Source organism: Gossypium arboreum, chromosome 3, assembly GCF_025698485.1.
Source record: "Gossypium arboreum isolate Shixiya-1 chromosome 3, ASM2569848v2, whole genome shotgun sequence".
NCBI classification, from domain to species: Eukaryota; Viridiplantae; Streptophyta; class Magnoliopsida; order Malvales; family Malvaceae; genus Gossypium; species Gossypium arboreum.
Window position 1 is genome coordinate 36,605,489 of NC_069072.1, and position 72,089 is coordinate 36,677,577.

The 72,089-nt window shown below is 32.6% G+C and overlaps 1 protein-coding gene across 2 annotated transcripts; it reads right to left on the bottom strand.

The window, feature by feature from the left end:
* Positions 1-18,514: 18,514 nt before the first annotated feature.
* LOC108489137 (sodium/hydrogen exchanger 8) lies at positions 18,515-41,395 on the bottom strand. 2 transcript variants are annotated; one of them, XM_017793439.2, is made up of 23 exons: positions 40,747-41,395; positions 39,289-39,339; positions 39,075-39,166; positions 38,049-38,126; positions 37,818-37,975; positions 37,533-37,634; positions 37,202-37,319; positions 36,509-36,561; positions 36,368-36,433; positions 36,016-36,060; positions 26,339-26,394; positions 25,394-25,578; positions 24,927-24,974; positions 24,728-24,835; positions 23,051-23,282; positions 22,165-22,467; positions 21,316-21,413; positions 21,031-21,162; positions 20,705-20,923; positions 20,388-20,594; positions 19,990-20,254; positions 19,239-19,558; positions 18,515-19,148 (listed from the first exon to the last, which is right to left on the bottom strand). In XM_017793439.2, exons 1-23 carry the CDS (start codon positions 40,949-40,951, stop codon positions 18,831-18,833), a joined length of 3,459 nt encoding a protein of 1,152 aa, XP_017648928.1. In that variant the 5' UTR covers positions 40,952-41,395; the 3' UTR covers positions 18,515-18,830. The 2 variants fall into 2 exon arrangements, with proteins under 2 accessions (XP_017648928.1, XP_052881610.1); XM_053025650.1 differs by lacking the exons at positions 38,049-38,126; positions 39,075-39,166; positions 39,289-39,339; positions 40,747-41,395 and having other exon boundaries at positions 37,533-37,629; positions 37,818-37,931.
* Between the last annotated feature and the right edge of the window lie 30,694 nt (positions 41,396-72,089).

Consider the following 72,089-nt stretch of genomic DNA (forward strand, 5'->3'; position numbering starts at 1 on the left):
TGCCCATGTGGACAAAAATAGGCTATTTACCAAGCCATCTTTCTCACCCAAATTGCAACTACCTAAAAACATCAATTGGCATATAGCATAGCATTAATAAATATTCAAACCAATCTCAACAGAGCATAATTCATGCCATTTCAATACCATCAACTACAAGGCACATAAGTATCACAATATGCTATTCAATTTTATACCAAATTCACATTCTCAATTCACTTAACTAGTTAACTTCATATGTGCACTTTCTTACTTCTAATCACATGCATACCAATTCTTCAAATTTCAACCATATGGTACTCCAAATACCAATTCACAACAAGCATATAAAATAGAAATTATTAACCACACAATAAAAGGCCAATTGCACAAATATATACATCACCAAATATACCAAAATAAGCTAACTCTCATGGCTATACACAAAACCAAACACTTGTCATTTACAGCCAATTCAAATGGCTAAAATCCATTACTAACATATACCAAAATGACCATAACTCCTATACATGCCATATAACCAAATAAATAAACTCAAAAGTACCAAAGTGATAGCTTGATAGTGTGATGAGATCTCCGACAACTCCCAAATTCGAGCTAGCTTCGATATTCACTATAAAACACGAAAAAATAAACAGAGTAAGCTATAAAGCTTAGTAAGCTCGTAAGCTAAATAAGTAAAACTTACCAACCAACAATTCAATAACATAAACATCATATATTACAATTCAAATTTGAAGCATAACTTAACATATATATTCAATCTAAAGATTAAACACAATTTCCATCAACTTCTTTAATTCAATGATTGTATAGTTCACAGACAGACCTATACAAGCTCGCATTGAGCTAATACTCATCCATATATTTGATATGCCCGTTGAACCATTCGGAATACTATTGGATACTCGGGAATCTTGCACCCTAAGTGCCAATACATAGCCGAAGCTATCTCAATCTCATATCACATATAATGCTCACTCTCGAGCTATCAACGGGTCTGCTCACACAAGTTGACTGTCATGACGTAGCTACATGATACTGCTCACACAAGCTGACGAGGATCCATAACACATGCTAGATAACTTAGCCACCGGTAGGACATACGAACCAGCACCCAAATCACATAACCCCTAATGACATGTCATTCGTATCCTAATATATTCCTAAGGTTCAACTGGGATTTCTCAATGCCGAATCTTCTTCGAATATATCCGCAAGGTCATATTAAAAAATAATTCAATAATAAAACATTTAAAATACAATTATATTAATGCTTACTAACATACGAACTTACCACGAATGCAAAAACGATGAAATGAGTCGATTAGTCCAACATTTTATTTTTCCCCCATTCTAAATCCAAACTTCACTTTTATTGATCTATATGTAATCAAATTTAACTTATTTAATTATCTTTCTATTCAATTTAGCCCAAATTGCATATTATGATAACTTTACACTTTTGCCCCTAATATTTCAACATTTTTACATTTTAGTCCTTATCTCATAAAATACAAATTCATGAAATTAAGTCCCTACCCATGCTAGCTGAATTTCTCTTACTACCATAACAGCCCATATTTTTCATTTATTTCACATTTTAACCACAAAATTTACATATTTCTCAATTTAATCCCTAATTAGAAATTTTATCAAAAATCACTTTACAAATGTTATTTATCTAACAACAAGCATACATTTTCTACCATCAAACATCAAAATACACATGTATTCATCAATGGAAAAACTCTAAACCGTTAACAGTTTTGCAAATTAGTCTGTGGGCTTGCTAGATTAAGCTGTAACTATCTAAAAAACATAGAAATCATTAAAAATGAGACAAAAATATACCTATTTGAGCAAAAATTCCTTGGCTGAATGTAAAGGAGAAAAATGATTTCCTTTTTGAATCCTACGAGTTTCAAGTGTAACAACCCGTTTTTGGGTTAAATCAGAACAGTAGTTTTGGGACCACAAATCCAAAGTAGAAATATTTATTTTATTATTTCTTTAAAGTCTAAAACATGATAGAATAATTGTGTGACATTTTGTTAAGAAATTTTATCGATTGAGTACTCAATTTGTCTAGAAGTACTAAATTGCAATAGGGGCAAAACTTGAATTCTATAAGTTAAAGGTGTCTAATTGCTATTAAATTCTAAATTGGAGGTCTTTAAATGGTGATTAGACCATTATACTTTAGGATGGACAAAAATGGACATAGAGTAGGTAAAATTTCAAAGTTTAAGTGAAGGGCATTTTGGTAATCTAGTAAATAAAGCCAAAATAAACTAAATAAAAGATGTCATCTTCTTCAATTCAGTCCATACATCCGAAATTTTTGGGGAAACCATAGCTAGGGTTTTGGCCAAGCTTTCAAGCACGATTGTAAGTCCGTTTTTGTCCTATCTTTAATGATTTTTACGTTTTTTGTGAATGTTGTAACTTGATCTAGCTATTCTAAGGACTGATTTGAAAGAAAATCAAAGTCTAAAATTTTAAACATGTTGAAAAAGTTTGTATTTTGATGTTTAATGGTAGAAAATGCATGTTTATTGTTAGATAAATAACATTTACAAAGTGATTTTTGATGAAAATATCAAAAGGGGACCTAATTGTAAGAGGTTGTAAAATGTATGGTAAAATATGAATAAATGGAAAATATGGGCTGTCATGAGCATGAAAAAGGTTCGGTCAGGCTTGGGTAATAAAGAAATTGGATGAAAATCATTTTACCAGCCTAGGGACTAAAATGTAAAATGTCAAAAGTTTAGGGGAAAAAATAAAATTTTTACCATACCGTGTTTTTGGGCTGAATTGAATAATGTGATGATTACATAAGTTAAATTTGATATTATAGCTCAAGAAAAATGAAATTTGAGTTTAGACCGGGGAAAGAACATGGTTGTGGACTAAATTGAACTAATAGCCATTTTTGTAACCGAGATAAGTTCGTATGTTAAATAAGCTTTAATATAATTATATTTAAATGTTTTAATATTGCATGAACTATATGATTGATTTTTTAGACGAGTTTAGTTCTACGGTCACGTTTGACTATGTCTTGGTAAGCGAGAAAACTCAATCGAACCTTAGGAATATATTAGGATACAAGTGACATGTCATTAGGGTATTATGTTATATGATTCGGGTGCTGGTCCTATACGTCCTACCAATGGCTGAGTATACCGGCATATGTTGTGGTTACTTGACAGCTTCTGTGAGCAGCACCGTATAGCCACATCTTGACTGACAACTTGTGTGAGTAGGCCCGTTGATGGCTCGAGAGCTAGCAATTATGTATTATGAGATAGAGGTAGTAATGACTACATATATGGCACTTTATGTGCAAGTTTTCCCGAGTATCTGAAATTCTTATTCTAAGTGGTTCATTGGGTATGCTAAAGATGAGAATTGAATATGAAACTATTATGGTTCATGTATGTGCTTAAAACTTATGACTATTAAATTCGTGAAATGATGAATCCGAGGTAAGTTGGTGATGGAATGAATTATGATTATGATAATATGGTAAAATACATTATGTTATATTAAATTAATTGAATGTTAAATGTATGGTAAGGTTTACTTATTTCTTACCTACGAGCTTACTAAGCTATATAGCTTCATTTATTTTTCATGTTTTATAGTGCCGTCAAGCTAGCTCGGATTAGGGATCGTCAGAGATTCGCCTCACACTATCAAACTATCATTTTGGGTATTGATGAAATTTAGCATTTTAAGTATATTGCATGTATAGGGACTTGGTTATTTTTTTATATGTATCATTATTATTTTAGCCAAATGTATTGGCTTGTAATTGTCAAAGGCTTGTTGTGGAAATTGGCCATGTAAACTGGCTCATTTTGGTTAACTTGGTTGTAAGTCTACTTATATGTATGTATGTGCTAATGCTTTTTAGTGATATGGTTTACATTGGTTTTCTACTTGTTGATTGTGGTTTAATGCCTTGTTGTGAAATGGATGAGTTGGTTCATTAATATGCTATAACACCTTGATGAGTGAATACAAGTTGATAGTAGTCTTAGTGGTGTCTTTGGAATGTGAAAATGGTATGTTTGATTTGGCTTATTAAAATGTCATGTGCATGTTAGATGATGGTATTACATTGACATGTATTAGCCATGATTGTTGATGTTTTGGTTGCCTAAGTATACTATAATTTATGTCATTGAAATGGTGTATGTGTTTGAGCAAACGACGGTGGCAAATGGCTTGGTAAATAGCCTTTATTTTGTCCACACGGGTGTGTGTCCGGTCTATCCTATGGGAATGTCTTTTGGCCGTGTGTCCCCTGCACCTTAATTTTGAGAAACAGAATGCTCAAAATTGAGCACAAGGGTGTGTGTCTCAGCCGTGTGAGGACACAGCCTCAGGCACGGGCGTGTATCCCAATCGTGTAATGTCTGTAACTATTTTATGAAAATTACATTAATCACACAGCCTAGTACATAGGCGTGTGACTTGGTCGTGTGACCTTAATTTGTTCATGCATTGCAAAATAGAGAGTTACACGAGTTAAGGACATGGGCGCAGCTTGCCCACACGGGCGTGCCCCAAACCACACGGGCGTACCCCAAACCACACGGGCGTGTGACCCCTATTTATAGCAAAAATTTTTTAAGTTTTGTAAAAATTTCTCGAGTTATCAGTTTAGTCCCGAACCACTTCCAAAACATGTTTTGGGCCTCATAGGCTCGTATTAGGGACTTTATGATTGAATGCAAGTGATTTTAATTTGGTCATAAATTTATGACTCAGAATTGTATGTTTACTTGTGATGTGAGTCCGGTAATGCCTCGTATCTTGTTTCGATGTTGAATACGGATAAGGGGTGTTACGTTTAGTGGTATCAGAGCTATGGTTTGTCAATTCTCAGACTTACGTAATGTGTGTGAGAGTCTAGCTATACATGGCATATATAATTTATGATAGTGTGACGACTCCTGACATTTTAAATTGTGTTTTCATCTAGTAAATGGATCCCAACCGAGAGGTAGCTAATGATGTTAAAAGTAATGGGTCGACTCCCACCGAAAGGACAGCGCCATCTGAAAGTAAACCAATAACGATTAATCAGGGAGGAGAGGCTAGAGAGACCTTCTTCCAAATGATGAATGAGTGGTTTGCTGAGTTTGTTCAAACAAATCCAGCTGCCTAACATCTTTCTCCCTCACCTAACCCCCAATCGATTCCCGTAGCTCTCCAAGGTGTGGAATTATTAAGACTGAACAAGCCTTCAATTGATAAGATTCAAAAACAAGAGGTTGAGGAATTTAGAGCTAATGTTGACGATAATCCCGAGAGGGCAGAGTTTTGGCTTGAGAGCTCTATTAGGGTAATGAGCTTTCTTGCACACTTGATGAGTGCTTGAAATGTGCTATATCACTTCTAAGGGACTCAGTATATCAGTGGTGGAATACTCTTATATCTGTGGCACCAGAAGAAAGAGTTACCAAGGGTTTCTTCCAGGAAGAGTTCAGAAAAAAAATATATCAGTCAATGGTTCATTGATTAGAAACATAAAGAGTTTTTAGAGCTGAAACAAGATTGAATATGAGCAGGAGTTTTTTATGCTCAGTAAGTATGTTCGAGAATGTGTTTCTACCGAGGCTATCATGTGCAAGAGATTTGAAGATGGGTTGAATAAAGATATCAGACTGCTTGTCGGGATTTTAGAGTTGAAAAAATTTGTTGTACTAGTCGAATGAGCTTGCAAAGCCAAAGAGCTGAGCAAAGAAAAGAGAAAAGCTAAGTTTGAGACTAGAGATTTGAGAAAGAGGCCAATGAATAAGCCGTTTCAATATTCGTCAAAGAAATCAAGGGATTTGCATACTCATTCAAATGCTTCAGCTGGGTATCCCAACAGAGAGTGTGGGAAGCAATATTCGGGTTCTAAGGCCCAAACTACGTCAATAGCGAGCGTTGGTAATGTTAGGTCTAATAGACCTGAATGTCAACACTGTGGTAGACGACATCCCGGTGAATGTAGAATGAAAAATCGAGCTTCCTTTATATGTGGCTCCCAAGATCACTTTATTCGAGACTGACCTGAAATGGCTGAAAAAGATGATTTTCAGAATGCAAGACCACGCAACACTGCCACTAAAGGGAGGCCACCGAGAAATATGGGGAATGGGACTAGTAACAAAGGTGCCTCAAAAGATTTAACTACGAGATCGGAGGTCAGAGCACCTGCAAAAGCCTATGCTATTCGGGCTCGTGAAGATGCGTCATCCCCTGATGTGATCACTAGTACATTTTCTCTTCATGATACTAATGTAGTTGCATTGATTGACCCTGGATCAACTCATTCTTATATTTGCATGAATTTGGTATATAGTAAGAATTTTCCTGTTGAGTCTACTGAGTTTGTGATTAAAGTGTCAAACCCCTTAGGCAAATATGTTTCAGTCAATAAAGTTTGCAAGAGTTGTTCTTTAACGATTCGAGGTCACTACTTTATGGCCGATTTAATGCTTTTACTGTTTAATGAGTTTGATACAATTCTTGGAATGGATTGGTTGACTCTACATGATGTCGTAGTAAATTGTAAACGAAAGACTATTGAATTGAAATGTCAAAATAATGAAATCTTTGGGTTGAACCGAATAAGTCGGATGAGTTGCCTATTGTGATTTTGTCGATGTCGGCTCAGAGATATGTAAGAAAAGGTTGTGAAGCATTTCTTGCGTATGTACTGAATACGAAGGTGTCAGAATTGAAGTTTGAGTCTGTTGCAAGAGTTGACAGATAAGGGTTTTGCGAGACCGAGTTTTTCTCCCTGGGGTGCACCAGTGTTATTCGTTAAGAAGAAAGATGGATCCATGAGACTTTGTATTGATTATTGTCAACTTAACAAGGTTACCATAAAAAAAACAAGTATCCTTTACTAAGGATTGATGATTTGTTTGACCAGTTGAAAGGGGCAACAGTTTCTCTAAGATAAATTTGAGATCCGACTAGTATCAGCTGAGAGTTAAAGACTCATATGTGCTGAAAACCGCGTTCAGAACGAGGTATGGGCATTATGAATTTCTTGTTATGCCTTTTGGATTAACTAATGCTCCTGCCGTTTTTATGGATTTGGTGAATCGGATCTTCAAACCATATTTGGACAAGTTTGTAGTCATGTTTATTGATGACATCCTGATTTATTCCCGAGATGAGTCTGAGCATGCCGAACATTTAAGGATTGTATTGCAAAATTTGAGAGATAAGAAATTGTTTGCTAAGTTTAGCAAAAGTGAGTTTTGGCTCCAAGAAGTCAGATTCTTAGGGCATATTGTTTCAGCGGAAGGTATAAAGGATGATCCGAGTAAGATTTTGGTAATTGTTAATTGGAAACTGCCGAGGAATATATCCGAGGTTAGAAACTTTTTGGGCTTAGTCGGTTATTATAGACGTTTTCTCAAGGGATTCTCGATGATTGCTACACCTATGACAAGATTGTTACTGAAAGATGTTAAGTTTGAATGGTCTGAGAAATGTCAAAAAAGTTTTGAACAGTTGAAAGCATTGTTGACTGAGGCACCGGTATTAGTGCAACCTGAGTCGAGAAAAGAGTTTGTGATTTACAATGACGCGTCACTGAACGGTCTTGGTTGTGTGTTGATGCAAGAGGGAAAAGTGATAGCTTACACCTCGAGACAGATAAAACAGCATGAGAAGAACTATCTGACGCAAGACCTGGAATTGGTTGCCATTGTGTTCGCTTTAAAAATTTGGCGACACCATTTATTCGGTGAAAAGTGCTACATTTTTACCGATCACAAGAGCTTAAAGTACTTTGTGACAGCCCAAATGTGACCCTAGTCGGAAAGTGGTTTCGGGACCACAAAATCGAGTCATAAAAATAATTAACCGTCATATTTGATGCTTATTATATGTATAAATGCATGTGTGAAAATTTCATGTTTGAATTTTGTTAATTGTAAGTGAATTTTATTAAATAGGACTTGTGTGAGAAAATTTAGAAATGTGCTAGGCAAATGTTAAAGTGGCCTATTGATGCATGTTAGAAAATGCTTGTCCTTGCATGTCAAATTACCCAAAACTTTAGGTAGTGGCCGGCCATACAATGGGTTAAACATATTATAAACATTTTGTGTTAATGTGTTATGTTAAAAATAATAAAATAAAAGGTTGGTAATAAAGTAATGAAAAGGGAGGGGTGATGAAAACAAAGTTGTTTCATCCATGCTCCTCCATTGCCGTGAATTGAAGGAAGAAAGAAGAGGAGGTTCGGTCACTTGGAGCTTAAGGGAGGTTAGTCATTTGTGTTAGATTTTCTTTAAACTTTAAGCTTGTTTCTAGTTAATTAGCTAGTTTCTTACATAACCCATGTCAAAATTATGAAAATCTTGGTGATGGTTTGAGCATTCGGTTTTAGTTATTAAAGGATGAGATTGGGTTATGGTTTTTATGTTTTATGGAGAATTGTTGAAGAGAAGGGTTTTAGTTAGTCAAATGATAAATTCTAATGTTCATGAGTACAATGGCCAAACATAGATTTCTCTAATGAATTGAACAAATGCCGTGTGAGTGATTGAAATGAATGAGTTGGTGGTTGGATCATATTAAGATTCGGCTTTGCACATAAATATTAAGAGTTTGATATTTTTATGATTTTTGGAAGGTAAATAAGGTTATGCTCAAGTTAAATACAAGATTATGGCTGATTTGTGTTTAGTGAGTTTCGCCAAGGACTTTATGTGCATTCGGTTCAAGTAGAGAAAGCGTGATTGGTAGAAAATGGTTGTTAATTGAGATAGTTTAAGGTATTTGTAAGAAGTTTGAATAAATGAACAATAATAATAATAAATCATCTAGTGAATTGGTGTAATTGCCGAATTTGAACTAGAAAGTTATTGAGTAATGTTTGTATGTTAAGTGATAGAATAGAGCGAATGCTTGGAATGTGATATGTATGAATTATAAGTTGGATTAAAGGCTGTTATATTGCCTTATCATTTTCGGGAATGTGCTATGTCAAAGAAATTGAGGGTTGATGTTTAAGTAAGGTAAGTATAGATATATTCGGCTTGTAGTTTTATAAATGTGATATGAGTATTTTGTTTTGTAAATGAGTAGTAAGTATGTTAAGAATGGTTCTAAAATGTATATGGATGCCGTATGATTGTGTTTGATTGGGAAGTAAATTGTTTGATTTAGCTCAAGAGCTTAGAGGATCAAAGTTGGATAAGGGGAAGGAAAAAGTGGTCGAATAGCCGTTGAAATCGTTCGACAACATCCGAGGTAAGTTTTCGAGTAATGAAACTTAGTTTATGATTTGATTAAGTCATGACTTATAAGCATAACAAATAAACGGTGATATAATGATTCTACTTGAATTGTATATTGAGGTGATTAGTTTATACCTATGACGGGTAGCCGAATGTGTATAGAGATCATGTTATAAAGCAAATCAAAATCATGCTCTTTGTATGTGGCTATTGAGCCGAAAATGGTAATGGTTGATAAGCGTCTTGTGTTTGAATTCTAGTTATGATAATGAAATATGGATGTGTCATGATTTATTGGTATATGTGCTTGATTATTCGGATGATATCCGGGCTAAGTCCCGAAGGCATTTGTGCAAGTTACTATATCCAGGCTAAGTCCCGAAGGCATTCATGCTAGTGACTATATCCGGGCTAAGTCCCGAAGGCATTCATGCTAGTGACTATATCCGGCTAAGACCAAGGCATTTGTGCGAGTTGCTATATCCGGCTAAATCCAAAGATACTTGGGTTTGGAAGCGGCGATCTTGCTGTAATAGTTTCATTAATACGCTCATAAAATACAAACGATAAGGTATGTTTTGTATATGCATCGGAAGGTTGATTCCTTTCAAATAGTACTCGCTCAATTGATTAACGAGCTTCCGGCCTCTAGTTAGGTTTGATACCACTGTATGAATATATTGGTTGAAGCGTGAAGAAATTATAATTTTGAGAATGTGCATATATGAAATTATTCATTTAGTCATATGAACGCTATACTTTAGTCGTAAATAATTTACGTTACTCAAAACTTACTAAGCATTAAATGCTTATTCCGTTTCTTTAATTCTCTGTTTTATAGATTTTTGTTAAATCACTATCGGACTCGGGATTGTCGAAGTCGAAGTCATCCACACTATCTAAGCCCTTTTGGTACTCTTTTAGTTAAACGTTGATAATGGCATGTATAGGACTAAACTTTGTTGTTAATCAAGTACCTTTGGTAATGTGTATATATTCGGATAGCCATGCGAAAATGGCTTAAATATTTTGAGCATAGTATTAAAATCATTTTGTATATATATGGTTATTGAGAGGTGTGGAAATGCTTGGCAATGATTAGCCATTGGAATGGTTAATCACGATCATATTTGGTGCTATGTATGTCAAATGGCTAGTTGAATCATGGAAACTATGAAATAGGTGAAATTTACCTTAAAATAGATCTTGACAGCAGCAGTGATGTGAGTTTGAAAATTCACTAAAAATAGTAGGAATGTAATTAAATAATGAATAAATTATGTAATCGAACCTTGATGAGTCTATTTTCATATGGAAGAAGAAAAACGACCATATGAGCCGTATTTTATGAGATGTTTAAGTTTTCGTAAAACAGGGCCAGAACGGTTACTGGATCCCCTGTTCTGACTTTGGAAATTTACCATAAATTAACCAGAAATAATTAGAAGTCATGCTTTATATGTACAGATTCCTTTTTGAGTCTAGTTTCATTAGAAATAAACGGCATATGTATTGAAGCCCTGTACAGGGATATATCTAAGTCGTAATGTATGAAGGTCAGAGTAGTCGAACCCTGAAACAAGGGAGACTTTAACTAATAAAATGTACTAATTGGCACGACCAAAAATTCTAGAAAAAATTTTTAGATGGATATATGAGTCTAATTTCAGGAAAAATTTACGGAATCAGTTTTCGAGTTTTGGAACTCGAGATATGATTTTTGAGGTGACTGTGACGCAGTTAGCCAGCTTGTCTGGAAATTTTAAAATGAACTGTGTAAATAAATGAATTAAGTCCGTTAACACCTCGTGTTCGACTCCGGCAACGATCTCGGATACGGGGCGTTACATACTTGATGACTCAAAAGGACTTGAATCTACGACAACAGAGATGGCTCAAGCTATTAAAATATTATGAGTTGGTAATCGATTATCATCCAGGAAAGGCGAATGTAGTTGCTGATGCTTTAAGTAGGAAATCTTTGTTTTATTTGAGAGCAATGAATATGTAACTAACTTTATCTGATGATGGTTCGATTCTAGCTGAGTTAAAAGCTAGATCGGTATTTCTTCAACAAATTTGTGAAGCTCAGAAATGTGACGAAGAACTTCAAGCCAAAAGAGTTCACTGCGAATCGACTAGTGATTCACACTATCAGAATGGGACCGATGATTGTTTGATGTTCTGAGGTAGGATTTGTGTACCGAGAAATACTGAGCTTATTCAGAAAATTTTTCACAAGGCACACAGTGGTTGTCTATCTGTTCATCCAAGAAGTATGAAGATCTATAATGATTTGAAGAAATTATATTAGTGGTCGGGTATGAAATGAGATATTTCTAAATTAGTATTGAGATGTTTAATTTGTCAACAAGTAAAGGCCGAACATCAAGTACCTTTGGGTTTACTTCAAACTGTGATGATTCCCGAGTGGAAATAAGACAGAATTACAATGGATTTCGCAACTGGATTACCTCTGACTCCGAAGAAGAAAGATGTTGTTTGGGTCATTGTTGATAGATTGAAAAAATTGGCTCATTTTATTCTGGTACGTACCGACTATTCACTTTATAAGCTAGCTAAATTATACATTACTGAGATTTTTAGATTGCAAAAGGTGCCTATTTCTATTATTTCGAATAGAGATCCGAGGTTTACATCCCGATTTTGGAAAAAGTTGCAAGAGGCTTTGGGCACAAAGTTGAACTTTAGTACCGCATTTCATTCGCAAACCAACGGTCAATCTGAAAGAATGATTCAGGTTCTCGAAGATATGCTTCGCTATTGTGTTTTAAAGTTCAAATGTAGCCGGGAAAAATATCTACCTTCAGTTGAATTTGCTTATAACAATAGTTTTCTGTCAAGTATAAAGATGGCACCATATGAGGTATTGTATGACCGCAAGTGTCGAACTTCGTTGTACTAGACTGAGCTCAGTAAGAGACAGATTCACGGGGTTGATTTTGTTAGAGAAATCGAAGAAAAAGTGAAAGTAATTCGTGATTTTTTTGGAAACAGCTTCAGATAGGCAGAAATTGTACGCGAATCTAAAACGAAAGGAAATTGAATTTCAAGTCAGTGGTAAGGTATTTCTGAAAGTGTGTCTGTGGAAGAAAATTCTTAGATTCAGTCGCAAGGGTAAACTGAGTCCTCGTTTTATCGGTCTGAATGAGGTTATTAAAATAATAAGGCCGGTGGCATATTGGTTAGCTTTAGCAACAGAGTTAGAAAGGATCCACAATTTGTTTCATGTATCGATGTTGAACCATTATCGATCTGATCTTTCGCACATTATTTCACCAACAGAGGTTGAGATTCAACCCGATATGACATATGGTGAAGAACCGATTAAGGTGTTTGCTCAAGAAGAAACAGTTGAGAAATAAAAGCATAACCCTAGTGAAAGTCTTGTGGCAAAGACATGAGGTCGAAGAGGCTACGTAGGAACCTGAGGAAGCTATGAGAAAATAATACCCAAACCTCTTTTTTGGTCTGATTTTCGGGACGAAAATCCCTAAGGGGGGAGAGTTGTAACAGCACGTTTTTAGGTCAAATTGGAATAGTAGTTTCGAGACCACAAATCCGAAGTAGAAATATTTATTTTATTATTTCTTTAAGGTCTACAGCATGATAGAATAATTGTGTGAAAATTTCGTTAAGAAATTTTATCGATTGAGTACTTAATTTGTCTAGAAGGACTAAATTGCAATAGGTGCAAAACTTGAATTCTATAAGTTAAAGGCGTCTAATTGCTATGAATTCTAAATTTGAGGTCCTTAAATGGTAATTAGACCATTATACTTTAGGATGGACAAAAATGAACATAGAGTAGGTAAAATTTCAAAGTTTAAATGGACATTTTGGTTGTCTAGTAAATAAAGCCAAAATAAACTAAACAAAAGATGTCATCTTCTTCAATTCAGTCCATACAGCTAAAATTTTGGGGGAAACCATAGCTAGGGTTTTGGCCAAGCTTCCAAGCACGATTGTAAGTCCATTTTTGTCCTATCTTTAATGATTTTTACATTTTTTGTAAATGTTGTAACTTGATCTAGCTATTCTAAGGACTAATTTGAAAGAAAATCAAAGTCTAAAATTTTAACCATGTTGAAAAAGCTTGTATTTTGATGTTTAATGGTAGAAAATGCATGTTTGTTGTTAGATAAACAACATTTACAAAGTGATTTTTGATGAAAATATCAAAAAGGGATCTAATTGTAAAAGGTTGTAAAATGTGTGGTACAATGTGAATAAATGGAAAATGTGGGCTGTCATGAGCATGAAAAAGGTTCGACTAGGCTTGGGTAATGAAGAAATTGGATGAAAATCATTTTACCAGCCTAGGGACTAAAATGTAAAATGTTAAAAGTTTAGGAGAAAAAATGTAATTTTTGCCATAGTGTGTTTTTGGGCTGAATTGAGTAATGTGATGATTAAATAAGTTAAATTTGATATTATAGATCAAGAAAAACGAAGTTTGAGTTTAGACTGGGGAAAGAACAAGGTTGTGGACTAAATCGAACTAATAGTCGTTTTTGTAACTGAGGTAAGTTCGTATGTTAAATAAGCTTTAATATAATTGTATTTAAATACTTTAATATTGCATGAACTGTATGATTGATTTGTGGACGAGTTTAGTTCTACGGTCACGTTTGACGATGTCTTGGTAATCAAGAAATCCCAATCGAACCTTAAGAATAGATTAGGATACATGTGACATGTCACTAGGGTATTATGTTATGTGATTCGAGTGCTGGTCCTGTACGTCCTACCGGTGGTTGAGTATACTGGCATATGTTGTGGTTACTTGACAACTTCTGTGAGCAACACCGTGTAGCCACGTCTTGATTGACAGCTTGTGTGAGTAGGCCCGTTGATGGTTCGAGAGCTAGCTATTATGTATTATGAGATAGAGGTAGCAATGGCTACATACGTGGCACTTTATGTGCAAGTTTTCCCAAGTATCCGAAATTCTTATTCCAAGAGAATTGAATATGAAACTATTACGAGACGGTTCATGTACGTGCTTAAAACTTACGACTATTAGATTTGTGAAATGATGAATCCGACGTAAGTTGGTGATGGAATGAATTATGATTATGATATTATGGTAAATTACATTATGTTATATTAAATTAATTGAATGTTAAATGTATGGTAAGGTTTGCTTATTTCTTACATACGATCTTACTAAGCTATATAGTTTACTCCATTTATTTCCATGTTTTATAATGACGTCAAGCTAGCTCGGATTGGGGATCGTCAGAGATTCGCTTCACACTATCAAAACTATCATTTGGATATTGATGAAATTTAGCATTTTGAGTATATGGCATGTATAGGGACTTGGTTATTTTTTTATATGTATCATTATTATTTTAGCCAAATGTATTGGCTTGTAATTGTCAAAGGCTTGTTGTGGAAATTGGCCATGTAAATTGGCTCATTTTGGTTAACTTGGTTGTAAATCTACTTATATTCATGTACGTGCTAATGCTTTTTAGTGATGTGGTTTACATTGGTTTGCTATTTGTTGATTGTGGTTTAATGCCTTGTTGTGAAATGGATGAGTTGATTCATTAATATGCTATAACACCTTGATGAGTGAATACAAGTTGATAGTAGTCTTAGTGGTGTCTTTAGAATGTGAAAATGGTATGTTTGATTTGGCTTATTAAAATGTCATGTGCATGTTAGATGGTGGTATTACATTGACATGTATTAGCCATGATGTGGTTGTTTTGGTTGCCTAAGTATACTACAATTTATGTCATTGAAATGGTGTATGTGTTTGAGCAAACGAGGGTGGCAAATGGCTTGGTAAATAGCCTTTATTTTGTCCACATGGGTAGACACACGGGTGTGTGTCCGGCCTATCTTATGGGAATATCTTTTGTCCGTGTGTCCCCTGTACCTTAATTTTGAGAAACAGAATGCTCAGAATTGAGCACACGAGCATGTGTCTCAGCCGTGTAAGGAACACAGCCTCAGGCACGGGCGTGTGTCCCAACCGTGTAAAGTCTGCACCTATTTTATGAAAATTAAATTAACCACACGGCCTAGCACACGGGCATGTGACTTGGTCGTGTTACCTTAATACATTCATGCATTGCAAAACAGAGAGTTACATGGGTTAAGGACATGGGCGTGTGTGACCACACGGCCTGCCTACACGGGCGTGTCCCGAACCACACGAGTGTATGACCCCTGTTCATAGCAAAAATTTTCTAAATTTTGTAAAAATTTCTCGAGTTATCAGTTTAGTCCCAAACCACTTCCAAAGCATGTTTTGGGCCTCATAGGCTCGTATTAAGGACTTTATGATTGAATGCAAGTGATTTTAATTTGGTCAAAAATTTCTAACTCGGAATTGTATGTTTGCTTGTGATGTGAGTCCGGTAATGCCTCGTATCTTGTTTCGATGTTGAATACGGATAAGGGGTGTTACATCAAGCATGAAGGATTTAGTAGACTACCTGCTTCGATGGCAAGCTTTGGAGGTTCTAGAGTGATGAGAAATGTTAATTATGAGCACTATGGCAGAAGCCATGGAAGAGAATGTTGAAGACATTTTGGAGCATAATTTGGATATGGATCCAAGGATGATTTAGTTAATGATTGTCTTTCCAAGATAGAAGCAAACATAGAGCAGTTTGTTCGTGGACCTCAAAAGTTCCAACAGGAGACTATGTTTGGGGTGGCAGCAAAATCTGGCTCAGTACAAGGAACACCAAGGAAAATTTTTTCTAAGTTAAGTTCTGGAGTGTCCGCCCTAGCGTATATATTGAAAGCTGACCAGAATCGTGCATGTGAGCATAAAACAATGAATTTTTAAAATGATTTTTAAAACTCGATTTTACTACAAGCGTACAGGTCAATTGTAATATTTATAGTGTTACAATGGAACACTTGAGTATTCCAAGGATCGAACTCAAACGAGATGGTAATTGAGTGATAAATAGCATAAACGATAGAGTCTAAGTGGTTACTAATACGATTTTATAGTACGACAATTCATAACAAGAAAATATTGCAACAAAATAAAATATGTTAATCTATGGACTAAATTGCAAAGAGTATAAAAATAAAGGACTATCCAATTAAATAACTAATGGTGGTTGGTTGATTTTGATGTGGTTCACCCGTACTCGAACAAGGGACTTAAATCTCATAAATTACTAAATGGCTCCATTTTATCTTTAGGTCTCAATTTTACCGATTTAGACGAATTAACTCTGATTTATCTTTCAACCTCACCAATTAATCCAGGACTAATGAACAAGTACGCAACAAGATTACCTTCCAATCTCACTTGCCTAAATATTCCCTTAGGGGCATCACTTCCTAAGTTTTTAGATTTATGCAATTTAGTCCAATTTGTTACGATTTAGTCCTTATCCAAAAATTTCAGTTTACCTACATCTCCATCAACCAACTCCTCTTTAAGGTTTAGCTACTCATGTTAAAAGTAAAGGAAATAAACATGGAAATGAAAAACAAAGCAGCCATTAAAGGAAAACTTAAGAAAAATAGGAAAGTTCAGATTTTTATGCTAAGAAGCTAACATGAAACCAAAGACATTCAGCAAGAAAATATAAAATAATAAACATAAAAGGAACAAACTTTGACAGATTTAAAGTAAAAGAAATTGGAATACATTAAATTAAAGCTAGAAATGTCTTACAACCAAGGTATGGGAACTGAAAGTGCAAATAAACCAAAGCTAAAGTAATAACTAATTTAACTAACACTAAGAACATCAAGAACAAGAAGTAAATGCAGAAAAATAAACTTTAAACTAAGGTAGAAGAAAAGAAAATGAAAAACCCTAGAAAAGTGCAAAAACAACTAAGAGAAAACCTAGAAAAACTAAACCTAAAACTAAGTTAATGTGTGTGTCTCTCCTCCTCAGCCAATTTTGGCTATTTTAGGTTGTCTTCTGATGCATTTTTGTTACCAAAAATGCCCCTACATGGGACTTGGGTGATTGATGGACCAGGTGGACAAAGACTACCCTTTTTATCCAAGCTGGTTCCTTGATGAAGGCGATGTCGCGATACCCAAAAGTGGATATCGCAATACCTCGAGCAATATCGAACCTTGGGTCTTCTTGGAAGGGTGGATATCACAATACCACTAAAAGGTGTCTTCAACCTTCAATAATGTCGGAAGTATCGCGATTCAAGGTGTGGATATCGTGATACCCTTTCCTTCGAGATCATTTTCAATCTCCAACACGTCCTTACACCACTCAATCACACGTTCGGCCTCCCAATGGTATTATTGGCCAAATTAGGTCACAAAATGGGCAAAAAATAAGACATTTTCACTTATTAACTTAAAATCTATAAACAACGAAAAACTATGCTAAAGACGTTATTTTGCTCAAGAAAAAGTATGTCGCAAGAGCCTCATTTTACCACTTTAATACTCCTCAACCTTCTCTTTTACCACTTTCATTTCCTCATTTTACTTTATTGAGAAACTAATTGTACACTATCTCGATTTATAACTACTTTTAAAATATAATAATTTTAAAAGTGTTACAACTCAAGCGAAGTTAGATGTTAGCTTTTTTTCCTTTGACCTGCATGATAACCTTTTTCTATAAGCAAATGATCCTCAAAGTGTGTTTTATCACATTCTAAATAATAGTTATCGAATTTGGTTGTTGAAGAATTTGGAGATCAACATGTCTTATCCTACAAGGCTTATCATTATCCTTTAAGCTTTTACTCTTGTGATTAAGTTGCTGATTTTACTCGTCTTACAAAACCTTATTCTAGGATAGATATGGAAGCTTTTTATATAGGATTATTATGCACTAAATTGACAAATTTATCTTCACAAAATTTACTAAGAGAAGTTGCCTTATTTTTGCCTATATATAGGTAGTCTATTCGCATGGATGGATGCATCATTTGGAGAGTGTCTGTGCTGATTTTGGTTGTACCTTTACTCTCTTTTCTTAATGTCTTTATTCAGCGTCCCATTCAAGCTCTTGTCCGGACATCAATTTAAACAAGAAACAAATTAATTGCTTTTCCAGTTAAAAACAAATTTTCTAAATCTAAAATTGAAACAAAATTATTTTTTTATGTATTATATAGAGAATTAAAAAATACAAAAATAATCATATTATATTATTTACTCATTTATTAAAAATATGGTTTTTTAGTCTTTATCAACTAAGTTATACCACTGAATTTCAATAAAAAATTTTGATTTAATCATCCAAGTATAAATTTCACAAATCCAAACATTTAATTCAATAATTAATGAAAAATCCATAGTTTCAGGATTGATACAGAAATTGAGCTCCCTCTTTTCTAAAACAAAGACTTGTTAACTAATAAAAGTTGAATGGAAAAACGAGATGAGTCGAATTAAACCAAGCTTCTCTTTTTTCTTTCTTTGGTGCATGAATTAAACCAAGCTTTTATTCATAACCAAACTACAGATATTATGCTACACATAAAAAGACACCATAAGCAATCCTATAGTGATACAACAGTGGGACAAGAAATCACAGCCATGAATAGGTAGGATGTAGACAAACCTTTAAGAAGTCTGGTGGAATGATAGTACACTAGGCGAATCGATTCTTACCAGGATCTCATCCTCACCGCCAGATTCATCACTTGAATCATCATTTACGTGACCCTCTTTCGTGTCCATCTTCTTCGCTTGTGCTGAGGGTACTCGCCTTGTTATCTTTCCAGCTTCTTTGTTATTCTTCCTCATAGTGGAAGCTCCTTCTGATCCGGCAGAGACCAGTAGATGGCCAGGGAATGAAAGAAATCTATTATATGACGGGTTGTTTATTGGCTGACACTGATTCATCCTTGATAAACTCCAGCTACGCTGTGGCAAATTTACCTTTTCATGGTAACATAAAAGAATGCAGTTAGATCCAAAAACAGAAGCGTTCTGTGTGGTAATAGTAATCAATTCTTTGACTCGACATACCTTACTGCCAAATATGCTTAACTGCATGGCTCTTGCTGACAATCTGTTTACTTGTTGATCAGTTGCGTCATGATTTTGTGTATGTTGTCTTCCCCTAAAGAAATGTTCGGGCCAACTCATAAGACCTCCATGTTCTCTAGTTAAAGATCTATGTGAAAGGTTAAATGAAGATGAATTGTTCCGCAAAACCCTATTGCCTTCAAGTGTTGCAATATCAAATATAATTACTCTTGCTCTGGTCTCAACTTGGTATATTACGCTTCCTCTTGTCTCAAGTAGATACCCGGATCGCTGATGAGAAAAACTGGCTGTTGTAGAACCTGTTTTCATGAAACATCAGTAGTCAACTTGATTCTCTAGAGCAAAAAAGGAGCATATATAATGCTTGGTTTATGAAACTGCAATCAAGTTCCATTTTGGCCCAATTAACCTCACATAAGGGGTTGTGGTCTCATAGTAATTGAAATCCCATCTGCTAAATATAGGGTTTTCTATCGTCTTATATTAAAGTTAGGCCACTCCACCTAATATAAAGCAAACAGGGTACTAGGCAGGCCTTACCCAATACTAATAATCATGCTCAATAACAGGTCTAGGAGAGAAGGAAGCAAAGGACAGAAGGTGATACCAAAGGAAAAAGATAAGGATTAAGGGTCAGTTTGCTTTGTGGAAAATGACTGCTGGAAATTATTTTCCACGAAACAAATGGGCCCTTAAGGACACAGTTTAATTATAAAGATGATGAAGTCACCTGACTTATCTGCATGAAAGAAACTTTGATTCCCTTGTGAAGGCAAAAGAACTGCTGGTGATTTGATGAGTTCGCCTTCAGCATGTGAGGGCTTGATGAACCCTTCCAACATGAAGCCGACAGATTGGTGACACACTTCTATTGATTCCCCTGTAATGTATGTTTTCATTGATGACCTTTCTGCCACAAGAGCTCTCAAATCATGCAGCGCTATTTTCTCAAATATTTGAGGAAACAAGAGTTTGGCAAGTACAATAGCACTTTCCTGGGACGGCAGAAAAACGGAAACAGAGAGCTCCATTAACCACAATTCAAATGACACCGCAGATTGTTGACCTTCACACTTGTAAGCTAAAGTTATGAGAATTCAATAGCCAAATTATAAGCAACAATTTTACCTGCCACAGAAAATCTTCTAGTGCAGGATCCGACCTTAGCATTGAAAGAATTCTGTCACTTTCAATAAAAAAACAGAGAACCATGGAATCTGAGACCATGTCGCAGATGTATGGTTTTCCAACCAATACTTCATACAAGCCCAACGTACTCCCATGAGTAAAAGTTGGATGCATTGAGTGCTTGTTTCGTATGCTCTTACTCTTCCACTGCCAAATGACAATGTTTAACTCGAGAAATGTTTAGAAGAAAAAAACTGAAGTTATATATTTAATAAGATTTCACAAGCTTTGTCTTGCATGCATAAATATTTAGGTACCTTGACAACACCATTTGAAATAAGCCAAATACCATTTGGTCTAGAGCCCTCTTTGTAAAGTGTCATACCACGTGTTTTCATTTTTTCTTTTGTAGAACATTCTAGTGATTCGCGGACACTAGAAGGAAGGGCACCTAGAAAAGGATGAGCACTTATAATATCATTTATTTTTGGAATCTTTACTAATGGAGGATTCCTTAAGAGCCTCTTCAAGTCAGTCTGCAGAAAAAAAAGAAGGGAAAAACATAATATTGTATTAGTGTAACACAATATCAAAGGAACAAACCACCTCAACATGCAATTTGCCAATGATCACAGAAAGCTACCTGGACAGCATCATGAAGATGAAGCATCTCTTTTTCTTCCAGTAACCCCGCCTTCTCGAGGTTATGTAAATAATCAATCAGATGGTTCAGTACTGAGTAGGTCACTTGTCTTGTTTTCACAACACGTAAAACCTGAACATGTTTTTAAAACAGCTTAATAAACCTAAAGTACTGACTACTAAATATTATAGTCATCTCAGTAATCTAAAAATGCTCTCACTAAAAGAAGAAAAAAGGAAATTGAGATGAGAAAGGGTATTGGATAAATACAATTGGTTTACAAACCTGAGGAAAAGTTATACGGACATCTTCCAGAAACTTCCTCGCCTCTTCTCCTTCAGCTTCACTTTCAGCAATTACAGTAGAAGCAACTACACTGTCACCTAAATAGAAGTGAATTTATAAGAAATAAACTTGTTTCAAAAGATTGGATTACTCTAGTGATCATATTGTCAATAGAGAAAGAAAACTTATTTAAAGAAGGAAATTCTTTCATGGATATAGGGTTTTTTGTTCATGAAATGCTGCTTTCATATAAATGTACCACCCAGCTTTCTCATAGTAATGGAAAGATCAGATTTCAGTTCTAAGGAACAAAGGCAAGGAAAAAAAATGCTTTAAAACAGAAATCGAAAGACAGAACTGTGCCCAACTTCCAAGTGCACCTTTTCAGGAAACATCAATTGTACCTCAATTCTAATGAGGCAAACCTATCTTGTAAGCGGATATCTCCTATATTCTTGTATAAGTTCATTGATAATATTTGTGTTCCTCGTAACTATATTTCATTTATTTCATGACCATTTTCTGGTGGAGATTAAGGCAACGTACAGGAGTTTTTCCTTTGAAAACCAAACATTCACAAAATGATTTGTTTTTCATTTTGGCTCACTTCTTTCTCAAAAATGTCCATAAACATCTTAAACAATAGATTAAAGCCATGAGAATTAGATTCTGTACAAGATCTTGGCATGTATATAACAATTAGGCATGCAATATGTAAAATATGTATTTTTAAAAAAGATAAGGATTGGAAGCTGGAAGCCTATGTTTCAAGTAAACCAAATATACAGAAAGAAATTATGAGAAAACTGAAAAGAAAGCCAATGTGATACGTCATGGGAAGATTATTACCTATAAATTCATGAAGTTGCCGTCGTGCTATTCTATGAGCTCGAAGAAATGCAGCACAAATACAACACCCATTTTCCAGCCTTTCCACAGTGAAAAATGTAATCAGTTTTTGTGGGAACATGCTTCTCTGAAGAAACTTGTAATAATTCGGGAACTGCACATTAGATTTTAAGCCCTTCCAATCACATAAAGGTTCATGAGATGCCGCATCAACAGCTTCATCTACAGATTGCATCAACAGATTTGCTGTGCTTTGTGCAATTCTACCTTCATCAAGCATTCCCCAGTATGCTGCCTGGACACCTGTTTCAAGAATGTTCAATTCTCAAATTAGCCACAAACCATTAAGCAACATTTCCATATGAATTGAATCGAAGTTCAATATTGAAGAGCATGGTAGCAGGGTTTTCCATTTCAAGGCAATAATTAAATGCAATCTAAGATCCTGGAGTGATCAGAGACAGTTACACCATAGTTCTCAGAACAGAGTGATCAGAGAAATCCTCTTTGAGAATGCTAGAAGATCCCGGTAGTTTATAAACATGAAATTTCAGTAGGGAGTTAAGAAATAAAACTGATTGGCAACACATCCGTGATTGAAAGCACAAAAAATCTCTGTACATGGATGCTATATAAGAACAACACATCAACCCATAGCATCTACGCAAAGAACATCTAAAATCTGGTATCATTAAAAAGTGAAGAAAAAGACGAAGATACAAAGGAGAAAAGTGCCAGGATTAGAGTTCACGCTCTTGACAGAGTAACCCAGCTTTAAGAGGATTAATGCATCAATGACAGGAACAAAAAGCATGATTGCACTGGCAATCAGTAAATGAATAATAGAAAATTGTGCAGCAAGACTAAAAGAATGTGAGGTTTTTACCATTTAAAAGTCGTATTCTTATATCTTTCAAGTTTGAAGGGTCCAGGTCATTATCAGCTTCAGATTCAGTATGAGGATGCACACGGTCCCCCTCCAAATCGTTTAAGCTTGTAATGTATCTCTTTACTGTAGGCCAATCAGCAGGTCCAAGTTCCTCATCATCTACGAGGTCTTCAAAAGCCTCGAATGCTTTGTTCAACATTTCATACTTTGTGTAGTCTAGTATACGCTTCTGTAGAAGCAAATATAAACGCAAAACAGAAAATGGGATCTTACAACAAAAGTAACGGAAAAGACAAAAAAAAAAAAAGAAACAATGTCCTTCTAACCCCCCCAACACACACACACACACAAAAAAAAAAAAGAAGCAGAAACTTAAATTAAGTAGACTAATCCAAACTCAGACAAAATACCTTGGAAGGAAAATATAGGGAAGTTCTTTTAACACAATAATATCCGTAATGAACATGTCCCCAAAAGATGCACCTTATACATTTTCTTATTATTCTGTCTAACATGAGTTTAACATGATATGATAAGTAAATTTGAAATAAGTACATATTGTACTTATTTTCAATTTTCAGAAACATTTCTAGATGCACCATTCAGGAAAAGTGCATATTTTTTTGGTTAGATTCTGATATAGTCCCTGTACAATGTGTAAGTTATGAATTTAGTGCTTGTACTTTAATTTGGTCATTCCCAATCCTTGTACTTTTCAGATTTTAAAACTTTAGTTCTCACCAAATAGCAGCTATCAAATTCATTAAATTAAGTTATGTTATTTTTAACTTTCGATGTGGCAAATTTATAATTGCATGTGTAATGTCATCTGAGCTTGCTATTTTCACATATTACTCACAAAAAGTCAATGAATGGATTTAACGACTATTATTTGAATTAAAACTGAAATTTTGAAATTTGAGAAACGTAGTGACTATGAATGATCCACTTGGAGAACATGGACTAAATCTACAACTTTACGCGTAGCACAAGACTAATAATATAATTTAACCAAATAGATTTGATTGGCACCATTTGGTCAGGACTAAAATTTCAAAATTCGAGAAGTATAGAGACTAAATCCACAACTTATCCAGAGTACAGGGACTAATAGCAAATTTTGACCTTTTATTTCTTTCCAATTTTTATCTTTAGCAATGTTACACCATTTTAATAATCTTTATCGTTGACTACGTCTCAGTCAAAATTATCAAAAGGTTTATTGATTCGACAAAATAACACCGTCACCCTTATAAACCATTAGAGCTGCAATTGAAAATTTTCAGCATAATATATTCAAGTTGTATTACCCCCAGAAGAGTTAAGTATTGAGTTTGATGTAGCAAATTATTCAACTCTGACTGCTCTTTCTATTTCCAATTGATTTTACATTAGATGCTTCGTCAAATGTTCAGGTTGGATCCCTTTAACCATTGCAAGTTGGTTTTGGGTTGGATGCTCAATAACACGATTTTGAAAAAGATTTAAATATTTATCCATTTACTAGCCCAGATTATTCCCACAGGATTTCAGTCAAAAGCAGAATTCAAAAAGATCAAACCTATCCATCAAAATCATGCAATACAAAATTAGAATCTTTTAAATATTAAGCAACCGCCACACCATGTGGGAGGGGTGGATTTAAAATATTCATGGAAGTAAGTGAGCAATTACCTTGGCTGCTGATAGTTTATCCAGACCCAGAAAATTTAAAATGAACTGTGTGGTTGATCCATTCACAATAAGTGTCAGGAATACAATTCCACCGGTGAAGAAAATGAACTGCAGTAAATTAATAATATCAATGTGATTTTCCAGATATATATTGATGAAGCATTACGATATGACCAGGAAGCATGTCGCAAAAACTCACCCGGCTTCCAGTTTCAGAGCTGAGATTAAATGAGCCGCCACTGGAACGCTAAACACAATCAAGAATTCAACCAAAATAAATTTAAATCAGTATTAAACCATAAAAAATATCTTAATATAATATAGTAATATAGTAATCATCACAATGCATGCAGATGATGTAGCATTTTGTTTGCTTTATACACTGAGAAGGATGTGTTATAGAGCTCGCTTTTGGCCAATTAATTTCTTAGAATTGAAAGCTATGCTATATGAAGATCTTAAAGAAAACATACAAGAGTTTCAATACTAGCCGGCATGTTGGCCTTTAAAAAATTACAACGAAACATAATCAAGAGATGTGCAAATTTAAAGCCACAAAATTTTACATTCAATAAAATCCTAAGCATTATAATCAGCCATCAAGAAGTTGAGTTCATGTAAAATATAACTACGTAAACATGTAGGAGATAATCCATGCAAACTTGCCTTAACAGAGAGAGAAAGTGATAATGCAACAGCTCCCCGGAGCCCCGACCATATTAGGATGGCAGCCTCCTTTAAATCCAAACCATATCCAAAATATCGTAAGAATGGATATAATACTCCAACAACAATGCAACGTGATACTTGGACAAAGATGTACAGAAGAATCAGATAACCCCATGAATTTCCTGAAACAAAAACAGATTTATGATTTTTCCACGACCCAAAAGTTGTTTCATTGGGTAGACATAAAGAGGAACGATGAGAGTTATGGAACCTTGTATACTTTAGAAAAAACATAAGATGAAGAGAATGAACAAGATTTTTTGAGAGAAGATGATAAAGAGCATAGAGCTGTAAGAAATATAAAACTTTCTTTACTCCAATAGTTAAGTGCGATTAACTAGAGAAAATAAATTGGAAGATGGTTAACTGAATTTTTTTCAAATACAGTGATATTACTCCTTTCCATATTAAAAAGATAAAAATAAAAAATAATAGTGTTCAAAGCAGCATTGGGTGCCAGATAGTGCCAACTTGATAGAGCTTAATGTGCTTTCTTTTATAGTGTAATATATGATTTATCCCAAATCATAGTGCCTTTAAACTAACAAGTATCATAAACTAATCCAAAAGATCTCTAAGTTAATACCATGTTGTTTTGTCACTCTCTTAGTTCTATATATCTTTTAGCAGGATCCTTTTTAAATAACTTTTTCTGGCATGCTTATTGCTAAAAGAGGTACTGAAATTAAGCCTAATATTAAATTTTTAGAAACTCATTTTGTCCCACATAGTGAATTTCTTAGCTCATTAAATATATCCTTTACCACGCTCGTTTTTGTTTTCAATCACTTTTTGCGGAGAGCTTATTGCTCTAAACATGTAAAGAAATTAACTATACTCTAGCATCCAATTTTAGAAACACCAACCAAAAGTGAGCAGTACCATTGTTCTGAAATATCTTATCATTGCCAAGAATGCCTTCAGCTATAACAACTCCACTGCAAAAGCAACAGAAAAAACAAGTATCTTATCAATGGAAGATATTTTCATCACTCAAAATTGTTGAAATATGTATATATTTTAAATTTATTTAGGTAGATAAATTTTATTCATATTTTAGGAATATTTTTATTTTATCTTTTAATAGTTTATTAGAATAAGGAAACTATTTTCCCTTATGTTTTAGTAGTTTATTAGAATAAGGGAACTATTTTCCCATTTAGGATTAGGACTGTTTTCTCTATTTAAGTTCAGTTCTTTAGTTAATATTAATAGAACAGTTTTATTAAAAGCTCTCTTGGAAACTTTCATGGTATCAAAGCCAGGTTTCAATCCTGGGACCTCTGGGTTATGGGCCCACCACGCTTCTCTCTTGAAAACTTTCATGGCATCTAAGCTAGGTTAAATATCTAGTAACATCATGGTTAAACCTTGGTGCGATCACTGCAAAAAATATTGGCACACTCGAGAAACGTGTTGAAAGCTCCATAGGAAACCAACAAATAGAAGGAAAAAGAGTGGCAATGGTCGTGGTTCACAATCAGGGGATAGCAGAGCTTTCCAAGCAACTAAATTATGAGGGCCAAAGTTCTCTGGAAGTGTCTCCATTCACTAAGGAACAATTAGAGCATCTACACAAATTTTTTCAATCACCACAATTTCGGATGAATTCTTCTATTCCTAACTCATCCAATAATCCTTCTTCCTCTTTTGCCCAACCAGGTACTGATTTTTCTATTTTTCTCAGTGTCAAGCCTTATAAAACAAACACATGGATCGTTAATTCTGGAACTAGTGATCACATGACTAGTAGTCATTTTCTTTTTTTAACTTACACACCTTGCGCAGGAAACAAAAAGATCAAAGTAGCAGATGGGTCCCTCTCGGCAATAGCTGGGAAAGGCACTGTTAAAATTTCGTCTTCCTTGGTTTTACATGATGTTTTACATGTGCCAAATCTAGCTTGTAATCTCATATCGGTCAGTAAATTATCCCAGTCCTCAAATTGTCATGTTATATTTGACTCCTCTATGTGTAAATTTCAGGATATGGTCTCAGGGAGGATGATTGGCAATGCTAAAAAATTTGGTGGAATTTACTTTCTTGAAGCCGACCATCTAAGTCAACCAACAACTACTTTATGTTTAAATTCTGTTTCTAATTTTGATAAGGTTATGATTTGGCATTATAGGCTTGGACATCCTAATTTTTACTATTTAAGATATTTGTTACCTAATCTATTTAAAAATAAAAGTCCTCCTTCATATCATTGTGAATTTTGTGAATTGGCTAAACATCATCGGTCATTCTTTCCACCTCAAAAATATAAAGCCTCCAAACTTTTTCGTTAATTCATAGTGATGTTTGGGGACCTTCAAGAGTCTCAACTTTTTTAGGAAAACGTTATTTTGTCACATTTATTGATGATCATACTCGAATTTGTTGGTGTTTTATTAAAAGATAAGTCTGAAGTTAAAAATGTGTTTCAGTCTTTTTATGCTATGGTGGAAACACAATTTGGTGTGAAAATAGAAGTATTTCGGACTGACAATGGTCGGGAATTTTTTAGTGACCAATTAGGTGTTTTCTTAACCAAACATGGAATAGTCCACCAAAGTTCTTGTACAAATACACCACAACAAAATGGGATTGCAGAAAGAAAAAACCGACATCTTTTGGAAGTAACTAGAGCCTTGATGTTCACTAGTCAGGTACCACGTTATCTTTGGGGGGAAGCCTTGTTAACAACTATATATCTTATTAATAGAATGCCCAGTAAAACTCTAAACTATAAAACCCCTTTTCGTCTCTTTAAAGATAACTTTCCTAACTCTAAATTAATCACAGATTTATCCTTCCAAGTTTTTGGGTGTAGTGTTTTTGTTCATCTTCACAACCAGGGTAAACTAGATCCTAGAGCAACAAAATATGTCTTTAAACTAGATCCTAGAGCAACAAAATGTGTCTTTGTTGGCTATGCTTCTAATAAAAAGGGTTACAAATGTTATGATTCAATTGATAGGAAGATTATTGTTACCATGGATGTCACATTTGTTGAAACACAATCTTATTTTGATTCTAATCTTCAGGGAGGGAATTATACTAAGGAAGATTCTATAATTGATCAAGAAAAGACTAGAAATATACAACATAGAGATTCTAATAATGGGGAAGGCGAATTTATGATTAACACAGAAATTAATGATGTTAATGTTTAATGAAAAGGAGTATGAAGGTGTAGAGTCTGATCATGAGAATAAAGAACAAATAAATGAGTTAATTGTTTACTCAAGAAGAAATCGAAATCAAGAAAGTGGAATCCACCAGATTCATCACCAAGAATCCGACCCGCAAGATCCTATCAAAAGTCCAGGTAAAGCTCATCATCCAGCCAATGAATTTTCTGATTTAGATATTTCAATTGCCAAAAGAAAAGGTGTTAGAAATATTGTCAAATATCCCATGTCTAACTTTGTATCCTATAAAGCCTTGTTTTCAACATTCTCAACCTTTGTTTCGTGTCTCGATACTGTAAAAACACCAAAAAATGTGAAAGATGCTTTACAGGTTCCTGAGTAGAAGGAGGCTATTTTAGAGGAGATGCGCGCTCTTGAAAAAACAGGTACATGGGAAACAATGGAATTACCTGTAGGTAAAAAAACAGTGGGCTGTAAATGGGTGTTCACAACCAAATTCAAATCAGATGAATCTTTAGATAGATACAAAGCCCGGTTGGTGGCTAAAGGGTACACTCAAATATACGGGATAGATTATCTTGAAACATTTGCTCCAGTAGCCAAACTAAATTCCTTTAGAGTTCTTTTTTCAATTGCTGTTAATCTTGATTGGTCTTTACAGCAGCTAGATGTGAAGAATGTTTTCCTAAATGGGAAACTTGAAGAAGAAATTTACATGGATCCTCCTCCAGGTTTTGAAGAAAAATTTGGAACTCGAGTATGTAAACTCAAGAAATCTTTGTATAGTTTCAAGCAGTCTCCTCGAGCTTGGTTTGAACGGTTCACTCAAGTTGTTAAAAAATAAGGTTACTCACAAGGGCAAGTTGATCACACAATGTTCTATCGGCATTCGCAAAAAGGTAAAATAGCAATTATTATAGTTTATGTCGATGATATCATTCTTACAGGAGATGATGTGGATGAAATAACACGTCTCAAGGAGCATCTAGCATTGGAGTTTGAGATCAAAGACCTGGATCCTTTGAAATACTTTCTTGGAATGGAAGTTACTCGATCAAAGAAAGGTCTTGTGGTCTCTCAGAGAAAATATGTTATCAGATTACAGTTTACTAATTAATGAATATTTAAGTGTATCAGATAGGATTCTGTAAATATTTTACTGATTACTATCCCTAACTTTAAGGTCGTTTATTTAGACAGCATCCCTAGAGTTAATCTGCTTCCTAGTATAGAGTTTCCTAAGTTAGGCTTACTATGTGTATAAATATTTATGTAATGTCTTATAAATAAAATGGAATAGAAAAAGCCTGTTCTTAACATGGTATCGAGCCAGTTTTTAGCTCAAATTCGGATTTTTTTCTTTTTCGCAACTTCTTCTCATTCCCGATCAACCCTCAAGCCTGTAGAATTTGATCAAAAGAAACATGGTGAAATCACAAACCAAAGAACACCGGAGAAGGGAATTCTCAAGAATCATCTGTTGAGTCCAAGAAAGAAGAAATTGAGAAGTTGAAGAATCTGATGGGATCATTGGAAAAATCTCCTTCAATAGATACTAGTGGTTTGGTTTTTCGGTATATCCTCTTCTCAAAATTCTAAAATCTCGGATATACCCAAAAAAATTCTTGGGTCATTGACTCAGAGCTCTGCACCACATGACCCACTCTCACAAAAATTTGTTTCATATACACCTTGCCCTAGTAGTAGAAAGATAACAAGAGTCGATGGTTCTGTGATCACAAGTATGGTCGTGGTGATATTCTTATAAACAAAACCCTTACTCTTAAAAATGTCCTTCATGTTCCAAAACTATTTACCAATCTTCTATCCATCCAAAGAATTACTAAAGACTCTAACTGTAGTGTGATTTTCTATCACAATCGATGTCCTTTTTAGGAGCAGAATACGAGGAGGATGATTGGACATGCTAAGGAAGTAAATGGCCTATACTATCTTGAGGAATCCATTGGAGAAGTTAGTGCTCAATTCCTCACCATTATCTTTCATATCCGAATCTATTAAAACCAATAAAACCAAATTTAGCTCCATCACCTCCGCCTTGGTCATCCATCGTTTAGAGTCCTTAAAATTATGTTTCCTTCATTGTTCAAAGGATTAACTATTGAAAAATTCCATTGTGATGTCTGTGAACTTGCAAAACATATACGCATTCCTCTTTTCCTAGTAAGCAATAAAAGAACATCCGCTCCTTTTACTCTTATTCATAGTGATGTTTGGGGACCATCCACTATTTCAAATATTTCGGGGCTCGTGGTTTGTATCCTTTATTGATGATTGTACCGTGTGTCTTGGATATTTCTTTTAAAAGCAAATCGATGTAAGGTCTGTCTTTCCAATCTTTTACAACATGATCAAAACACAATTTGGAGTGAAATAAAAGGTTTAGGTCGACAATGCCAAGGACTATTTCAATCGGTTTCTCTCACCATATTTCCAAGAAAGAGGCATTATACATGAGTCATCTTGTGTTAGCACACCCCAACAAAATGGTGTTGCCGAAAGAAAAAATGGTCACATTTTAGCTATTACAAGAGCCTTATTGTTCCAAAAAAATGTCCCTAAACAATACTGGGGAGGCTGTTTTAACTGCTACTCATATGATAAATAGATTGCCTACAAAAGTCCTTGAATCTCAAAGTCCTATGCAAGTTCTAGCAAAATTCTTTCCTGATTTTAGTACTTCAAGTAACCTTCCTCCCAAAATATTTGGTTGTGTTGCCTTTGTACATGTACATTCTCAAAATAGAGGAAAATTTGATCCACGAGTGTCAAGTGTGTCTTTCTCGGTTATTCTTCCACTCAAAAGGGTACAAATGCTATCATCCACCACAAAAAAATTTTATGTATCGTGGATGTTACTTTTGCGAACAAGAGAACTTCTTTACTCGTCCTTATCTTCAAGTGGAGATCTTATTCACGTAAGATAAGGACAGAGAATTCTTTCTTCTTGACATTCCACTCATCGTCCGAAGAACCAAACACTCACATTCCAGCTCCCGTCCAAAGAACCAAACACTCACATTCCAGCTCCTGTCCAAAGAACTTTGAACAGAGCCTAATACACCCAAATCACAAAGAAGGATTCGGACACTACTCGTCCTTTCTTGGTTTACTCAAGGAAGAAGGCACCAGTGCAAGTTCAATCATCTTCTTCTCCTATACAACCCGAGGTAATTGCTGAACCTACTATGAAACTATTGAAAATTTAGATGAATTTCCCATTGCTATTAGAAAAGGGATTAGAGCACATACAAAACATCCCTTGTACTTATTTTTGTCTTACAAAATTTGTCCCATAACCACAAAGCCTTTCTTACTAGCCTAAATTCTATCTCCATTCCCAAAAGCAGTATCCGAGGCATTAGAAGATGAGAATTGAAAAAATGCCATGAAGGTTGAAATGGAAGCTCTTGAAAAAATAAGACATGGGACTTGGTGAAATTACAGAGAGGAAAGAAACCAGTGGGATGTCGCTAGGTGTACACAAAGAAGTATAAATCGATGGTTCTTTGGAGAGGTACAAAGCAAGATTGGTTGCTAAAGGGTACACTCAAATGTATGGAGTAGACTAACTTGAGACATTTGCCCTGTTGCAAAGATGAACACTGTGAGAGTGTTGTTGTCACTAGTCGCCAACCGAGGCTGGAAATTACAGCAATTTGACATAAAAACGCCTTTTACATGGTGATCTTGAGGAGGAAGTCTATATGGATGTTCCACGTGATTCGGTCCAAATACAGAGATGTAGTTTGCGACTAAAAAGGCTTTGTACGGACTAAAACAATCATGAGGGCTTGGTTTGGAAGATTTACCAAAGTAATGCTCAAGTTGGGGTATAAACAGAGTCAAGGAAATCACACTGCTTGTAAAACACTCATCTTCGGGGGAGTGACTGCTTTATTAGTCTATGTAGATGACATTATAGTGATCGGTGATGACTTGGAAGGAATAGAGAATTTAAAGAAATGCCTAGTAAAAGAATTTGAAGTCAAAGAGCTCGGAAAGTTAAAATATTTCCTTGGTATTGAAGTGGCACACTCTGGAGGGAATCTTCATATCTCAAAAAAATACATAGTTGATTTGTTGACGAGAGGCAAGTTGGGATGTAAACCAGCAGACACACCCATAGAGATGAATCACAGACTTGGAGATGCACTAGAAGATGCAGCAGTTGATAAAAGTTCATATCAAAACTTATGGGAAGCTCATTTACTTGTCTCATACTGCACCGGATATTGCCTATGCAATCGGTGTTGTAAGTCGGTTATGCACAACCCCAAAGAATCACATCTTAGAGTGTGTATCAAATTCTACAAGATTTAAAGGGCACGCCAGTAAAGGAATCCTATTTAAAAGAGGAGAATTTAACCCTTGAAGCCTATCTCGATGCAGATTATGCGAGGTCTATGGTTGATAGAAGATCAACCTCGGCTATTGTACTTTCCTAGGAGGCAATCTTGTGACTTGGAGGAGTAAAAAATGAATGTTGTGGCTAGATCTAGTGCGAAGCTGAATTTAGCGTGATGGCTCTTGGAATTTGTGAGCTATTATGGCTAAAAATTATTTTGGAAGATTTGAAGATCAAGTGGGAAGGTCCAATGAAGTTGTATTGTGATAATAAGTCTGCTATCAATATTGCACATAATCTAGTTCAACATGATCGTATGCGAAGCACGTTGAGGTTGATGACATTTTATAAAGGAAAAATTGGACAAGGGCTTAATTTGCACTCCATTTGTGTCCACCGATGGTCAACTAGCGACATACTTACCAAAGGGTTGTCTCGGAAAGTTGTTTCAAAACTAGTAAGCAAGTCGAGAATGGATGATATCCACTTCCCGACTTGAGGGGAGTGTCGATTACAGTTTACTAATTAAGGAATATTTAAGTGTATCGATAGGATTCGTAAATATTTTATTGATTACTATCCCTAACTTTAAGGCTGTTTTTTTAGACAGCATCCCTAGAGTTAGTCTGTTTCCTAGTATAGAGTTTCCTAAGTTAGGCTTACTATGTGTATAAATATTTATGTAATGTCTTATAAATAAAATGGAATAGAAAAAGCCTGTTCTTAACATATGTGATTGATCTTTTAATAGAGGCTGGGATGAGTGGTTGTCGCCCAGTTGACACACCAATTGATCCAAATGTAAAACTTGGAAATAAAGAAGGTGGATTAGTTGATAAAGGGCAGTACCAAAGATTAGTTGGTAAGTTAATTTACTTATCACATACAATGCCAAACATAGCTTTTGCAGTGAGCTTAGTGAGTCAATTTATGCACTCTCCAATGGAGGAATATGAAGAAGCAGTGTTTCGAACCAAAGATTAGTTGGTAAGTTAATTTACTTATCACATACAATGCCAGACATAGCTTTTGCAGTGAGCTTAGTGAGTCAATTTATGCACTCTCCAATAGAGGAACATGAAGAAGCAGTGTTTCGAATTCTAAGATACTTGAACAGTTCACCTGGAAAGGGCTTATTCTTCAAGAAATCCGAACAAAGAGGAATTGAAGCTTATACAGATGCAGATTGGGCAGGCTCAATAACAGATAGAAGATCTACATCAAGATACTGTACATTTGTTTGGAAAAACCTTGTGACTTGGCGAAGCAAAAAACAAAGTGTTGTAGCAAGAAGTAGTGCAAAAGCTGAGTTTAAATCAATGGCTCAAGGCATTTGTGAAATGATGTGGTTAAAAAGAATTATGGAAGAGCTGAGGAAACCAATAACTTCACCAATGAAGTTGTACTGTGATGGAAAAGTTGCCATTAGTATTGCTCACAACCCAGTCCAACATGACAGAACTAAACATGTTGAGATTGATAGACACTTTATCAAGGAGAAGATTGAAGAAGGCCAAGTGTGCATGCCGTTTGTTCCTTCAAAACATCAGATCGCTGACATACTCACCGAATGACTCTCTAAGACAAGTTTTGATTTTCTTGTAAGCAAGTTGGCCATGATTGATATATATGCACCAACTTGAGGGAGGGTGTTGAAATATGTATATATTTTAAATTTATTTAGGTAGATAAATCTTATTTAGGAAGATAAATTTTATTCATATTCTAAGAATATTTTTATTTTATCTTTTAGTAGTTTATTAGAATAAGGGAACTATTGTCCCATTTAGAATTAGGATTGTTTTCTCTATTTAAGTTCAGTTCTTTAGTTAATAATAATAGAACAGTTTTATTAAAAGCTCTCTTGGAAACTTTCAAAAATGTCATAATTCATTAATTCAAAGAAAGTAATTAAGAAAATTTTTTTTTTTTGCACCCTTTCTAAAACAGTTAGGGGAATAAAAGTCTGTTTGCTAGTCTGATTTTAATATCAACTCTATTAGTTACCTTGATTGCTGTCATGATATCAGAGATTAAATAAAAGATACAAGTGTATTGGCCAAAAAGGAACACAAAAATACAAGCAAACGAGAATCAAGTGACAAATTCTATGCAATTATGGTATGATAATTGATAAAGAACTCAATTAAATCTCCTAGTAAATTTGGAAGATCCAATCAGTTGACCTACTCTCCTACATAAAAGTTTTTATGCTTTGTGAAATGGGGACATCCAACCATTTTTTACATCACAAAAATATTTTTTGTTTAATTCTATATTTAACAGAGAAAATTAAAATAAGCAAAGGCGTCCTTTTCAAAATAAAAAATTTCTAGCATTCACAATTGAAATCTCCTCCTAAGGCAAATAGTCATGCTGCCTATTGGTAGAGTGTTGGACTTTTAGTTCTAAGGTAAATGGTCATGCTGCCTATTGGTAGAGTGTTGGACTTTTAGTTCTAGTGACCAGGGATAAAACTTGCAACTTCAATTATCCAAAAAAACTAAAACCTCCTTTTAAGATAAAACCCATTTCTATTTTGGGTCAAACTTAACGAAGAACATTAAGAATGTGTAGACATGCCTTTGCCACATATTCGAGGCATTGCAATCAACGAACCAGTCTGCTTTATTCATGTCACTGATGAGTAAAACTGATGGCTTATACTTTTTGGAAACATTTTCATGCAGTATGAATATATTTAAGATGTCTTTTATCTACTGAAACAGATCATTAAAAAAGCTTATGATATAGTTTCTTAAGAACACATGTTCGCAAAACCATTTAGTACTGTAAGCAGTATACCCATCACCTTGAATGTTTTCACTGATAATTAAGACCTTTAGGCATGATGCCTCAATTGTACTTGGTCTCACCTGTAGGGCTTATTATTCGTTTCAATCATTTCTAAGCTCCAAAGCAACTACATATCAAATCTCAACTCTAGAAGATTATACATTTGAACTTAAGCGGTTGAGAATTTATAATATATATAAATCAGAAATAAGCTAAGTTACAAGATAAAGGACCATAAAGGTTAAATAAGGCCTTACCTCAAGATGAAAATTAATGTATTTGCAATATAAGCAACCATTTCCCTGAAGAACGAAAAGGAAAAGATGACAACATAGTTAAAGGTAAATGCCCATGAAGTTCATTTTAGTTAATACATTACATCTATGTAAATAAACCTATATGCATCAAAATCCACTAAGACATCTCATATTCCTAGCAGTCACAGTAGACACTGTACACATCATTATGTGAATGGCTTTTCTTCCTTTCTTTTTTCATCAACAAAATAATTCAAGCATGCAAGAAACGACTGCATACTCCACTTATGCCTTCAAAATCATTAATAAGATAGGAGGATATTACACAAAACTAGAAAGGCAAAAGGCATACCAAAAGTGATGCAAACTCTGCTGACCATCACCCTTAAAGGCTGTCTTCGCAACAGCAGCATAAAACCTGTCCATAGATCACAGCCTCAAGAGATTTGTTTTCTTGAATTAGAAAGGAATCATGTAGAGCTGTTCTACTTACATTCCTAAAGTCATCACTGCCAAAACACCAGAAACTTCAATACCTTCTTGACCCTATAACATAAAATGCACATTAAGTTATCATCCATGGAGCTCTTTCAAGTTGATAAATTACTGTATGCTATATGCTATTACATTTGACTATATTTTCAGACTGATTATGTAAAAGATGCACCTTTCTTATGAAAATATATTAGAAATAAATTGATGAAAAAACTTTGTCATGAACAAGACTGGACTCAGTTATAATTAGGTGGTTTCTAAACTCAAATATACAAAATCATGATGCTAATTTAGTTGTTAATGGCTAAAACTTTAGCACACTACAACTGAGAAAAAGTAAAGACTTCTTCCTGTAGAACTCCCTAGAAGATGAAGACATGACTTGGAAACAACTGGAGATTGTATTGTTTCTTATGCTGTTTTACCCTGATATGTTTCACTTGTTTTTGAATTATATAACAATATAACATTGGAAGAAGGGAGCAAACAGCTCAATGAAACCAAAAGCTTCAGAACATAGAGATAACAGGTTTTGAGACTCAAGATTTAGCTCTTCAATCCGGATTATCATTTGAAGTTCCTATTTAAGAAACCTTTAATTATCATTTATAAGTTTATAATAGATTGCAATAATGCCAATGTGATGAAAAACCTTTCAGAAAGGTGTCTAAAAGATAGGAGAGAAACATACAGTGAAGTAAACAACATAGCTCACAGCAACTGTCAATGTAATCTCAATCACTGTATCATTGAAAATAAATCCAAGCCACAAAACAGATGCTATCCCAAAAGCAATTCCAAGGCCGACACTGAAACCAAGAGTAGAGTCCTAAAATCAGAGATGATTCCTAAAAATGACTGTTGCAGAGTGAATGGTTTCAAGCTTGAAGGCAAGTAGGACTATTGCCTCAGAGAGAACCATTTAGAGGACTTGTCTGTGACAAAGTTCCCCTTTAGTTATTTATTCGTTATACATCTTAATCTCTCTGTGATAGTTGCTTGAGAAAATGAAGGATACTTACGCTCCAAGAGCGACTTTGGCCAGAAATCCAATAATGGCATCCCAACTAAAGCTCTCTCCATTTACCATTTTAAAGAATAACTGATAGACCACAATTGCTGTCCTGCACACACAAATTAACAAAAAGTTATAGCATATGTAAAAGAAAAAAATCATGAAATGACATTGGAAGATTTAATATATTTAAGCAACATGTTGGCTTCAAATAATCTGATGCACCAAATAACATGGAGTGTTTTATACGGCACAATTAAAAGATCAAAGGATAAATTTCTAAATTAAATACCCATCATTCATTAAGGATTCTCCTTCAATTATGGTGCTCAGTTTTTTGCTAGCACCAAGCTCCTTCAACAAAGCCACAACAGCAACAGGATCAGTAGCACTCAGAAGTCCCCCAAGCAACAGTGATGTTTTCCAGTTCCACTCATATGGAAAAGTGATCTGCAAGGTAAATATGGCTAATGTAACTACAGAATTAAAAAAATCAATTTTCTAAGCACAGAAGATGGAATACCTTCAGAGCAAATCCAAGACAGAAGGTTGAAATAATAACTCCAGGACCAGCAAGCAGAACCATTTGTGCCATACACCTCTGTTAACACCCAAACCATAGCTTTTCAAGAAATAAGGTTTTAAGTCATAATCTAAAGGATAGAAAAATGTTACAAACATACACCAGCTGAGGTAAAAGGAAAAAGTTTGGTAATCTTTCCTTTCTTTGGGAAATTAAAAATCAAACAAATGAGTTGGATTACAGGAGGGAAGAAAAAAACCTTCGAAACTAGTAACAAGCCTAAAACCATAAGTAGTTACCAAAAATTGAAACCAGTTGACAGGCACGGACAAAGGGGGAAAGAAAACTAAAGAAAGAATAAAGACTACTACTAGAATGGGATTGAAGGGAAGGAAGGTAAACATAAAAGAATAGAGGGTTAGAAATGCCCCTTCCTTTCTCCTCCTCTTCTCTCTCCCCATTCCCTCTCCAAGCCCGAAACATGGAAAAAAGGTGGTAAATGAAGCAAGACAATCAATAACCAAATAGTAGAAAAAAATATGCTTAGATTCGCACAAATAACCTATAGGAGAGAAGGAGGAGGATTAACACTTAACATTCTTCCTTTCAGAGAAGACCTGCTACAAATTTTTAAATTTTACATAAGGTGTCTTGTAAAACAAGTTTGTGTAGAAGGTAATGAACATTCAACTAAAAGCCCTTAGCTAAAGGTTGAGAGATCAACCTGAAAATAAGCCATTAAAACCCCCAAATCTACCTATAGTGGATAACACCGCTCAGTGCTACCCAGCACAAACAGGTACAATACTAGCAAACAAGACAAACAAATCTACCATTCATCAAATAGAGAAAAGAACAGTGTGACTGGATCAGTTGGTTGGTTTGTCAGCACAAAATACCAATTGGATAGAACAGAGGTTTTTGAATTAAAGAATTCAAATGACTGGTATTTAGAAGCATGCTTTCCTCAGTAAAACTGTGAAAGTGAAATTCTTATGACTTATAAGCCAAGGTGAAAATACAGACCTTTATCTGGTGCACTTCCATAGAAAATGCACTCTCAAAAAGTAATGCGGGTAGAAAAACAGCTAATAGAAGGTCAGGATCAATGTTGTTCCCTGCAAATCAGAAGTAAGACCCTTAAATTTGTTGATTCTTGATGAAATATAGGTACTTTTTCCGATCAAAACTATCTTAAATTTGCCTAAGGAAGGGAATAAAATGAAGTTAAAAAGCTTACAAAGTCGAATGCCATCACCAATCCTTCCTAATTTATGACTTGTACCATATTCTGCAAAGCAAGGATCAACGACATTGACATTGAGTAGATGACTTCCAGGGACAACTAAAAGAAATGGTAAAAGACCATGTTCTAAAGAACAGGAAAAAAAAGCAACAAACTTGCAACAACCAAACAATTTAGTATGACCATATCTTGATCCTCACGTATTGATCAATAAAAACTTTACAACCAGGAAACAGCAGTAAAAAATGCGATAGAAGTTGAAAAGAAATTCACTAACGATTAAAAATACATATTACACCTATATAGAGAGAAATTATGACCTTGAGATTGTTTCTTGTGAACTTGAATGAGCCACCAATTCCAGTATCTTGGAACCAGGTGCCAAGTTTTTTTCTTTTAATCAAGAATGAAATCATAATTCCAGTTAAGACCTTGTTTATGGCTATGCTATCTTTCTTACCAACTGAAATCAATTTTCACTGGTAATTGTAAACTAACTTCCACTTAAAAGCCTTTCAAAAAAAAAATCCACTTAAAAGAGTTCAGATTCAGAAATGGAATATGGAATATAATATATATTAAGAAAACTATCCCATCCACCTGACAGGATTCTTAAACTCCACCAGCTGGATTGTATCCAGAATAGCTAAAACATTAAGAATGAATTCTTTTTTGACGTTGTAAATTTTTAACTTTAACAAGTAAAGCTGAGCCCTGCTATGGTCACTTTTTCTAAATATACTCTAGGATTATATATCACTTCAATAATGTATAATTTCTCAAAAATTAACGAAACAATGGATACACTAATCAGTTTCGCTTGTGGAGTGGCATGTCTTAACCCTTTAAATTGCATTGTTTTATTTTTATTTTTTTAATTTTTAAAGTGGCGTGTGTATATAATAGAAATAATATATATATTATGAGAAGAAGAATGAATTTTTGTGTAGTTTTTAGAATTAATAATAATAATAACAATAATAAGAGGGTAAACTCTTAACTCACCGAGTTAAGAAGGAAACTCCGGTCAGTGTATCAAAGTATCAAAGTTGAACTTATATCAGTATACTTAAATTGGTTTAGAAGATCAAAAATCGAAGTAATATTAGAAGAGAAAAGCAGATAGAAAGAAATGCCCAGAAATTAGAACTAATTTTCTCGCAAAACTAAAGAAGAAAAATCTTAGCTTAGATCTTGTGACTTACAATATTGACTTTAGATGAGTCAAGTTAATGATCTATTTTGGAGGCAAAGGGATTATAAAAACCAAATGAAGTTTGCATCAAAACAACGAAATTAACAAATTTTGATATATTGGAAATAGAAAAATAAAAATAAAAATAAAAAGTCAAAACTCCATGAAAGTCCAATGGATAATCCTACTTCTCCTGTGCTGCTAATTTAAATTTTCTTATGATAAATAAGAAGTGGTAAAGGAAGGAAGAGGCGAACCGAGAGAGCCGAGACCAAGGCCAATGATGAGCAAAGCGACAGTGTAAGGAACTCTGGTGCCGCGAAGAAGATGCCTGGAAGCGATTCCTAATACCAAAGAAATCCCAACAAAGATGACCGCATCCACTGGCTCCGATTCACTGGAGCTAATTTCCTCTAGCATTCTTGACGGTAAGACGTATAGATACTCTTTCACTTCCTCCATGTTATTACAACTCAGATCACCTGCTTGCTATCTCCTTCTCATGTATTTATATAAAATTCACTTGAAACTTTATTAATATATATTCTTCATGTAATTTACATTTTAGGTCATTAGATTTCGCCAAATTACATCAATCACTTTTATGTTTCGTCCTTTTGAGTCCATGGTTGTAATGCTACATGTATACTGATAATAATAGAATAATATATTATTAATAGTGACAAAATGACTGCTAATGCTTTAAGTACCTACCTTATCGTAATATCCGGATTCAACACATCCCCTCTCTAAAAACACTTCCCTGCCGTCTGATCCAAAAAAAAGAAAAAGACTACTCCCCTCTCCTCTCTAAACGGAAAAAGTGGAAACGATGGCACCACCCTCTTAGCTGCTCTTAATTACCCCTACTAATGTCTCCATCCAGAAAAGCAAAATTGGAAAATTTTTTATTTTTTTTTTAATTTTTCTTTTCAGTTTTATTTAATGGAAAAGTTCATTTTTTTTTTGAAATTTCGATATTTCAAATTATTTTCTCTTATTTTATTTTAACTTTTGAGCATGATTTTGATTTAAGGTTGATTCCTATTTTATTTGTAACTTATAAATATGTACTTATATAAAAGTTTAGGTAAATTATACAAATAGTAAATTAATTATGTTCGTGTTTTTGTTATAGTTTCTCAACTTTAAAAATTTTTAATGTAGACATTAATGTTTGAATTTGTTTATGTTTTAGTCATCCGTCATTAAGTTGATAACAAAAGTCTTTTTCTAGTTAATATAATATCATATTTAATTCTCAATACTTACATATTCTATCAATTTGATCCTCAAATTTTTTAACCAAAACTTTCAGCTTTAACAACAGAGGCGCTCCACATCTATAAAATTTTAAAGTAGGATAACCAAAACAAGAATGTGGGTATAATTAGGTGATTATTTGCATAATTTACCCTAAAATTTTGATAAAAATTTATTTTAAAAATCAATAAATATTACTGTTTAAATGTGTTTAAAGAAACTTTTAGTAATGGCCCTCCCATAAAAACATTTCCACTCAAAAGTAAATAAATAAAATCACCAATAATTTAACTTATTTTATGTATATTTACATTTTATTTATTTATTAGAAAATAAATAACATCTTACCTAAACCATTCAACATTTTCCTTTCGAAACTTTTTTTGAAAATGTTGAAATTGAATCAAACTATTTAATTGGTTGAGTAATAATTCTAATTTAAAGAGCTATAGTATTTACAGATTTCAAATTTCTCTCTAATTTTAAACCATGTGGTGAACAAAAAAGAAAATAAAACCACTTCTAAGCACACAACCACTACTGCACGAAATCTTAAAACAACGCACACTTTAATCCTTCAATCGGTTCAACCCAAAAAAAAACGATGTAAACCGACGAAACTGATCTTATTCCGTTCAGTTATTTTGGTTTCCAACCACCAAATCCACACCCCTACTTTTCATTTACTGGGAAGCTTCCTGAATTCAGCTCTCTTCATTATATACAAGCCATGTCTTCCACCTTCCTTTCTCATTAATTGCTAAGGTTGATAACAATGTTATTATCCAAAGTGTCGGTCGGATTTAGGACGTATCAGCAATTGTAGGGGATATTCTCTTACTACTTTTATTATTCATATTTGCTCATTGCTGCATTCCCGGTGAACTTGATACATTTTCTCTAATTTCTGTTTGATTTGGTGAATTGAAAAAAAAAAAAACATGTGATCCGCTTAAAAAATTTTGGACAGTTGTGATGAGGAATCTACCCTCTCTATAATAATTTAAATTTTTTAATAAATATGAAAAATATCTTAATTATAAAAATAGATTTAACATTTTCGGGACTATTTGGTATCAGACCAAGGAGAATTAAATATTTCTAAGTTCTAAAAATATTCAATTTGTTTAAATTTTGTTTTAATTATCTTTATTAATGTATTATTATTTTTGTTGAGTATTGATACACAATTCAATTAACCATGGGTTAGGCGTGTTAAGGGCAGTATATTCCTATAGGCAATCTTAGTAATTTAGAAATTCTAATAGTAGAATCCCTATAGAAAATAAAAACAAAAAGATGTTTCCTCTCTTTAAGAGAACAAAATCTTCTGCAAGCTTTTGCCTCCAATCAATCCCAAGAGCCTGACCAAACCTCAAATAACACTGTTGATGAACAAGAAGAACATTATAAAAATGTTTCCTAAAGATTTGATAATTGGACTGTCCCGAGAGTTCCAACAAACTAAATTTATAAAAAAACAACTTTTGAAACTTTAAATGTCTTTTATAGTTACGTTATAAAAACAAAAGAAAGAAGTTTATCTATTCAAAAAGAATATTAAACAATTCAATTATTAGATAAGGTCATCATTAATAAACTCAAAGAACAAAAATATAAATTTGTCAATTTTGGATTTGTCTAAGCTAGTGTCAAACCTCTTAGTGTTGAAGTCATTAAGAATACATCAATTTTAATTATCTTGAAAGACCAAAAACACATTATGTTTAATGATTTCTTACTAGGAACTATAGAAACAAGCTAATGTACTAGATCAATACATTTTAATTGCTATCCAAATTTTATGGTTTCTTTAACCGATATAAATATTTTACAATCTTTGACCCTTCAAATTCATACCCATAATTACAAAATGCTTCATGGATCTGAAGTACTAACTCTATCTATTAGCTTCACTTCAAAGCTATGTATTCTGTAGTCAATATCAAGGCTTTACTTCAAAGCGCAAAAGGAGAAACCCTTTTAATAGAAACAGATGCCTCAAGATCTCATACCACAATCCCAAGAAGAGTACAATGGCATGAAATTAACCTTCCTGCCAGGTGGAAACTTGAAGGTGCTACTGACCTTGTAACACCAACTCCTATTAGAAACACTTCACTAAGTGAAATTTCTCAAAGCAAGATGGCACAATTGAATTGATTTTCAACAGGCCACTTAGAATACCTCTAAGACATTCCTTTGCTATAGGAAGTACCAGTACAACCTTTAGAAGGTTAAATTCAGAAGAGGAATCAAATCCTGAAACATAAATGACAGATTTTAGGACTGCTAAAGCCTCAAATATAGCTCAACCTATCTATGCTTGATAGGAAGAGATCCCCCAAAATTCACCTAATATGTTACCAACATACTCATCAAAGACTAATAATGCAAGATTAGGAGAAATTTCAGAAATTTTTGTTCAAGAAAAATAATTTAAGATCAATAAAGAATGGTGTCAAAAACACTTTTGTTCCAACAAGAATAAACAAAAAAAAAAGAATATTACTTTAAAAATTATAATAATAAAAAATAAAGCATTCTCCAAGAATGTTATGAATTCATGAATACCCATAAAATTCATATAAAATTCTTTGAATGGTTTGAAAAATATTATTTAGAAGCTATTAATGCAATTAAAAATAATACTAGATGGCAAACTAATAAATAAGAAGTTGAATTTCAACATCCCCCTTTAATGGAGGTTCAATATTTTCAAAAAAATACTAGAACAAAAGAAAGTCATTTAAAAATGAGAGCTTCTGATGTAGGAGAACAAATCTCGTCAAAAAATATTTGTCACACTTGGTTTTCAATAAGGTCCCGAAATTAAGAAAGATTTGGGAGTTAATTGCAAGAGTTGGTAAGTCGACAAGCGTTATTGAAAGATATGAGAATTTTTGTGGTTGATTAGTAATTAGTTGGGTCTCAATTCTGGTTTAGTTAAGTTGGAATCAGTTGTTTCCTTAGTGAGAAACAAAATGATTAGTGATGGACGGTTATTTGGGGCTGTAAAGACTATGCGTAAGAAAATAAATAAATATATATATATATATATATATGTGTGTGTGTGTGTGTTTTTGTATGTGTGTGAAGAATCATTCTGCGGGCAAAATTCTTCTCCATTCCATTTTATTTTCTTCTCTTCTGCATTGTATTATTTGATTGTTATAAAGAAGAGAAAGTTGAGGAAAACTCTGCATGAGATATTGATCATGAGGTTGAAGTCTGGAATGTAGTGAATCCGATGAACTAGCAAGCTTCTTAATCTAATTATATTCGTGAGTTTGAGAAAAAAATAAGTTAAGAGTTTATGAAATCTTTGGAATTTTCTGCATGAAACTGGATTCGAGGATTTCAAAGTTTGATTCTCCAATTTAACCGATATATTTGGTTGTCATGCTTAGCTGTCAGGACGAAGGAGGCCCTGACATTTAGAAAAGCTAAGCTAGCGAGGATGAAGGAAAACAGGTTAGTTTTTGTACTCCACTTTGGGTGTTTACTGGTTGTTGTGATGCTTGAATGTTTGCTCATATGTCTGCTCTATGTTCAATTGAATTACATGGTTGTATATGATTACGGTGAATGAGTGAGCTATGCATGCATAACATTGTGGAAATATGTGAATGATTGCAAGTAAGTTCTCTAAAAGCAAGATGTGGTTGTGTATGGATGTTTTGATATGTGGCCTACTACATGTTATAATAATAAGTGTAATGTTATGTGTGAAATGTATGTTTATAAAATATGAAATACGGACGGGCTACTTTGGTGGGGTAGTTGAAGCTAGGAAAATTGGCATAATGGAGGAATGGATAGATAGAAAGGGGATTTAAAGAAGTTTGACGGCGTCATAGGATGATCTATAGGCTCTTCGGAGTGACACCATGTAAACAGTATAAAAGCTCTATGAAGTGACACCTCGAAAAATATTTACTGATTCTTCGGCTCTTACGAGTGACACCATGTAAACAGTATAAAAGCTCTATGAAGTGACACTTCGAAAAATATTTACTGACTCTTCAGAGCTAAAAGAACATGGCAACCCATGGCACGATCTAGTGGTAAATAGGTAAGCTTTATGGCGAATTGAAGTCTGCTAGGACAGTAAGCCAGGAAGCAAATCAAGGCATACAAATGGAAGTCATTGTATAAATTTCATGGTGAGGAGACTGACATAATGATTATGGCATGTTTGAGGACACTAGTTAACGTGCTAATAAGAGGTCTGACCAAAAAAATATGAATGTAAGGGGAATAGGTGGAAGCTTTTTGCACGTGAATTTATGTAAAGGGAAGGGGTTTTCCTTCAAGGTTATTATGAATAAGTATCCACCATTAAGAGTCTGCCATAGGAGACGGACAAGCCAACAGGGTTTATGAGAAAGCAAAATAGTTCTCAAATCTTATATCTTAGTGGTTATTGGTAAAGACGTCGCTAGAAAAAAAAAGGTAAAAAAGAAGTCCGCCAAAAGCTATCTGACCTCTTCCAGATGTACTAACGTCCAGAGTGTGAATACTGTAATAAAATATAAAATGACAAGGCAGTATCCACAAGTATACGAGTTGAGTTGTAATATAGTTTTACAATGAAGTAGGTGATTACTCCGAGGAAGCGAGCGCTAGACCAATTCTAACCTAAACACTGAAAGATCTAATTAGTAATTTAAATAAATTATAGTACGTGAACATAAAAGAAAGGTTTTTAAATTTTTTAGAATAATAAAGTAAAATAATATAAAATAAATAAAATTTAGGAGATAGAAGAGTAGATTAAATCAAATCTCGATTATGGGTGATTAGCTCGCTTCGGTAATCCCAATCAACTGTTGCTTCAAGTTCCCCATTAATCAACTAGTCGCTACCCTAGCAAGATCTTCAAATCTTACATTAACATAACGAGTTAGCAAGAACTACTTATCTTCTGACCTCACAGTCCAGACTAGCTTGAGGTGAAGGTGTTCACAAATGGGCAATACCAATTTTGGGTTAATTCCTACCTTAATGACTTCCCGGGGTTGTCAAGCCCAGGGTTTGTTTTACGTTCTTCCTTTCCCAAACAATTGATCTATAGAGTAACCCTAGAAAACAATTAATAGATCATACCTTCACTTGCTAATCCCCCACAGAAGGATTAGTTCTTTATGGCTTTCATAAACAACATGGAATAGATGGAAGAATTAATTATAGTGAATAAATTGAAGTAAAGAGTTTAAGAAAAGCCTGATTGATATTAAAAATAAGTACAAATCCATAGAAGTTGGTCTCCTTCACAATCAGATCTCTTGAAGGAAAACAAAGAACAAATAAACTAAACTCTAAAAAAGCCTAAGAAAACAAAACTAAATCTAAAGAGAGAATCTAAGATAATGGAATGATGTCTATAACATGTGCCAAATGAGCCTATTTATAACTTTTAGATGGCCATCGTCCTTAACCCTAGGTTAGCTAACGTCATCGATCTTAAAATTTAATTGTGTAGACCAAAATGCCCATGCTTCATATTTAATTTCCTGTCATAGAGTCGTTGTCGCGACACACCAGGACCTATGTCGCGACATAGAAGTCGGTATACTCCTTTTTAAGATGTCTTTAGGGGTATGTTGTGACATCGAATGCGATTCCATACTTTCTTCATTCTGCTCTCTATGTTGTGACATAGCGTCCAATATCAATCTAGATTGCCTTCTAATGGTCTCCTACACACTCATAAAGTATGTTAGCTCTCCTTTAGGCCTTATTCGACCCTTAAGGTCAATAAAAGATTCAATTTTCACATTTTATTGAATATAAGTAAAGCTAAAGAAACTTAACTAAAATATAGCGAAAATGGTTGCATTCAAGCTACTTAAATGTGAAAATTGGTTTAATCTGCTACACCGGATTACTGCAAATCACTATTTCAGATGGAATGTCCACTAGGGAATATCAAAGAAAGAGAATGTCTGCTTGGACTATCTAACGTGGAGAGATTCGCTAAGGACTAACTTACAAAAAGGAAGTCTGCCTTATCTGATCTAACGAGGCGACAGTTCATTGAGAATTATAGATGTAATGAGGTCCATTAAGACCACCTGATTGAGGGATTACCTATTCTGGCTATCTCATAAGTACAATTTCACAAGAAATATGTAGTGTCTAACCATCTGCTAAAACTTATATTTTGAAAGCCATTTATGAGGATGTAAGTAATCAGGTTTTCCCCGGGAAGGGTATATGAAGGTTAAGTCATAAGAAAAAAAAATTTGGGATATTACAATAAGTCAGTATTGAGTACAGTCTGAAATGAAAGGATCATGGTAAGAATCTATCATAGTAGCGAGATATCTGCAAGTCCACCAGTAGTAGTTGCCAATTCTTACATTTGTTTTTATGATTAACTATTGATAAGACAATCCAACAAGGTAAGTAGAAGTCTAAGACGAGGACGGATAAAGTCAAGTCTCATAAAGGGGTGTCAGGAAAGGTATGCTTAAATCCAAATCTGCATTGATATATTCGCCATCGACAAAAAATTTAGACCCGTTTGCTAGGCCCAGCCCAGCCCGAAAATTGGGCCTGAATTTTTTTCCAAGCTCAGCCCGGATAAAAAATAATAAAACTTGATCCTAGCCCGACGTATTAATTTTTTATATAATTTTAAAAAAATATATAATACATCAAAAATATTTAAAATATTAAAATAAATATTTTCCAACAAATTGAAAATAAATTAAAAATATATATACTTAAATAACACTAAGATAAATGTAACTTAACAAGCAAATGTGGAAAATAGTAATAAAATTAACAATAAAACAAGAGTTATAAAATATCTAAATAATAAAAACAAAATAGTAACATAATTGTAAAATGGTAGCAGATTTGTAATAAAAAAAAAACAATAAGAAAATAGTGAGAAAATAATAAAAAACAACAAAAAAAGTATAAAAAAAGCAATTTTTTTTGTTTTCATATTTTGGCTGGGCTCAGGCCAAAAAAGCATTACCTCAGGCCCGACCCATTTTCTAAACGGACCTTATTTTTTGTCCAAGCTCATTTTTAGGCTTATATTTTTACCCAAACCCTCTCACTTTTCGGGCGGGCCTTCGGATCGGGTCGGGTAGCCCAACCCAAGGGCAGGTCTACCCTTTGCATTACTCAAGGAGTTTTTATAAACACTAATTCTTAATTACCCAAAAATTTGAAAGTATTTTATAAGTACAACTGCGCAGCATCTCACCAAGTTCATTCAAACTTACGAGTGTTTTACCTTGGTTGCAAGATCAAGAAACAACTTAAGAATTTTATGGGGGGATCAAGCCAAACTCCACCAAGCCTATGCGAATGACGCTGTAACTGTAACATGTATATAGAGGGGCACCCTTAGAGGTAACGCCTTGAGGTTCAAATAAGTATAATTCTATTGAAATTTTAAATTCTAAGTAAATATATATACATATATATACCTATACATGCTTAGCAAGACTAAAAGCATGTAAAACCCCAGTAATTGTAAAAAGTTTTATTTGAAGTTGGATTTCAAAATATGTTTATATCTAATATATTAAAAAATGTTATATGGCAAATGTGGATTAAACATGACTTCGATTAAGTTTGTAAATAACTCAAATTAATAATGCTATTGAATAACTCAAATTAATTGTGACATTTGGTACTTGGACCTGGCGGTTGAGATGAGTAAAGGGTATTATAATATTAAAAAGATAGTAGAACAAAACAACTATATAAATATCAATCTTCATACAATAGGAAAACAGATAAATTATATTGAATTTTGGTAGAAAGCCACTGATAAAGAAAGAATTAGTAAAATAAATAATTGAAAAAAAGTTCTAAAGAATCAATATTTACACCTTATGAAACCCCAAAACCTTTCCAAAAACCCCAAAATAATTTCTTAACAAAGATCCAAAATAGACTTGAAAATTTGAAAAGTTACAAATCTGAATTAGTTGCATCAGATACCCAAATGCAAGCCCAAAACTCAATAAATACGTTACACCAATCTTCCTAATCTGACTCTGACCAGCCAGGTGAACAACAAATTAACAAAATGACTTGGAAAGAACCAAGAAGATTATACTATCCAAAAATCATTATGTCTGATCTTAATATTGAAGAAAAACTTGTTTTCCAAAATAAATACAATGCTAACACAATTTATGAGTGAAATATAGAAAAAATGTCTGAATATAATATTCTCAATTTATTACAACAAATGACAATGGTTTCAAATGTTTACATAACTCAAAACCAAAACGGATTGATTAGTGATCATGTTATAGTCAATCTTTTAGTTGCTGGATATACTGGCCAACTAAAAGAATGGTGAGATCATGCACTCACTAAAATCCAACAAGAGGAAATTCTAAAAGCAATAAAAAAAGATGTTCAAGGAAGAATTATTTTAGATGAACAAGAAAGAGAAATCTATGATACAGTTGCAACTTTAATTTTTTCAATCTCTAAATATTTTATAGAAGACCATTCTCATCTTCAGGATAGAAATTCAGAACTATTATTAAATTTAAAATGAAAAAAATTAAAAGATTTTAAATGGTATAAAGATGTCTTTATGACCAGAGTTATGCAAAGATCTAATAACCAACAACCATTTTGGGAAGAAAAGTTTCTGGCAGAACCTCCTATTTTATATGGAGAAAAAGTTAGAAATCAAATTAGAGAAAATTACAAAGGTATTATTCGATATGAAAAAAATTACATATGAACTAATTAGTTTCACTCAAAAAGAAGGATTAAAAATCTATCAAGATTTAAAATTACAAAAATAACTTAGAAAAGAAAGATATCAATGTAGAAAGGAATTAGGGTCATTCTCACCAATTTGACATCGAAATGAACCTCATACATCAAATTTGACATCGAAATGAACCTCATACATCAAAAACATGTTGTCCTATAAAACCAAAAATATGAGAGAATATTTTAGAACATTATAAAAAAAGCCAAAATATAGAAACTAAAAAACAACAAAATAAAAAAAATAGATAAAACAATAAAATTTTACAGATGTAAAAATAGGATATATCTCAAAATACAAAAAATTAAAATTTAAATCTAGATGAAGAAATAAAATAAAAATAAATGAAATTATTTTAAAAATTACTTCTTTTGAAAATAATACATTCACCGAATCGATGAATTACAAAGTAGATGAATTACATATATTTTAATCCCATGACGAAATGAACCTTCAATTAATGAATTACTCAAAGATTAAGAATTTTATTGGATCTGATATTTTAAATATAACATTTTCATTTAAATACACTTATAATTTTTTCAACATTGATTAAAAAAATTTATTGATTTCAATTAATATAAGTTGATTACAATCGACAGATAATGAAACTGAATCCCGACGAAGACCAAGATGCTACATCCTTAGAGCAACGAAGCAAAGATCTTGAGTCTCCAACGCCCCACACCGCATCTTATTATATTAAGGTCATACCCCAAGTTAGAGTTTGCTTTTATTGACAAGTAATCGACGGTATTCAATTTGATTGTGAGGGTTGTTTTGGTATTTCGTCAAGTCTGGCCAAGTGAATGGATTTAGCGGCTGATGCCTCAACTTTCAAATTTTTGATAAAAAAATATTTAATTTTTGTCAATTTAAAAATAGCAATTAAAAATAATTAATTTTAATAATAATTTTTGTTCATTGTATGTATATTTTATTAGTACTAATACTTACTCGCCGTTATACTAGTATTTTTTTTATCTTTTCCTATAATATTATATTATCCATGTAAAATTGATGATTTGGTTAAAAAGTTATCGTGTCGAATTTTCATTAGTTGGTTTAGTATTTACTATAAGTGTTAACTCTAGGTACCATAATAATACACAAATTGATAGTTCAACTATCACATTAAACATTTTCAAAGTATAAGTATCATATTGGATATTTTCAAAGTATAGTTACCACATTAGACATTTTATGAAAGTACAAGTATCAAACAATACATAAATGAATAGTTTAAATATCACATTGAACATGTGATAAAAGTACAAATATCAAATGTGATATTATCCCTTTATATTATAATTGAGATATATTTACTTGTATATAACATTTATTAATATACTAAAATTATTGAGATATATTTACTTATATATAACATTTATTAATGTACTAAAATTATAAATACACATGAAAAATATGGATACACTTCAAATAGTACACTAAAATACGCTCATATTAATACTATCAATATAAAAGAAAAACAATATATCAACCAATATAGTACTAACAAGCTTAAAAATATCAACCAATTTTCTCTTCCCATATTTAATTTTGTATATATAAATTTCATAGTATAAATATTATTTAATTAAAAAATTAAATATTTGAGCAAGTTCCAATCCATTTTATACAAAACTCGTCTCTTTTTCATTTTATTTTTGAAAAGAAAACTTAATCAATAAAAAATATTAATATTTTGATTTAATGTTTTACATTTGATTCAATAATCTAGCATGAGGCAATCTTTGACTATTTTTATTTTTCCGATCTATAATTTTTTAAAATTCATGATAATAAATTTAAAATCTTTTATTTCTTATATATTATTAATTCTTTTTATTTTCATTTCTTGTTAATTTTAATTATATTATAATAAATTAAATATTTGAAAAATAAGTTTTAACTTTAAGAGAAAAAAAGGCATAAAATTGAATATGAGACACGGATGAGGATAGAGAACAAGGGGTAGGAGATTTCCGACCATAATAATCTTATATACATTCATCAATCATTAAGCAGATTGAGTATTAACTTAGTTAATATTGTTATGATTGTTTGTGTAAAAGGATGTGAGTTTGAGTGTGTTGAGGTGTTTATTCTCCTTAATGGTTAAAGATTATGGGCAGTACTAAACATTGTATAAAAATGAGTAATTAATTCTAAAATAAGAAAAATTATAATTATCTCAAAAGAAAAGTATAAAATCGATTTTATCAAAACGCTTATATATTTTTTCCAATAAAAATGCGTTAAACAAAAAATATTGGATTTTAAAATCAAGTTTTTTCGTTGAGAAAAGTAAAATATTACTAGAAATCATATTACACGCAGATACGTGTGGAAATTACAATTTAGAATAAATATGTATATTTAAAATAAAATATAATAAATAATGAAACATATGGTTTGAAACTAATTAATCATAATAACACATGAAATAATATGTATGATATTAAAATAAAAATATATAAATTAAATTAAATTGTGAGTAAAAAGAAATTTAAACACATAAATACATCGATTAACAATTCCAAATGCACTACAATTAACAACATTATTAATATATACAACTTATGGAGATAATTTATTAATATATACAACTGATGAAGATAATAATTTGAGCGTATTAAAATAAAATGTATAATTTATAATAAAATGAAATTTTGATTGAGTGGTAAATTTAAGGTTTTATTAATACAATTGGCCTAAGTTTAAATCCCATCATATTCATATATTTTAATTGATTTTTACATAAAAAACAAAAGTATCGTCAAATAATATAACTTATTTTAATTATGGAAAGACATTTTCGTAATTTCTCAACCAAGTTGGTGCACAGTTGACTCGTGATACTAACTTAGCTAGAGATTGTAACCTCTTCAACCCGACCTAGACATTAAACTTGAATTCGGGAGATTACATCGGCCACCAAAATGGCCTGGCAGAATTATCAGAATTTTAAAACATTTAATTAAAATATCAGTTTATTCTTAGAAGAAAACTTAGCCAATTTACAAAAAAACTCATGAGTTATTAAAATTGATTCAGTTTAATATCTTCGTTATAATGATGTTTACTATTGAAAACTTAGTTTGAAAATCTGAATTACTTTCATAACAAAACATATTTACAATTTAGTAGCGGAGAAGTGATATTAACGTAATTTTAATAAAAATCATGCTTCATGCATAATTAAATAAAAATTCATATCCTAATAGCCTAAATGATTTAAATGTCATGCATACTTAAGTAAAAATCGTAAACTAAATCCCATGCCACAAGAATAATAAAGTTTCAAATAACCAAAATTATAAAATAATCAGTCTAAAATACTTTTATATAAAAATTAATATTCCGAGCTGAGCCCTCTGGATGCAGAGTCTACGTCCTAACCTTGTAGCTTATTTGAAAGGAAGGAAAACAAGGGGGGCAGCTATGAAAGCTCAGTGTGAGTTCCATTACAAGGAAACCAAAACAAAACAGTAGACAAAGCACTTTAACAATTTCGAGAATGAGCACAATCATAAAGTACTTCAGACTAATGGTTTTTCACATAAAACACTTTACTATAAATTTCTTAGAATTTAGAATAATCATAATCGAATAATAATTCAAAATATTTTTTTTTTCAGATTTTAACTTAGCATAAGAATAATCAATGTAACGATTAATCATACGAAACATTTTTCATTGAACAATTCTTCATAATAATTTCGCACATATCAATATTTCAAATTACACAATAATGTGCATATGTGTGTATATATATATATATATATATATATATATATATATATATATATGTATCATATCAGAAACCACAGTTTTGATGCATGTGTTTTTATGAATGCCATACAATTTCGGTTTATAAAAAAGATCCTACCCCACCACTACTCTCTATATTTGGGAGTTCCTCAGAACTCCTACCACCATCACACCATTTTGTGGATTAACCACCAATAGTTTACAGTTTTATTGTAGGTGAAATCTGCCAGTACATGTGGAAACACAACTTGCTTGCGGATGGAAGTTCTTAGAGGTTGTGATTTATAGTAAAACATCGCAGTTGGAATCTACTAAGGTTGTGGGTACACATCAAGATCGCCGCAGTTGGACTTTGCTATGGCTGTAGGTACTCAATAGACATTTGAATGCAGAAATTATATCGGTTTTTCCTTTGATCATATCAACCCACCCCATGCAATGTAATGCAATCTAATCGATTTAATTTAATCATATATTAAAGCATTTAATGTTCTAACACTTGGAAATCAACTAGCAAAGTCATGCTTTCCATACATTCGATTTAATAATATTTTAGGCATATCGTTCATACAGTCACAACAAATAGATATATATGGCAATTTGTATGTACTTTTCAAAATTCATGCACACATTTAAAATCATAAATAAATATCATATTAATTCGATCATTCATGGATTCTAGCATGCCTCAAATCATCATAGACCTAATTGTATAACTTAATTCACTAAAAATAGTTTGAAACCTATTTAGGGACTAAATTGATCAAAACATAAAATTTTGGGTAAAATTGTAAAATTTAAGAAATAGGGGCACATGGCCGTGTGGGTTACATGGTCGTGTGGGAGGGTCCAGGCCGTGTGCTCTATGCTGGGTTTTATTTTACCTCGATTTTCTTTTAAAAGAACACACACTTGATTTCCGAGGTATCATATGATGATCCTTATGTCCAAATTTGATCCGGGTCACCTACAATGGGCCTTTCAATCGAAAAAAACACAAGAATTACTTATTGATGTTCAATATTTATCGAATTTATCAATATTTTCAGGAAAGTTCGTAAAAAATTCGAAATCAATTAAAAGATTGACAAGAACATTGTTTATTTTAGAATGCTAGGGTTCTACAAAATTAAAAATAAGAATTCTTACCGATCTTGGCACGTTAGAAACAAATTTTGACTGTGTTATACTAAAACAATACGAAGAACGGATTAAACGAGGTGGAATTCGGGTTTGAGATTCAACAATAAATTTCCAGTAAAAGAATATGAAAATTTTATGAACAAGAAAAGTGGGAGAATAAAAGAAAAAGATGTATTTAAAGAAGAGAAAAAAGAAATTCTAAATAGATTTGAAAAAGATAATCAATATCCTATTATGATTAGGATAGAGACCAAAAGGCAAAATTAAACAATTTTTAGAGGGATGATGTGATAAATTACCCAATCTGCCGAAATTTAATTAAAGAGGAAAGGAAGAGGACGAAGTGATATTTGACCATTGAACTACTGTCTATTTCTTTGTTGGAAAATAAAGAGGAAAAATGTAAAAAGTAGAGATTGAACCTTAGTTTTCTAAGGGATTTACTAAGCCCTTAACCACTAATACTAGGACTAATTCTTAATAATTTTATAAATTTTAACCCCTTAATTTTTGGGGTGTTACAGTTATTTTATTAATAGTATAGATATACAATTAATAGAAGTAATAAAGTATGCATAATTAAAATTAAAATGTATAAATATGCTAATATAGAGCTTCAATTAAGTGGTAAATTGAAAGTTTTACTAATGCAATTGGTTTGGGTTTAAATATCATCATATGGATAATTTTATTAGTTTTTAATGTAAAAGACTAAAGTGCCCTTGAATAATATAACTTAATTTAGTTATGAAAATACATTTTCGTAATTGAACAACCGAGTCGATGACCCGATTGATTGGACAAGAATCTAATAAAACACTTAAGTAATAATATTTATGAATGTGATCTTCTATTACAAAATTATTTATAAATAATCAACAATAGAGATTATTTATAAATCTATCCCAAATAGGAGCAACAAAAATTTCAATGCAATTTTTTTTGTATAATGATTTTTTGTCCTCCAAGTTTATAAAAAATTTAGTTTAGCTCTTCATTTAATTTTTTTGTCTCTTTTAGTTATTGAACTTGTATTTTTTTTATCAAATCACTCAAAAATAGAAAGAAAAGTTAATGTTTGTCAACTTTGCTGGTGTGGTATAGATGAAGATTCCATGTAGATGACATGTTAACATTCAATTAATTTTTAAAATTTAAAAGTATTATAAATATATATTTATAATTTTTAATAATTTAATGAAGTTTTATTTTTAAAAATAGCTTTTATAAATTTTTAATTTTTAAAAGAATAATTAAATTCTATCATGTCCTAGAAAACACAAATTCAAAGATGAAAGAAAGAAGGAATGAAATAGTTTTTATTTGTAAAGTTGAAAGTAGAAATATTTTTCAAAATGTAGTAATTGACCCTGAAGATTAATCATGTAATATCCTTTCGTCGATGAATTAGTGCCAGTAAAAATGATTCCTTATATAAAATCAACAGCTAATTTGATGACGCGTGTGGAAACAGATAAGCAACACTGCTTTGTGTCGCTTGGCACAAGTTCAAAATGAAAGCAGCCGACTCCGCTTTTTTAAACTAGGTATCTTTCCTTTTCAAATATCACTTACGTACGGCCTGCCCATCATCTCATTTTTACCAAACCATATATGTGCCACTTGCCAATTTATTTATATTTTATGACATATGATGTCAATTCATTGACGAATTTATGTACATTTCGCAAAACATAACAACTAATACGACAACAATCTCATGTGACTTTGAATAAAAAAAGAGACATCCTTATGTCTATGTTGGACTTCAATTTCTTTTCTTTCTAAATATTATCCACGAGAGGTAGTATTCTTTAAGAAAACTCTTTTAAACAAGTTGATATTAATTTTGACACAGTTTCTATCTCTCCATAATGCAAGTATTTGAAGAGGGAATAAATTTAATAAAATGAGTGTCTCACGTCGACTACCCACTTTTTAAACAGAATAAGCATATTAATTAAGTTAAAACCGTCCCCAAAGTTGTATTTTTTTACTATATTCGTATGTATTAGTATTGATTTACTTCAGTATACTGTTTTAAATTTATCAATATTTTTAAAAGCATTTAATATATAAAAATATTTTTATAAATATAAAAAATTAAATTAAATAAATTTTAAATATAAAATATTCATCAATAAATCTAAAATTAATAATAAAGATCCCAAATGTTAAGGATTTAGCTCCTTTCCCTTTTTAAATGAAAGAAGCTAAAGAGTGAATGAATATTTTTATTTGATAGTCGGAGTCACTAGATTTTTCTTAATTATATTTTAGTTTTTATATTTTAAATGTGAAAGTATGTCTCAATTTTTTTAAACTTTACGTTCTGATTTAGTTTTTTTTATTAGTCACGCTCCAATTAAGTCTTTAGCATAACAGTAAACAATTAAAAAATTATATTTTTAATATTATTCATGCATAGTACGGTACACTATGTTTTAGTTAGTGTGACTAGACTTGACCTGAACGTGCTAGTGCAACAATTACGGACTGTAATTTTTACCAATGCAAAAAATAGTATGTTAAAATATATTTCAGCCCCCTATACTCTTCACATATTTAAAATTTAGATTCTCTATTTTTATTTGTAAAAATATAATCCCTTATTTTTTTCGACTGTAAAGTCTAAATATAATTGTTAACTTCAGTAATATAATTTTAAAAAAAAATCATAAGCAACTTAAATTTAATAAAAGGAAATTGAAGGGTGGAGGTTTTAGGTCGACTAAAATGAGAATCGTGTGTTCCGTGCATTAGCAGATAGATGCTTAGTTTTGCAATGGCATCCAACCATGGTTTCAGGATCCAATTCTGCATCGTCAGAAGGGGAAGGAAATATATCCTTGAACATGATTTTGCATAAAGCCTGACCTTAGAAAAGACGAATAACATAAATCTCCTCTTGTAGGTGCAGCATTTTATTAGGTTTTGTTTGAAACAAGAAAGCAGCAATAGGGAGATGTCACCTTGATAAACAGGCTCACCTCAAAGGAGAGTGAGCAAATTAAACATCGTTGTTTCTTCTTTACCTTTTTTAAAAGAGTGATTCCCCAATTCCTAGTTGATGGATAGATTAAGTGTTGAAATCGACCCGATTAAGCAATAAGTAAAAAAAAAAATAGCGGAATAAATTGAGAAATTGAACACACAAATTTAATGTGAAAAAATCCCTCCAAAAAGGATAAAAACTACGGAAAAAATAATTTTACTATAATGGCAAAAAACAAAGAGTACAAAAGATAGATATAAAAACTAAACCTCGAAAACCGGAAAACAAAGAACCCTCAAAACATAAACACACAATTCTCTAAATGTGTTATGAGTTCTAATCTCTAATAGGTGTATTTTCTAAGATTGTAAAAGAGCCTATTTATAGGCTAAATTCATAGGTCAAATAATAATAAAATAATCTAGACTAATCAGAGTTTGATTGAAATAAATAAACAGAGTTTAACTGAAAAATTATTTCTCAAATTTGATTGAAATAAGAGTCATACTCAATAAATCTCCACCTTGACTCATATTTCTACAATGCCATCTTTGCCAAAGCTCGCCACGGGCCTATATTGAACTGTGTAGGGAATTAATTGAGTCGAATCTTTGCTTAGAAATTGGAAGACTTCTAGCCTTCGACTTGTACTATGCCAAATTAAACTAACCTGAGTCTGATTTTCACGAACACAGTGCCTTAACTTTTTAAAACATGCATCCAAAAGAGAACCTCTCTTCGACGAAACTGTCATACCTTTTTCCCTCCTATAACCAAGTTGCCTCCGCTCCAAACTAGTTGACTTCGACTTCGTAACGGATGAGGGATGTCCAATTTCACCGGTCACTATAGAACCTTCCAAAATATAAAGACTGTCGGTTCTTTTACCTTTTAACAAAACGAGAGCTCCACGAGATACTCTAATGTCGCTCGACTCGATGTTGATTTTGCATCCTTTCAAGTCTAAAATACTCAAGGAGATGAGATTCTTTGTAAGTCAGGTACATACTTAATAGTACCAATACCAATTACCTTACAAGATGAATCGTTTCCTATGCGCGCAACTCCACCTTCAACCGAACTGTATGTGGAGAACCATTCTCTATTGGGACACATGTGGAAAGAACATCCCGAATCTAAGATCCACTTGAACGTGATCTTGGAGTTATCGCTCGTTGACACTAACAAGAAATCATTACTGCTTTCATCGGCCAAATTAGCACCAACTACATCTTCCTTATTACTCTCAACAGCTCTTTTATTTCACAGTTTATAACAATTTGCTTTGACGTGACCTAACATTTTACAATAGCGACACCTTTTGTCTCGTTTCTTTAATGCTACTAAAGCGGAAGCTTGCTTATTTGCCTTGCTATTCAAACCAAACTCATTGTCGAGTTTGTTTCTACTCAACAAATGACCCTTCACATATTTAAACTAGAGTTTGTCTCTACCATAAATCAAGGTCTCCCTAAAAGAATTGTATGAAGGGGGTAAAGAGTACAATAATAGCATAACCTGACCTTCATTGTCAATATGAACCTCAACATTCTTTAAATCATTTAAAAGAGTAACGAATTGACTAATGTGATATCTAAGAAGCTCATCTTCGTTCATGCAAAACGTAAATCGACATTGTTTCAACACTAAACGGTTAGCCAGAGACTTAGTCACATAAAGAGTTTCTAACCTTTTCCACAAGGCGGATGAGGTTTTCTCTATCAATACCTCCTGCAATACCATATTCGCAAGGCATAACTGGATTGCAGACAATGCCTTTTCATCATGCTCTTCCCATTCTGTTTGATTTAGATTCTCAAGCTTTTTCCCGGTAAAAACCTTTTTCAAGCTGGTTTGAACTAGATTTGCCATCATCCGAACTTGCCACGGATTGAAATTTGTCTCACCATCGAACTTCTCAATTTGAAACCTTGTTGCTGCCATCTCTTAACGGGCTAATCTATGAAAATTGAACCAGCTCTTATGCCACTTGTTGGGATCGACTCGATTAAACAACAAGTAAAAAAAATAGCGGAATAAATTGAGAAATTGAACACACAAATTTAATGTGGAAAAACCTCTCCAAAGAGGATAAAAACTACGGGAAAAGAACTAAACCCTAAAACCTTGAAAACAAAGAATCCTCAAAACGTAAACATAAAATTCTAATCTCTAATCTCTAATGGGTGTATTTTCTAACGTTGTAAAAGAGCCTATTTATAGGCTAAATTTATATGTCAAATAATAATAAAATAATCTAGACTAATCAAAGTTTGATTGAAATAAATAAACAGAGTTTAATTGAAAGATTATTTCTCAAATTTGATTTAAATAGGAGTCATACTCAACAATAAGAATCAACCTTAATTGTCATGTTAAAAGGCATGTGATTTTGGCTTGGCGAGCGGTATAGAATCAAAATGACCTCCCTTATATGGACTTCATTGTTAGATTTTGATTCATTTATCACCTTTTAAACCCTTTCTTTCTCTTATGAATACACACATCTCTTGCAATTTATTAGTTCATCACACAACACATTGTAATAGTAATAAAATAACAAATGAGAAAACAAACATTTTTTGCATACCAATTGAAACCGAAGCTGAAATTGAATGTAGAAGTAGAATTTTTGTTTATCTAAATAATTTCTTTATATAAAAAGTCTTTACTTGAAGAGTTGATCAATTTTGTTAAACCAAAATCTACTTAGATAGGGCGCCTAATACTTGCGCTTTACATCTCTATGAAGAACTGCAGGTACGCAATCATGATGAAGTAAGCTACATCTTGAGTTTTGCACTTCAGATTCCCTTCCAAAATTCATTGCATATATACCATTTGGAATGTAGTTGTATAGAAGGAGCTTGACACTTTTATAGGAACAATAGCCTAAGAATAAGAATTTCTACTGCAAAAGTTGCCACCACAGGCTCCTTATCTCCTTTAATTTTCCAAACCTTTTTTTACTGCAGTTAGCCCACGTTGAGCATTTCAGATTTATAAACAACTCCTAAACAATCTTTGTAGGAATCATGTTTCATGAAATTTATTTATTGACAGTAATTAAGAATTAATAGCATTAAATTAGAAAAAAATTCAAATAAATTGATCATACCAAATCATTATAGATGAATAAAAATCTCATTAGCATGGTGAATCACATAAAAACAAAAAGCTAATAAAAATAAAAATGGAAAAACAATAATATATAATTTAAGAAGAGAAAAGAAATTAATTAAATAGAAATGAACCAAAATGATGAAAAGAACAACTAAAACATGCACCGAGTTGCCAAAAAAGGTTTTTTTATAAATACAATAATATTTTATAATTAGGACATTGGTCTCCTCACTTCAATACGTGGCAGTAAGAAATTTATAGACAGGTGTTATAAAGAATTTCTGTAAAAAGCTAAGAAATGAGAAAACCGTCTTTCAGCTTTCTAAATTGTACATTTTCTTTATGGTTTACATTGCATAATTATTACATGAGGGTGGTACTTGGACCAAAAATGCCGACCAAGTTTGTGGTCTACTTGATCATATTAGTTGTGGAATTTGGAAGTTGTTTGGAGATGGACTTATGGAATTGGTCTGAATTTCAAACAAATCAGTAGTTCCATATTTTATTTTTGATTCTATTGTTGATGACATCTTAGTCTGCCATAATTAGTCGAATGTCAAATTAGAAGAAAGAGAGAATGGTGGCTATACATTGTCATCTTCTAAGTCTGGTGAGGGAGAGAACATTTGTGAAGATAGTGCAAATTTAAAGAAAGTGAAGTTGAGGGAGCAATCTAGGAGTAGCCAAATTGAGGACTTCTCCATTGGATTGGATGATGAGGATGGAGGAATATGGAAAGAAGTAGTGTCCTTAATGCAAAGTTGGAAGACATTACTGAAAAAATGACTTCCTAGAGCATTTGAAGTATGCAAGGAACATATTTAACTATTGTTAATACAGCCGGATTAGGAGAACCTTATGAGATTGTTCTCTTAAATGTGTTATCGGGCTATAGGTTGGAAAATTACTAATATAAAGGGAATTGGCTACTCTATATTTCATCAATGGCATTTTTCTGGCGAACACAAAATGGATTCAATTATTTTATGGATTCAATTATTTTTTAACTCATGAAATTGTAATGCCTATTTTTTTCTTAAATATTTATCTAAATAAAATAATCACAATTAATAACATTTTGAGGGAAGCATTTTAAAAACCTTACAATTTTTTTTTTTCAAACACACCCTTAATTTTTTTTTAAACTATCACCACTTTTAAAGTTTTTTTTCATAGTTTTTCTCATTCGCCCACATAATGTGTCATGTAAAATGATTTTTAAACTTTCATGCTAATCTGAATTCTACTAATTAGACTTAGTTACGAAAATCTATTCAGGAACTAATTAAATATTGAATTAATTGGGAAAAGATTAAAAACTAGAAAGTAAAAAACCAATAAACTTTATGATAAAAGTATTTATATCTTTCAATAATTTTATATAGATTTTTTTGAAAATTTAATTGGCTTATACTATAATTTTAAAAGATATCTTAAAAGGTTGAGTGCATAAAGTTGGAAGTTTAAGATTTTATAAACATGGGTTGGATCATTGGTGTTAATGTTAATTTTACGGGTAAATTTAGGAATTTTTATTTAAAATTTTGAGATGTCAAAATATAATTTTATTATTTATGAGAGAATTGAAAGGTTTATTTTCCATTTTAGTTTGCCCTAATTTTATATGTTTTATGTGATTCCTTTTCTCATAGCGTGAGTGTCACATAATCTAGTATAGATCTATATTACTTATAAATTCTATAATTGAGTTGATATTAGAAATTAACTGAATACCAACTAAGTTTAAAAAAATTTAAAAATCAAAATTTTAAATTGTTTTTATAAGGGTATATATATATTAATAATTTAATAATTTTGTTTTAAAACTAAATAAAATTTTAAAATGAATTAGTGGTTAGGTTAGAAGACGTAATTGTTTTTTTGGTTGTGGGTTTGATATTTAGTGTTGATGTTAAACTTGTTAAAAGGAGTAGGCCATTCGCATAGACTCAAAGATTTGTTCGAAATATGAGGGGATTTAGACAAAAATACGAGACCTAAAAATGAACTTAAGTAAAATTTAAAATTATTTTTCTATTTGGGTTAGGCTTTTAAGTAGAAATTTTTTTAGCGCAAGCTCCACCTCAATTTATATTTTGATTCTTTATAAATTATGAGGATGACCTAAAATTTTGGCATGTGTACAACTTTAAAAAACATCATGTGTTATTCAGTATTTAAATTTAGAATTTAGTATCTACATTTTAATTTAACATAATACAATCCCTATACTTTTATAGTATCATTAAATTAGTCCACATAATTAACACCCTTAGATATTCTAGTTAAAATATTGAGGCATTATTTCTTTTCACATTCTCGAGATAAATTTTTTGTTAGAATATTGTTTTTAATAAAAATTCATGTCAGTATTTTAAATGAAATAATTGAGGATAATAATTATTTAGGCTAAACTAAACTATATCAAAATAAGGTATAAAATTAAATTCAAAATAGAGATAGTATAACTGAAAATTTACCATCAACTTATAACAGCATAAAAAAAATAAAATAAAAGTAGTATCCGGAAAAGAAATCCACCTGTATTGAGGGTGTACTTAGGCTTAAAATCCATTAAAACTAAAAATCAAATTAGCCCAATATTTAGACAGTTGTTAATATGTTCAACTATTAGGGACAGAACCAAATATGTATATCTATTTTTACCTGCTTTAGAATTGAAAGGCCTTGTTTTAATGGCATCTAAATATGTAAAAACGTCATACTCATCTATACCTACTATTAAAATTTGTATTTTTCAAACATCTATGCATTTCATGGTTGGTCGTGATTCCATGTTATTTTTAACTAATTTCTTTCTCATTCTATTCGCTTTCTAACTGTTTCTTGTTATACCATTAAATTAAAGGTTGGGGTTAAATTTAAAAGATTATTCGTATAAATTAAAATATAAAAATTTTATCATAATTAAGAGTTATACATAAATTATGATTTAGTATTTAATTTGATATATGAACTTTAACTTTATATGATTTGATATATGAATATTAAATTTAATTCAATTTTCACAAATCATTAACACATTACTTGATGTAGTATCATTTTAAATTTAATTTTTGCATATATTTACCTAACATGAAAATTCTTGAATTTATTTATTTTTAAATATTTATAATTTCTCTTTTGAGGAATAATAATGGGGCAAAACCCGAACAACAAACGCAACTAGCGTGACTCAAATCTAGGTCACACCTAGAGCAGTAAACACCCTTGATTATCAGATCATCACATAGGTTCTTTAAATATTTATAATTGGATTAATCTTAAAATTTTATATGTAATTGAAATAAATTAAAGTTCACATATCATATTGCACATTAAATCTAAATTAATGTGTAAATTAAATATTTACCATTATAATTAACATTAATTGCATTCAAAATTATTGTTTGATTAATGAAATATGATTTTTTTTTGCTAGGTTGACTTTAACTAAGTTATGGTACGAGCTATTTTGTTCCATTGATTTGTGGTATGTTAGGCATATCATTTATAAATATTTTATAGTTTGCTCCTTTTGTGTTATATTTTATGCTATTAAAATATTATAAAATTGTAAAAAATATTACATATTAATAATTTATTTTATATAGATTTTAACATGTTGATATATTTATATTGTCTTCATGTTATTTTTATGTCATGTTTAATTATTTTTCATGTATTTATGTTGATATCTCAATTATGTTTTATATAAATTTGTCATAATAATTTAATCGTCAAGTCTAAATAAAATTATTTAAAATTGATATTATTTTTATTAGGCATAATGACAAAATTAGCCTCTAACATTTGGGTGTTTGGTCACTTTGGCCTTTAAGGTTTTTTTTTTGGAGAACTTTTATAAATAACCTTTATTTTTTTGGTCAAATTGGTCATTTTTAACGGTCTTGCTGACGTGGCCAGTAAGGGACTAAAGACGCTAACATGCAATTTTTTTTCCACCCAGGTGCCACATGTATGTAGATGCTGATATGACATATAAGAAAAAATAATGCTATGTCAGCAAATGAATTTAAAATTAAAAAATAATTAAAATTAAAAACAATTTTTAGAAATTTTTTGGGGTTTACCCACCATTAAAACAATTAAAAAAATTAAAACAATTTAAACACTAACCAGAAAAGAGAAGCCTGATCGATCACAATAAAAAACTGAACCCTAACTTTTGAATCAGTTAATCAAAAAAAAATATTAGAACCCTAACTCGAGAAAGGAAAAAATTGGGGTATGTTTTTATAATTTTCACTTTCAAACTATTATATATGTTATTTTGGTTAATGTTTAGGGTTTTTGGGTTTTATGATTTTGGTTTAGGTTTTAAAATTTTGGGGATTTTAATCAATTTTCGGTTATGGGATTGTTGATTTTGGGGAATTTCGGATTTAGGGTTCATTTATAACATGTTTTCTCTTGGCTCTTGTAGTGAAGATTAGTGAAGGTTCATACTCTAAATCACAGAAAAGAAAAGGTACAAGCAAATAAATTATTCTTCATTTTAATGCTTTGTTTTATATGATTGTTTTGTTCTCCCATTTACAACAAAAACCCTCTAGCAAATGCATATAAACCTCTTCATTCAAATTACCTTGAAGAAAGACATTGTAAACATCCATCTGAAAAAAGGGCCAATTGTGTATAAAAGCAATAGCTAAGAGAGTTCTGACTGTAACAAGTTTGGCAACAGAAAAAAAGGTATCAACATATTCTACCCCTTCTTTTTGGTTATACCTTTTAGCGACCAGTCATGTCTTAAACCTTTCAACCTCACTAGTAGCCTTGTGTTTGATTTTGTACACCCATTTGCAGCCAATGGGCACTTTACTTAGGGCCAGAGACATAATAGTCTATGTATTATTTGATTCTAAAGTTTGAATATCTTCTTTCATTGCTTGAATCCATAATGGATTTTGAATGACGTCAGAATAGGTATAAGGTTCAACCATAATGGATGTAGAAGAAAGAAACAACTGAGTATGTGAATGTAAATGAGAATAAGAGATATTTAAATATATAGGACACTGGCCTGAAGTAGAAGAAGTTAGGTAAGAAGCATAATCATTTAACCAAAAATGAGGCCTAGAGACCCTACATGACTTCCTAAGACCCTGGATTGGTGGAGAAACAATAAACAAAGGACTTTCTAAATCATGTATCGGGTAATTCTTTTCATGTGGTTTTAGCTGTCTAGAAGCATAGGCTGTTACTTTACCTTCTTACATCAAAAGACAGCCTAAACCATTCAATGATGCATCACTATAAATTACAAATTCCTTACTCGATTCAGGCTAAACTAGAACTGGTGATTCAGTCAACAAGGCTTTCAATCAGTCAAAACTCTGCTGACATTTATCAGACCATTCAAATTTCACATCTTTTTGCAATAGTTGTGTCATTGGCGAAGCTATTATCGAAAATCGTTGTACAAATCTCCGATAGTAACCAGCTAATCCCAGAAAACTTCTGACTTCAGATACATTTTTTGGTGGCTTCCAGTTAACAATTGCTGAAATTTATTTGGATTTACCTTGATGCTTTCAGCTGATACTATATGTCCAAGAAAACCAACTTCCCAAAGCCAGAATTCACATTTACTGAATTTAGCATAAAACTGTTTCTCACGTAGTGTTTGCAGAACAATTTTCAAATTGTCAACATGCTCGGTTTCATCTAAAAAATATACCAGAATATCATCAATAAATATCACCACATATCTATCTAAATACGATCTAAAAATTCTGTTCATCAGATCCATAAATACCGCAGGTGTATTTATTAAGCCAAATGGCATAACAAGAAATTCATAATGTCTGTACCTGGTTTTGAAGGTTGTTTTTGGTACATCTAAGTCTTTTACTTGTAACTAATAATAACTAGAATGAAGATTAATCTTTAAAAACACGGTGGCACCTTTCAACCGATCAAACAAGTCATCAAGGCGGGGCAGTAGATACTTATTCTTGATTGTAACTTTATTAGGCTGACGGTAGTCAATGCATAGTCTCAATGATCCATATTTTTTTCTTAACAAACAGAACTGGTGTACCCCAATGTGAGAAACTAGGTCGAGCAAAGCCTCTGTCAGTTAGTTCTTGCAACTGTGCTTTCAACACTTTTAATTCTATAGGGGCCACTATGTGGTACTATAGATATCGATGTTGTCCCCGAAATAAGATCTATATAAAATTCCATTTCTCTGACCAGTGGTAATCCGGGTAATTCTTCCGGAAACACATCAGGATACTCATAGACTGCTAGTATTGATTTAATCTTTGATTCAGATACTTTAGTATTCAACACATAGGCAAGGTAAGCATCATGCCATTTTCTGATATATTTCTGTGCTAGCATGGCTTATATCACATTAGATAGCCCATCTAAATTATCAGATTCAATACAGATCATTTCACCAATCTGGCATTTCAACACAATATACTTTTGTTTACAATTTACCATGGCATCATGCTGAGTTAACCAGTCTATTCCCAGAATTACATCAAACTTATCAAATGGTAATAATATCAAATCGATCGAAAACAGAAACACTATATCATTAACGAACAGTTCCTACAAATTTATCCACCATCATATACTGATCTAAGGGGTTTGATACTTTAACCACGAATTTAATGGACTCAATAGGTAAATTTTTAATAGACATTAAATTCGTGCAAATATATGAATGAGTTGATCCGAGACCAATTAAAGCAATTATATCAGTATCAAGAAGAGAAAAAGTATCAGTACTAACATTGGGTGCAGAGGCATCCTCACATGTACAAATAGTATATGTCCTTGACGGTGCTCATGCTTCAGATTTGACAGTTGAATTTTTTGTCATACCTCGACTTTCACTAACATTGCCAGTGTTACGAGGTGGTCTACCTCTTGTAGCGGAGTTACTTGGCTTTGAAGTCTGTACAGTATCTTTCTCAGGCTTTTCCAGGCAATCTCTGAGATAGTGGTCAAAAGAACCACATCTAAAATATGCTCCGCTTCTCATGCGACACTCACCAAAATGAAATTTATTACAGTGTTTGCACCTAGGTTTGGTGTTTCTAACATTGTCTACACTTGCTACAGATGTAGCTTGATATCTCGGATTAGTGCATTGAATACTTCTATCTTTCCCAAAATACCTTGTAAAAGTGGTAAAACAATCATAATATTTCTTCGATTTCTTTGAAGCTAACTATTCTGACTTTCCTATAAATCTTTTACTTGAAGTTCGAGCTTCAATCTCAACTTGTCTTTTCTCTTTGCTAAGCTCTTCGACTTTATGAGCTCGATCAACCAGTACCAAAAATTATTTTAATTCGAGAATCCAAACTAACAACTTTATGTCTTCGTTTAATCCTTTTTCAAATCGCTTGCACATTGCAATTTCAGTCGGGACACATTCTCTTGCATATTTACTTGGTCTGACAAATTCTCGTTCATACTCAGATACAATCATGTGCCCTTGTTTGAGTTCCAAAAATTCTTTTTGTTTCTGATTAAGAAACATTTGATTGATATACTTTTTTTTTTAATTCAGTTCAAAAAAATTCCCATGTGACTACCATATTCGGTACAACAAAAATTAATGTATTCCACCATTGGTAAGTCGAATCTTTTAACATAGATATAATACATTTCAAACATTCGGCCGATGTACAAGATAATTCATCTAAAACCTTGATAGTGTTTTCTAACCAAAACTCAGCCCTTTCAGGATCATCTTCGGCTATTGCTCTGAATTTTTCTGCCCCATATTTACGGATTTTATCTACAAGAGGCTTACCAGATTTAACAAGTTCTGTACCTTGTGGCAAATCGGGAATCGATTGGGAAACAGGAGGGGTGGAGGTTGTTGCGCAGCCGGATTTGTTCTTACGAATTCTGTAAACGATTCGTTCATCATTTGGAAGAAGGCTTCTTTACCCTCTTCTCTTCGACCTTCAGATACGGACCTTCTACTACTGGATGCTACTTTTTGTACTGAAGCTTGAGCATTGCTCTCGTCTTTTTTGGATTCAACTCTGTTAGACGATATTACTGTATGAAAAACATATTTAAAATGGTTAGGAGATATCACACTATCACAGGTTATATAACAACATGTACAACTAAACTTGTATATGCTATGTTAGTCTGAGAATTGACTAAACCGTAGCTCTAATACCAATAAATGTAACACCCCTAACCCATATCCGTCATTGAAATAGGGTTACGGAGTATTACCGAAATATACAGATCAAATACGAACATTTTAATTATTTAACAATCATATCAGAAATTATTCAATAAGTCCCTTATATGAATCCATGAGGCCCAAAACAAACATTAAAAACAAGTCGGGTACTTAGAAAATTTTTCGCAAAATTTCAAAATTTTTCTAAGGTGAATGGGACACACACTCGTGTGGTTAGCCTATGTGGCTCACACAGCCAATAGACATGCCCGTGTCTCAGGCCATATGGGCATTTGAAATAGGGCACACGGTCGTGTCCCAGCCCATGTCTATACCCATGTAACTCTCTGACTTGGGTCACATAGCCAAGTCACACGCCCGGGTTCTAGGCTGTGTGTAGGTGCAAGGGTCACACGGTCAAGCCATATGCCTGTGTGGCAGGCTGTGTGAAAAATCCTGAGCATTCTATTTATTTTAAAGATGTAGGGGACAAACGGGAAAAACACACGCCCATGTGTTAGGCCGTGTGTCACACACGGCTGAGACACACGCTCGTGTTGACAAAATAAGGTCATTTCCTATCCATATTTCTCACTCAAACTTGTCTTCCACCTACAATAACACTTATTTAAACTTGAAATTTTACACATACCACCAATGTGCTTTTAGGCACCCCAATAGACAATTTATATATATGTCATTCCAAAACTTGTACTTACCTTGATGCCAAATGCATATATGCTCAATCAATTTCATACTTCAAACATGATAATATTATTCTACCAAAACATGACCATTACAAGCCATTCCAATGGCTAATTACAACCAAAACATTTATATGTCAACATTGGCCAAGTTAACCTATAAATGCCATTATAACCAAAGTTAGTTTAGCCGATGGTTAGTGTGATGATATCTCCGACAAGCTTCCAACCCAACGACCCTTCGAATTACTATAGAACAGAGGAAAATAAAATAGAGTAAGCACATTATGCTTAGTAAATTCATATAACAGGAAATTAACTTACCATTCATTTACATTTAAAGTAAGCTTGCAAAATTTATCCAAAAAAATTTGACAAATTGTCTAAACACATATAACCTCAAGAAACATGTTAGTCATGTATTTCATGTGAATATCAAAAAACAAGGATGAGCTCATCATGTAACAATTTTCATATACATATGCTTTCTATATAATATATCCATATAACATGTACATTTCTATAATAATTCATCTCAAGTTCAGATTATTCCATGTCGGAACTTTGCCCGTTGAATTTATTTGAAATATAGATGGATGCACAGGTAGTACACTTGAAGTGTACAAACTGTAATCCGTTAATTCATATTCAGAAGTGCTCATTAGAGAAAATAATTGAGAAGCCCTCTATCGAGCCATATAATAGGAAGCTCATGGGAGCCATGTAACGGGAAGCTTATCCAGGCTGTATAACAGGAAGCTCCAAAGAGCCATTAACGGGAAGCTCCAGATAGCCATATATCAGGAAGTTCAAGCAAGTTATATCGGGAAGTTCACAATGAGCCTTTAATTAGGAAGCTCACGAAGAGCCATATAACAGGAAGCTCGAGAGGGTTATTAATAGGACGCTCTTTCGAGCTATGGTGTGTCCACAACATATGCACGACCACAACCAATATTGGAACCCTGTATCTAATCGAATTTCATTTATTCAAACAGGACTTAATATTTATCGGGCATTATGAAATATGTAATCTACATGACAATTACACAATTCATTTATATATAACATTCAATACAACATATAAATATACACAATCTAGTTATATGAACTTTCCTCAACAATATTCGTGTATACTAAATCTACTAATCCCTCGATCCAATTTCGTATTTGGTCTATTCGGATCTAATTAGGCCAAATAAGTTTTCTCTTTCTTCAATTCTCCATGGTTAGGGTTTCTATATTTTATTTGGGAAAGATGATGATAAAATGATTATATTTTCTTTATTTTATTATTTATCATCTTTCCAATTTTATCTTTTTCTTTTTCTAATTTCCATGGATGAATCATCAAACTTATCTACTAACTCTAGTTAATGGTCCATTTACCATATAAGGACCTTCAATTTTGAATTCCATAGCTATTTGATCCTTTTGCTACTAGAATTCAACTTTTTATTTTATGCAATTTGGTTCTTTTATCAATTAATCATGTAATTGGTAAAATTTTCTTAACAATTTTTTATACGATATTCCTATCATAATGTAGATCAAGAAATAATATTAAAATAAATTTTCTTACGGACTCAGATTTTTGGTCCCAAAACTATTGTTCCTATTTCATTGAAAACGGG

What these genes read in the sequence shown, in the direction of transcription:
- LOC108489137 (XM_017793439.2), bottom strand. Translation starts at nt 40,951, where the DNA reads ATGGAGGAAGTGAAAGAGTATCTATACGTCTTACCGTCAAGAATGCTA. An exon ending in GCTCTGAAACTGGAAGCCGG is followed by an intron (nt 24,836 to 24,926) that starts GTGAGTTTTTGC and finishes AATTTACTGCAG; the next exon opens with TTCATTTTCTTCACCGGTGG. An exon ending in TCCGTATAACTTTTCCTCAG is followed by an intron (nt 21,163 to 21,315) that starts GTTTGTAAACCA and finishes AAACATGTTCAG; the next exon opens with GTTTTACGTGTTGTGAAAAC.